This window comes from Lactuca virosa, chromosome 3 (genome assembly GCF_052849685.1).
Source record: "Lactuca virosa cultivar CGN04683 chromosome 3, Lactuca_virosa_CGN04683_v6, whole genome shotgun sequence".
Lineage (NCBI taxonomy): Eukaryota > Viridiplantae > Streptophyta > Magnoliopsida > Asterales > Asteraceae > Lactuca > Lactuca virosa.
The window spans coordinates 234,987,442-235,059,530 of NC_136428.1; the positions used below are offsets into that span (position 1 = coordinate 234,987,442).

Here is a 72,089-nt window from a genome sequence, read left to right on the forward strand (position 1 = left end):
AGTCAAAAGGGTGTGAATGTTGAGAAGGTAAAGAAGGGCAATTTCGTTTTTTTTTTTTGGTTTACTTCTTCATTTTTGGGACTGCAAAAAGCCAACACAACCCTGGTTCTTTCTTTCTTTCTTGATTGTCTCCATTTTTTTCAATGTCGGTTTGTTGAGATTAAAAGAACGATTTAACAAGAAGAAAACATTAAGGATTTCAATAGGATCTAGCTGACTAGAGAATGTTTCAATAACTCTTATGCTTAAAGAGTATAATACCATTAAATTTCTAACAAAAAAATGATATATACACTAAAGTCCCAATATTTTCAACGATTTGACAAGAAAGTCCTAAACTTTATTTTTTTGACAGTAAAGTCCTAATTGACGATTTGACAAGAAAGTCCTAAACTTTATTTTTTTGACAAAAAAAATCTTAATTACCGGCTAACCGGGAAAAAAGGGTAAAAGTGTCAAAAATTGTCGGTAACTTGGACTTTACTGTCTAAAAAATAAAGTTTAGGATTTTCTTGTCAAATCGATGAAAATATTGGGACTTTAATGTATATATCCCAAAAATAAATTACAAATTTAATAAATAACTATAGATATATATTATAAATAAATAAACAATAAATGTTTATTTGGTTTTTTTGGACTATTCGGTTCTTATTTTATAAACCAAAACCAATCCGGAATCCAAAATAATAATTCGGTTTTGTTGAAAACCAATCCAAAGATCCAAATATCTGAACCAAATAGTCCAATCCAAATTGTCCAATTGCACAATTCAGTTTTATCCAAATAGTGAACAACCCTACCCAAAACTTTGACCTTTGTGAGTATGGAATATTCCAAAGCATATGAGCTATCCTTTCAGATGTTTTAGGGTGCTTAGTGTCATAAACATGCACGCTTGATCCTTTCCTTTCCTCCATGCATGAGTTATGGAGTTTTTGGTGATGTTAGAAGTTAGGATTTTGGGATTTAGCTCTCTTTAGCCATGTAAAGGCATAAAGTCAGGGACTTTATTGATTAGGTGTAACACCAGTCAAAATAGGTCAACAACAATCACATGTGATTATGCCAATCATGTAATGTGATTTTGTTAAACTAGTAATTTGATAAAATTACTATGTAATTCATGTTAAAGTATGAACATTCATACATAATTTATGATACAACTCAAATTATACGTCCATACGATTCCAAAAATATAGAGAACGTCTAAATCTGACTTCGCGTGAAGAAGTTATGATAAACCCGAACACTATAAATCTCTATAATAAGAGGAATTTAAAATAGACTTATAATTAGCTATTGGAGTCTAAAAGAGAGTTGTAGTACTCGTAAATACCTACGCGTGCATATAAATAACATCAAAAACGAAGTTCGTATGTGAAAGTTACGACCTTCTGAAGATTCAGCTGTCAGAAACCCTAATCTGACTGAGCTCACGACGTGAGCACAGAAACTCACGACGCGAGGAGTCATTTTGCCACATCTCGGAATCTAGAAGGTGTGTGACGAGGCTACGAGGGGATAAGATCCAAACTCACGACGTGAGCAAGGATATCTCACGACGTGAGGAGTCACATGGCCACCTTCTGAAGCTAGGGACGCAAATGGCAAGTCTACGGGGTGACCAGCCATGGCTCACGACGTAAGACTATATGGCTCACGACGTGAGAGGCCAAAAATCTTCCTATAAATAGCAAGTCTGACCTTGACACTTCCTTACACCATTTCCCTTTCTCCTCTCTCATTTGTTGAAGTCCTCTTGCATCCCGAGCCCCGACGACCTCGTACCGCTGACTGTTTCTGCTTAGATTACATAAAATCACCCTACTAGGGTGAATTTCACGGCCCCACTTTCTAATATTTCTGGGGAAACCGCATGCTAAATATTGTATATATGTTCTTATTATGTCTACATGATAGTATATTAGTATCAACGTAGATAGTTATAATAACCGGGATATAGTTGTTCTAAATATAATATTTTGAATATATACAACTATTATCAACTTGTTAGCATGTTCTTGTACTAATGTAGATCTTGAGTTATACTTAGGATTCTATATATATATATATATATATATATATATATATATATATATATATATATATATATATATATATATATATATATATATATATATATATATGTTGTGTGCGATATAGTTCCGAAGTTATATTCGGAAGTTCTATATGTTAAAAAGTATGTTGCTATTATTGGTTTTTTGACAAGATAAAACTTGGTATGTTATATATTGTTATTTTTGGTTTTATGTTAAGATAAAACCTGGTTTTTCCTCAAGTTATAGTTGTTGTACTGCCTAAAGTAATATGAACTTAGGAGTAATGTTTAAAGGCATAGTCTAATAACTTAGGGTTTTAGACATGAAAATGCTTTTATTGTTAGAGCTATAGGAAGCCGTCGGAGTCTACATGAGTAATTGTATTCATCAACTAAGGTTGGAGATATTAGCGGAAATCCTATGAATTGTAAACGTTAATCCCGTGTGAGCGAGGAAGTCGTGTATAATTAGTATACGGGTTGACCACCCCACTTGTGATTGTTAGCTACAGTCAACCATAAGCGAGTGACAAACTATCATTTTACTTGTTATTGTTTCGGCGTCGATGAAGCGTACAGTGTTGTCCTCATGGAAATCATGAATGGGTTGTATCAGAGGTATTATGTCATAGCAGCGGTTACAGGCTCATGGTAGCAAATTGTTAGAAACATTATACGTTGTCGTCATACAAGTATAAATGTTAAGTACAAATTTCCCCATACTTATACCCTAGGTACATGGAACGTTTAGGTATATCACTTAATTGATAAGTAAACTATTATACTTAATATATCTACTAAATGTTGGAGAGTCAAAAGGATACTTTCAAAACTATACTTTTGAATTTGGAAAAGGTATTATTTTTATAGGGAGTCAAAACCTGTGGACTCACCAACTTTATGTTGATGTATTTTAAAATGCATGTGTTTTTAGGAACTTGAAAAGCTGGTATGTATTCGAACAGGAGAAGTTTTACTATTACCTTCCTGTTCGTTAAGAAGTATACAATAGTCGGATATTATGTAATAGGTTCTAGAAAAAACAATAATGTAACTTTCAATCATCAAGAAAGGTATGTATTTTCTTTAGTTCTGTTCAATGTATGTTATATAACTGTGATACGAAGAATGACGTTACACCACCCGGTGTTTCCGCCGACGGTTGGGGGTGTGACAGATTGGTATCAGAGCTATTAACTATAGTGAATTAGTACTTTCTTAGGAAAGCACGACTATAGTTTAGGGCTTACTCTGTTAGGTTTAGGTATATCCCTTAGCCTACAATATAAAGTATTATTAAATATTCTACTGAAGGACTACTTACGGGAGCAGTGACAGGATAGACATGTTGATTTGGGTTGCTGGATTTCAGAACGGCTATATGCTAAAATGATCCTGCCCACCGACTGTCCTGATTGGCCGGTGCCTTATCAGCTAGACCTGAAGTAACAAACAATAATTAATAATACCCGTGAATACAACATACACAGAGATAAATAGTTATGTATGAACTCAGTCCCGCGATGAGAACACATGTATATATAACCCAAAAATATAGAAAACCCAAACCCTCGATAACTATACAACACAATGTTTTAGGTCAAACTCCTAAGTCAAGTTTTATTGTACATGGGCCGAACCACAACTAAACGTAGATTGATCACCTATGTTTAATTATGGTTAGACCGATGCACAACTAAACTTGGATACAGTGGTTGATAGACTAAAACAATTGAAGATTTTAGAAGATTCAAGATAGATCTCAGATCAGGATACCATCAACTCGGAGTACAAGAAGACGATGTTCCGAAAACAACATTTAGGACTCGGTATGGTCATTAAGAGTTCTTAGTTATGCCTTTGGATTGACCAACGCTCCAACAATGTTCAAGGACCTCATGAATAGTGTTTGCAAACCGTACTTGGATAAATTCGTGATAGTAGTTATCGATGATATATTGATATATTCACGAACCAAGGAAGAACACGGTTAACACTTGCAAATAATCTTGGAACTACTAAGAAAAGAAAAGTTGTATGCCAAATTCTCCGAATGTGAATTTTGGGTTAGAGAAGTACAAATTTTTAGAACATGTAGTTAGTAACAAAGGGATTCATGTCGAACTCTCCAAGATTGAAGCAATCAAGAATTGGGAAGCACCAAACACGCCAACAGAAGTGCGTCATATCTTATGGCTTGTTGGCTATTACCGTAGATTCATAGAGAATTTCTCCAAGGTAGCCAAGCCGCTTACAACACTAACCCAGAAAGATATGAAGTTCAACTGGAAAGACAAACAAGAAGCTGCTTTCAGAAACTAGAGAAAATGTTGTAGTGCAGCAATCCTATCCCTCCTAGATGGGACAGAAGATTTCATCGTATACTGCGACTCATCAAATCAAGGATTAGGATATGTGTTGTTGCAAAAAGGGCAAAGTTATTGCTTACACATCTCGACAACTTAAGGTGCATGAGAATAATTACACTACCCATGACCTTGAATTGGGAGCTGTAGTTTTTGCACTGAGAAGTTGGAGACACACAATTGGCCAGAGAACATATAGGTGATACCTTATGTGGCGAGCCAGAAATAATCCACGAGACAAACTCAAACGATCGTGCAAATTAAGGATCGATTAAAGGCAGCACGTGATCGTCAGAAGAGTTATGCTGACGTAAGACGTAAGCCTTTAGAATTCCAAGTTGGAGATAAAGTAATGTTAAAGGTCTCTCCTTGGAAAGCTATAATTCGATTCGGGAAACGAGTCAAACTAAACCCATGGTATATAGGACCTTTTTCTAGCAAGAATTGGTTCTGTCGCATACCAACTCAAGTTTCCTCAAGAACTAAGTAATGTGCACGATGTTTTTCACGTATCAAATCTCAAAAGATGTTTATTCGATGACATTCTTGTTGTACCTCTCGACGAGATACAAGTCAATACCAAACTCAACTTTGTAGAAGAACCTGTCGAAATCATGGATCGATACGCCAAACGATTAAAACAAAGTCGTATTCCCATAGTGAAAGTTCGATAGAACTCTTTACGAGGACCTAAATTTACTTGGGAATGTGAAGATCAGATGAAACAAAAATACCCCCAACTATTTAACAAAACCCCATCTATAAGATAAATTTCAGGACGAAATTGTTCTAACGGGGGGAGAATGTAACACCAGTCAAAATAGGTCAACAACAATCACATGTGATTGTGCCAATCATGTAATGTGATTTTGTTAAACTAGTAATTTGATAAACTTACTATGTAATTCATGTTAAAGTATGAACATTCATACATAATTTATGATACAACTCAAAGTATACGTCCATACGATTCCAAAAATATAGAGAACGTCTAAATCTGACTTCGCGTGAAGAAGTTATGATAAACCCGAACAATATAAATCTCTATAATAATAGGAATTTAAAATAGACTTAGAATTAGCTATTGGAGTCTAAAAGAGAGTTGTAGTAATCGTAAATACCTACGTGTGCATATAAAGAACGTCAAAAACGGAGTTCGTATGTGAAAGTTACGACCTTCTGAAGATTCAACTGTCAGAAACCCTAATATGACTGAGGCTCACGCCGTGAGCACAGAAACTCACGACATGAGGAGTCATTTTGCCACATCTCGGAATCTAGAAGGTGTGTGACGAGGCTACGAGGGGATAAGATCCAAACTCACGACGTGAGCAAGGATATCTCACGACGTGAGGAGTCACATGGCCACCTTCTGAAGCTAGGGACGCAAATGGCAAGTCTACGGGGTGACCAACCATGGCTCACGACGTGAGACTATATGGCTCACGACGTGAGAGGCCAAAAATCTTCCTATAAATAGCAGGTCCGACCTTGACACTTCCTTACACCATTTCCCTTTCTCCTCTCTCATTTGATGAAGCCCTCTTGCATCCCAAGCCCCGGCGGCCTCGTACCGCCGACCGTTTCTGCTTAGATTACATAAAATCACGCTACTAGGGTGAGTTTCACATCCCCACTTTCTAATATTTCGGGGTGAAATGCATGCTAAATATTGTATATACGTTATTATTATGTCTACATGATAGTATATTAGTATCAACGTAGATTGTTATAATAATCGGGATATAGTTGTTCTAAATATAATATTTTGAATATATACAACTATTATCAACTTGTTAGCATGTTCTTGTACTAATGTAGATCTTGAGTTATACTTAGGATTCTATATATATATATATATATATATATATATATATATATATATATACATATGTTGTGTGCGATATAGTTCGGAAGTTCTATATGTTAAAAAGTATACTGCTATTATTGGTTTTATGACAAGATAAAAACTTGGTATGTTATATATTGTTATTGTTGGTTTTATGTTAAGATAAAACCTGGTTTTTCCTCAAGTTATAGTGGTTGTACTGCCTAAAGTAATATGTACTTAGGAGTAATGTTTAAAGGCATAGTCTAATAACTTAGGGTTTTAGCCATGAAGATGCTTTTGTTGTTAGAGCTATAGGAAGCCGTTGGAGTCTACATGAGTAATTGTATTCATCAACTAAGATTGGGGATCTTAGCGGAAATCCTCTGAACTGTAACCGTTAATCCTGTGTGAGCGAGGAAGTCGTGTATAATTAGTATACGGGTTGACCACCCCACTTGTGATTGTTAGCTACAGTCAACCATAAGCGAGTGACGAACTATCCTTTTACTTGTTATTGTTCCGGCATCGATGAAGCGTACGGTGTTGTCCTCATGGAAATCATGAGTGGGTTGTCCTCATGGAAATCATGAGTGGGTTTTATCAGAGGTATTATGTCATAGCAGCGGTTACAGGCTCGTGGTAGCAAATTGTTAGAAACATTATACTTTGTCGTCATACAAGTATAAATGTTAAGTATAAGTTTCCCCATACTTATACCCTAGGTACATGGAACGTTTAGGTATATCACTTAATTGATAAGTAAACTATTATACCTAATATATGTACTAAACGTTGGAGAGTCAAAATGATACTTTCAAAACTATACTTTTGAATTTGGAAAAGGTATTATTTTTATACGGAGTCAAAACCTGTGGACTCACCAACTTTATGTTGACGTATTTTAAAATGCATGTGTTTTCAGGAACTTGAAAAGCTGGTATGTATTCGAACAGGAGAAGTTTTACTATTACCTTCCTGTTCGTTAAGAAGTATACAATAGTCGGATATTATGTAATAGGTTCTAGAAAAACAATAATGTAACTTTCAATCATCAAGAAAGGTATGTATTTTCTTTAGTTCTGTTCAATGTATGTTATATAACTGTGATACGAAGAATGACGTTACACCACCCGGTGTTTCCGCCGACGGCTGGGGGTGTGACATTAGGATACCTTTTAGAGTTAGATCTAAGGATAGGGTAAAGTGTTGTAATGATTAAGACCTTAAAAATTGAGTTTTGGGATAGGTCACGTACGCCGAGCGTAATTCTAGCTACGCTGGAATTGCGAACCCGATCCCTTCCTGCCTTGCACTCTACGCCCAAAGTAGAGCTTAGTACGCCGTACGTAACGGTCAGAGTGCTGACCTTTGACTTTTGTTGGCTTTTTGACCAATTGTGCCTTATGTGGATTTGTGATGGTTTTTGGGCTTGGAAGGGGGGAAATGGTCTTTTTACCTAAATGTGGATGAGACTTAGCTTGGGATTAATGGAGTACAGAAAATTACCTTAATTATTAATTAGGGTTAATTGTTGTAATTAATAGGCGGAGTCTAGTTCCTGCAGTTCGGGTGTGAGTTCTATCAATCATCCGTGCAAGGTGAGTCTCCTCACTATACTTACCTGTGTGGTAGAATATATGTGTTGACCAGCTGGGTCTATTTGGTGTTATTGTGGTATGTGTGTTATTGTGTATACCGAGACACTTCGTGTAGTCTCCAATTGCTGATAATCCATAAGGTGTGTTGTTTGCCCACTAAGACTTCGGGTAGTCTCCAGGGTTGCTGATAACCCATAATTGTTTATTTGTGTTGTGTTGTATGTGATACTTTGGGGAACTCACTAAGCTTCGTGATTACAGTTGTTGATTAAATGTGTTTCAGGTACTTGTGATGATTGCGGGAAGGCGGAGACTTGATTGTACATATTTGCTTGCAGTTTTATTTCTGGATATTTTTGGACACTCTGATATTTTGATGATGATTTGTATTTCACGCTAATTTTCTTGGGATGGTTTTTATGAACAATGTTTTATGTGAATTTCTAAATGAAAATTTTGGTTTGAAAATTTGGATGTTACAATTTCAAATTAAAGTCTTCTTGATGGCAGCATAGATGTTGTTTCCCTAAAATTGTCATACAAACAAATGATGGATAAAACTATACAAATGCAAACAAAAGTGAGATAACTTAGCTTGACAGGGTGATACCTTCTTATCCATTAAAACAATATCAATATTGGTCTGTTCAAATGACTTTAAGTAAACATGTTGCTTACATAAACGAACAATCTGACCCTTGAACTTCCATTTGATGGCATCAATATTGATGTCATTACTTAAATGATAGTGTGCACATGTCTCAAGCACTACCACAGTTCCAACAGATATATATACAACACCAATTATATCTACAATTGATAGACCGCATGTCTCATTTATATAGACAAAAAACATGTTATATACTAAATTAATAAGGACACGGTTGAATAGCTCAACTGGTTACAATGCAGTGTGAACAACCAAAAACGATCACCAAAAGATCACAAAATTTCATTAAACGTCCAAATACAACACGTAACCACAACTAACCGAAGAGTCGCCATAATCGAACATCATGTCGGAAAACAAAGGCGCTCCAAATGCTATTATTTCCAAATAAAGCTCCATTAGGCACGCTAGGTGGTCCACAAACACGCTTCTGGTGATAAATCAACAAAATCCTCTAAAATTTTATAGATAGAGATTATTTATTATTATTATTATTATAAACAAACAAACAAATGTCTTTTTTCCAAAAGAAAATAAGAAATGGACGTAGCATGTGCATTTCACATCCAAACACCCCTCCCGGTATATTTACTTGCGGTGAAAGAAAGAAAGTGGCAACAAAGCCACCGGTGGTAAGGTTCGTCGTCACTGTAAACCCTAATTATCGTAAGTTTCAATTCCTCTTTCACTAGTCATAAATCGATCATGTGGTATCACATTATTGATTGCATCTGTATTTCATAAATCTTGTTTCGATTAGGGTTTTGGGTTACTAAAGAAAAAAGAATTACTAGCGTTAAATACCCACTTGTTTAATCCGTGTGTGTAATGAATTTCCCTTCAAAATTTCTTTGTTCTGCTTCTCTTGAATCGATACATGAGTGTTGCGTGGAGATCCTTGATATGAGTTCTGCATTGTTCTATATTTCAGTATCGACTCTAGGGTTTAATAAAAGAGCATCCTTGATATGATTTAGTTGCAGAAATGATAGGGTTTTTTTATTGCTTCTGTTCCATGCTCTTCAAGGAAGATGTAGAGGCTTAAAATCGTTATTTAGTCCATGAAGATGCTTTCCTTTTTCCGTGTGTACGATTTGATATTGATTTCATATTCCTCCATCGTTATCAGGTCCCTCTCAAAATGGCTTATCTTAGTAGAATTGGCAATCTGCTTAAACAATCAAGAAGCAAGCATGTCAGTATGGGATTATCTTCTTCAAATTCACTACTTTTCCAGTCAATCGGAAACATGTCATCTGCTAAACTCTTCGTAGGAGGTGTATCATCATGTTCTTTTTTCATGTCATATATACATGTCTCCCAAAACAATGTCCCAAATAACAAATTTGTATAATATCCTATGCAGGTCTTGCTTATTGTAACATCCCAAAATACATGACTAAAAATTTCGTTTTAAAAACATTACTTAAACCACAATTGTCAATTCATAACATAAATCATAACATAAAATCATAATGTGAATTCAAACATAATCTTCTTATCAAAGTAAAACATCCCAGGCTGACTAGTTATGGTGTGTGCCATGCGATCATCCCGAGCTCTACTCTCCGCTACCGGAAATACTTGAAACCAAAACTGAAAACTGTAAGCACAAAGCTTAGTGAGCTCCGCCAAACTACCACATACCATACAATAACATATAAAGCACATATTGGGCCTTGCCCACTGCATCGAACCGAAATACGGACTAACTGGGGCCTTGCCCCCTGCATCGGACCGAAGTCCGGACTAACTGGGGCCTTGCCCCCTGCACCGGACCGAAGTCCGGACTAACTGGGGCCTTGCCTCCTGCATCGTACCGAAGTCCAGACTAACTGGGGCCTTGCCCCCTGCATCGGACCGAAGTCCGGACTAACTGGGGCCTTGCCCCCTGCATCGGACCGAAGTCCGGACTAACTGAACATAGCATAGCATAATCATAACTACTAGCATAAACACATGTACTGCATACTGCATCGGACCGAAGTCCGGAACACATAACACAAAAACATGCTTGAATCACAAAGACATGAAGCACACTGAACTACTGCATCGGACCGAAGTCCGGAACTACTGCTAACTAAACGGGCCGGCATTGTGGCCGTAGACCCGTTCCTACTGGAAGGAAAACTCACTTGTACTGCTGAACTCTGCTGATAATCCTCTGGCTGCTAATCGACTATTCTCCGAAGCGCTGCTCTCCTAGCTCACCGAGCTACCAACACCAAATAATAGAACTTAGCCTAAATTGTCCTCCAGAGGTCAACTAAGTCAACTCTGGTCAAGGTCCTGGTCAAAGTCAACCTTCCAGTTGACTCGACTCGCCGAGTTGTTCTACCAACTCGCCGAGTCCATGCTCTTCAAATCCCAAACAACCTCGACTCCACTCGTCGAGTCTAGCGAGAACTCGACGAGTTTTCCTTCATCTAACGCTTCGGGACTATCTTCAACCGACTTGCCGAGTTGTTCTACAACTCGCCGAGTCCATCTTCATCGGCTAAGAAGATTGCCTTGGACTCGCCGAGTTCCTCCTTGAACTCGTCGAGTACCATGATATTCATGTCCATCACAGACACAGACTGGTTGGATCCTTTACTAACTCCACTCACTGATCTGTATCATAAACAGAAGGGTTTGGGTTTGCGACCCGACTCGCCGAGTCCAAGACTGACTCGCCGAGTCCATCTTGAGACAACTCTATTCTGTCGATTTCAGTCTATTCCAACACTCCTAACTCATAGATCTGGACTCCTTATGCTAGCATTGCACGTAAAGTTGCTAACTTTATGTGCATGCAAGGTGCTATGAGGCTAGAACACCAAATCCAAGGTAATAAGAAGTTCAAGGTCAAGACATGGAGCCTTAGCTAGATAAAGCCAACAACTTTGAGCTTCTAGAGCTCAAAAGTGTCCAGATCTAATGTCCAATCCATCCTCCAAGGATTATCACCCGGATTCCACTTGGGAATGGTCCAAAAGTAACAAAAGATAAGCTAGAAAAGGGATCTAGATGATTAACAGCCAAGGTATAAGCTTTATACCTTCAAATGATCTGGAATGTCACCCAAACTCTGGATCTATACTCCTTTCCTTGCTCCCTTTCTTCTACAATCTTCAAGATGCACACCAAGAGCCTTAATCTTCTCACACAAACTCAAGAATGAAGTTGGGAGGCTAGGATTTCGTCTCTGGACAATGGAGGCTATAAATGAAACCCTAGAAATGAGAATGAGATGCTTAAATAGGGTGCCAAGTCCCGAAATTAGGGTTTCTCAACCCAGACCAGACTCGTCGAGTCAGTCTCCCCGACTCGCCGAGTCGGTCACTTAATCCGCGACACGGGTCACGCTCCGACTCGTCGAGTTCCTCCTTGGACTCGACGAGTTGACTCCTTTGACTAAGGGCTTTTCTTTCCTTTCTTGGTCCTTCGGATTCTGGGTGTTACACTTATGCAACTGATGAAAGGGGATTAAAAGAAGCTTTTCAGCAATATGGAGACGTGATAGATGGTATAAATATCTATGAAGATCAGAGAATTTGAACTCTATAAATAGAGTTCACTTATATCATTAGATTTGGACTTATTTTAACTGTTTTGATTTTTGCAGTTAAAGTCATCACAGATCGTGATTCTGGTAGGTCTCTTGGGTTTGGATTTGTTAGTTATACATCTGCTTATGCAGCTAACTCTGCTCTTCAGGACATGGATGGAACGGTATTATATATCTTTAAGTTTTATAAAATTTGGGTACTTGAAAGTTTTGATTTTTTTGGTGTTCTTTTTGTATGATAATTATGAAACCCAACTGTACTAATTGTCATTCTCTCATGGTTTGGTTAAAAAAAACACAACTTTGTATTTCAATTTTGGTCATTGTACGTTTCATGACGCTTTTAGTCTCCGTACCATGTACAACGACTATTTTGCCCTTCATCTGAGTTTTTTACAAGTTTATATAAAACCATGATATATGAACAAAAATAATCATTTTATGTAAAACTACAAGCTAACTTATTCTCAAACCTAAGATAAGGGGCAATGTAGACATTTTATATGGGGAAAATATCGGGTATAGACATTATTTGGGGTTGAATTTCAAAATATAGACACAAAAATTTGAATTTCCGGATATAGACATGGATTCCGCGAAGGTAGCTCCGCGGAATCCATTGTAGCTCCGCGGAATGGCAAAATCGTAAATAAATGAGGAAATTTAAGAAAAAAAACAAAAACAAAAAACTCAAGATCCATTCCGCGGATCTACAGTGGATTTCGCAGAGCTCCGCAGAGATAGCTCCAAGGAATGGATCTTCAGAAAGAAAAAAAAAATTCACCTCCAATGATTCTTTTATGTAAAGATCTCCAATTAAAAGACCAATTTTTTTCCAACTCACATTCATTCCAAACATTGTCAAGAAAATTCATACTATCATAATCCTTTCTTGAAAATAATTAGCCGGGGAATGAATATAAACCCCGAAGAATCGATTTGAAAAAAAAAATCTGAAGATTCATTCCTCAGAGCTACCTCCGCGGAATGAGTTCATTCCTCGGAGGTAGCTCCGCGGAATGGATCTTGAGTTTTTTTTTTAATTCCCTCATTTAATTACGATTTTGCCATTTCGCGGAGCTACAATGGATTCCGCGGAGCTACAATGGATTCCGCGGAGCTCCGTGGAGCTAACTCCGCGGAATTCATGTCTATACCCGGAAATTCAATTTTTTGTGTCTATATTTTGAAATTCAACCCCAAATAATGTCTATACCCGATATTTTCCCTTTTATATGGGACAGGGACGAAAAACCTTATGAAACCCTGCAATAGGGACCAATGTTGAAAAAAACTTATCTTTTGGACCCAACCAAAATAAAGTGCAAGCCACGAGGACTGAAATTTTAATTTAGTTTAAAGACTTTCTTGTTGGCAATGAGTTTCAGGAACTCGATGGTCGAAGGATTAGAGTGAGTGTCGCCCTAGAGTGGCCTCGTCCATCATTTTATGGCGGTTATGGCGGCCCTGGTGGCAATGGTTATGGAGCAAGTGGTGGTGGCACATATGGAGGAGCGGGTGCTATGCAGTCTATCGTGGCGCTATAGCGATGCTATAGTGGTGTTATAGTGGCGGTTAGCGGAGGTAAAGAACCGTGGTTTTCAAAATAATGCTTTGGAATAGCGGTGGTGCTATTAGCGCCACGATTTACTGCTATTTATCACAATTATGGTCACTGCTATAGCGACACTATAATTGTTATTCGAATAAATTCCATTTTTGGGCTATTATAAAGAAAATGTTTTTTGTGCCATTCCAATGAATAAAATTGTTTTTTCTTAGCCCAAACCAAAACTTTTTTTTTGTCATTCCATTGAACAAAATTGTGATTTTTGTAACTGTGATGGCTTCCATTGAAACCATGTATGTGTTATCTTGCTAATTGTGTGAAAACTTGAAGTACTACAATAACTCTCAAAATGTTTAATCATTTTATTTGATAGCTGTGATTGTGTTGAATTATGGTAAAATGTTAAGTATTGCTTATTTTTTCTTTTTGATTGTGTTAAAGTATGATTAACTGTGACATTGGTAACCATTGGTAACCGACATGTGAAGTATGATTAACTAATTATGATATGTGAAGTATGATTTACTGATTAACTGATTAACTGGATTTGGTTGATCTTTGGAATATATAAATTCTACAAAATATAAATTATACATAGTATAAAAAAACGCTATACCACCGTCATACGGCCGCGAGAACTGCGATCTCAAATAGCGGCCGGTGACCGCTATTATATTTTTGACCGCGATAATTACATAGAGCGGGTCGTTATAGTGGTGGCAACAGTAATATAGGTGGGTATGGCGGTAGGAATCAAAATGTTTGTGGCATGAATGATCTTTTTAGTGGGGTTTTAGGTGGCAGAGGTGGTGATGTCGGAGTGTCACTTGGCTGCAATGAAGGTGGTGGTGATGGGAATGTGAACCATGTTGGTGAGGATGATGCAGAAGAGAATGATGATGATTATGCCAATATTTCTAACAAGTGAAGATGTGAATATGATTCTACTAGTGGCTAGATTCCTTTGGACTATTATACCCCTGTGGTGAATAAAGATGGTGACAAGAGTTGATGTTTTTTTCCGTTTAGAATAGAAAATTGAAAGTGTTATTTTTTGATTATTCACGAAGTAAATATAAGAACATGGATTTCCGCAATAATCGAAATAATATTCATTGTATATTAGAACAATTTCCGCATTATGTAAGAAAAGTATTTAGGCCTTCTTTGATTTACCTCTTACTGGTCCGGTAAGAGGTTATCTCTTACTCGGTCTAGTAAAGGCGTTTGATTACAAGACTTTTAACCTCTTACCAAGTCATTATGCCTCTTACCCGGTCATTTCAAAATTATAGCCGACAGAGTCATTAATTTGGTATACTCATTTCTAACTATACGTTGCTACGTACAAACACGATTATATCAGTTTTTCATCTGGCGTTCAAAGGAGAAGCACATAGCGTCGATTGATGCATAGTCATCTCTACCCTTCGCCAGTCGATCACCACTGTCGGTCGATCACCACCTCTAGTCGGCCTCCACCCATTGCATCATAAGAAGACGGTAAGTCTGCAACTGTTTTTTCTTGTTGTTTTTTGAATAGGATGAAACGAAACCATGGTATCTGTTTCTTGAAATCAAATGCTATTTGTTTCTAGAAATCAGATAAGATGTGGTCGAGCGGTATGAATGATATGAATTGTTGCTATGAATGATATGAAATCAAAACTTCAACGGTTGTCATTTGTGTTCTAGAGCATATTACATGCATATATGTTGAATTGTTGCTGAAATTACTTGTTATTTGCGATGTATGATCCAAAATCTGAACTATATTTGTTGTTATTTGTGTTCTAGAAATCAGATTACATGCATATATGTTCTAAGTATTGTTGAAATCAAAAATTTTATGTTTGAATTATAAACTTGTATGAGAAAATATGTTTTCTTGAACTTGTATGCTGAAGTTTTTTTTATAATTTTATCATTAAATTTACGTAGACATGTCCCAAGAGAGGCCTAGAATAGTTTGGAAGCAAGACGGTGTCGATAAAACTTTCTTGATGCATGTATATATGAAATTGCTAGTAATGATCGGGAAGGTAGTAGTTTGAAAGAAAATTCATGGAAGGTAGTACCGGAGAAACTAAAGAACGAAAACAATTTTATAGTCGATCAAAGGCAAATGAAGTACTGATACAACTATTTAAAATCAAAGTATGAAACTTTAGAACAAAACGGGAAATGTTTATAATCATGACTGAAGAAGAATGACAAGCGGAGATGAAAGTATTAATATTTTTAATAGTAAAAATATAAATTTGATTATTTTTCTTAGAGTAAAAAACACGAATGGTCCCTTTGGTTTGGGGTAATTTGTATGTTTGGTCCCTATCTTATTTTTTTAACTTGGACCATCCCTATAGTTTAATTTTGTTACGTCGTTGGTCCCTAGCCGACTTAAAATGACCAATATACTCTTATCTATTATTTTAATTGTTTTTCTTTTTATCAACTTAATAAATAAAATTATAAAAGAAAATTTTAAAACAAATGTGGGCCCCTACTCTTTCTCTAATATCATTGTAGTGAAGAATGAAAAAGAAAACCTAAATCACCGCACCAACATCAGCTCCGTTTCCTCTTTCTCTCTCTCTCACTCTCTCTCTCTCTCTCTCTCTCTCTCTCTCTCTCTTCGGTGCACCTCCCCAATTCTACTGAAATCACGGCTACTGACGACCAAAACCTTCACACTGTTGTTCGACGATTGCGTTCAGGGGAAAGACGTTGCCCACTCATCCTTTCGATCATTTTCCCTCTTTTAGCCTAAACCAGCGAACCATCTAACCATCATTTGTCTCTTTTCTCCTCTCAACCGACAACACCCACAACCCACCTCAAGTACATGGCACCGACAACACCTTCATCTTCACTTTCGATGAAATTTCGGCGTGTAAAATTTGAAGACGGACACCTCCAACGATACCGTCTCCACAATCTGGCTCAAAATCTCCTATTAAAATTGGAACTAAAGTCGACCCCACACATTCGATTTCTTTTTTAATAAAACCAAAACTGAAGTCGGACCTCACGAACGCAACAAGGGTTGGAATACTTGGAAATCGTTTTTTTATTTTGGAATCATTTTTGTATTTTGGAATCGTTTTTATTTTTATGGATTTGAAATCAAATGATTTTTGTTTTCCAAATCTGATTCATCTTGTAGTGTTGATGGTGTTGTGTTGAATATATCGATGGTGTTGGGTTTTTTTAATCGTCGGAGTTAATGTGACAAAAACAGAGGAGGGTGAAGGAATGGGAATGGTGATTGGTTATATAGGTTATAAAAAACATGTGAGTGCGGAAAATCACTTAACATTTAAGGGCACATGAAACTTATAAGGATCTATGTCATAACATTTTGAAGGCAACATACAATGAATAACAAAACTAACATGAACCCTACTATAATCGAAAATGCAAGGTTTATGGTTACATACCTTTGAATTGTTATAGTAAACAATTGCTTCAATCCCTTCCTTTATAGATCTTGGAAAGCAAGCACCAAAAGTATGATGTCTCTAATGGGTCACACCCAAACCTTAGAACTTGGAAAGCATACGGAGTGAGTACGCCAGTAAACCCCCTAAATAAACATTATGATTTTGGTCATTTTGCAAATAAATAACATTTTAATATTTATACAATATTTTGCCTCCCATATCACCATGTTGAAATTATTTTTGTTAAATGTACTCTCGAATTCCCTCAATGAGTGTTGTTATTAGTAAATTGCATTCATGAACAGATAATTTTTGGATGAATTATGGAATATCAATGTTGAGTACATTCAACGAATATGAGGTAAATAGTGTCTTGCCCATTTTGCATGACCGATGTTGTCAAGCAACTCAAATGCGGCCAAGGGGGTAGCCAACAAAATGTTTCTTCAAAATCAGACATAGTATATGATTTGCATGTATGCCAAAGCAAATGTTCAAATGTTCTATTTCAAACAAATCTTGAGCATGTTTCCAATGTCATACTCTTACAACAATACTCATAATAAGAATCACGAAATACATGGCCTAGGGAAGAAGTTATCACATCGTCCATATTGGTTATGAACGATACTTCCCAACATCCCTGGGAGCTTTCTTCAACCTCATTAGAAACAAGATACAAGAGTCGACAATATTTATCACGCCTACACAAAATGATATAAGCAGGGTTTGGTTGTTTTCTTCCATAGTAACTGTTATGACATTGTTTGTAGGTATTCCCATATTAGAGGGACATTACCTATAAATATGACAAGCAACACGCAACCTATGAATGTATGAAATTGATTTTTTTTATGGCAAAATAAAACAATTAGTTGTAAAAACATTCAAAAATATAAATAAACAATTAAAATTTGGAACAAAATTATTTTACCACATCTAATAGCCACAAAACAAAGTTGGAAATGATCACTAACATCAATTTTGATGTTGGTGTAACTATGGGGGTTTGTTCTCCCAAAGTTATTCATGTAAACAAGCAAGTTTGACGAACTTTCTTCGTAAACATTGTTTGAAAAACTTATCTTGAAGCAGTTATAAAACAACACAATTACAGATTTTGGTTCTAAAGTTGGAATACACATGTTATATAGTGAAGGAAAATCTAGCTTTTGTTTTCCAAGAATGTGTGTCCGGGGTACGATATGCAATCCAGACTGTCAGTCCTATATGTATAGTTACGACTAGGGTGATCCGAAATTGACCATGTCAGTCCAAAAATATACACACACGTGTTCCGAAATCGAATCTCACGGCCTACCTACCACGTCATTCCGAAATGAATAGTAGTTTTTCGGGATATCATATTCCAGAGAATATAGTTATTTTTCCAAATTTTAAAAACATTGGTTATTTTTATTAAAAATATCTTTTATAACAATTTCCCAAAAATAAATGTCTTCTTTCCAAAAGAAATGGACGTAGGATGTGCATTTCACGGGCAAACACCCCTCCCCGTATATTTACTTGCGGTGAAAGCACGAAAGTGGCAACAGAGCCACCGGTGGTAAGGTTCGTCGTCACTGTAAACCCTAATTATCGTAAGTTTTAATTCCTCTTTCATCAGTCATAAATCGATTATGTGGTCTCACATTATTGATTCCATCTGTATTTCATAAATCTTGTTTCGATTAGGGTTTTGGGTCAATAAAGAAAAAAAAATAATACTAGCGTTAAATCCCCTCTCGCTTAATCCGCGTGTGTAATGAATTTCACTTCAATATTTCTTTGTTCTGCTTCTCGTGAATCGATACGTGAGTGGAGTATCGACTCTAGGGTTTAATAAAAGAGCATCCGTGATGTGATTTAGTTGCAGAAATGATAGGGTTTCAGTCGTACTTTGTATTTATTGCTTCTGTTCTATGATCCAGCTCTTCAAGGAAGATGTAGAGGCTTAAAATCATTATTTATTCCAAATATGTTATTTTTTTTCCGATTGTACCATTTTGATATTGAGTTCATATTCCTCCATTGTTATCAGGTTCCTCTGAAAATGGCTTTTCTTAGTAGATTCGGCAATCTGCTTAAACAATCAGGAAGCAATCATGTCAATATGGGATTATCTTCTTCAAATTCGCCACTTTTCCAGTCAATCAGAAGCATGTCGTCTGCTTAACTCTTCGTAGGAAGTTTAATATCATGTTCTTTTTCATCTCATCTATACATGTTTCCCAAATCAGTGTCCAGAATAACAAATTCGTATAATATCCTATGCAGGTCTTGCTTATGCAACTGATGAAATGGGATTAAAAGAAGCTTTTCAGCAATATGGAGAAGTGATAGATGGTATAATTTCTAACATCTATCAAGATCAGAATTTGAATGCTATAAAACTATAAATTGATTTTACTGATATCATTAGGGTTTTGATTTTTGCAGCTAGAGTTATCACTGATCGTGATTCTGGTAGATCTCGAGGGTTTGGATTTGTTAGTTATACATCAGCTGATGCAGCTAATTCTGCTCTTCAGGATATGGATGGAAAGGTATTATGCATCTTTAAGTTTAATAAAATTTTGGTCCTTGTAGTTTCCATTTTTTAACTTTCGATCAAAAAAAGATTTTTCTTTTCAATTTTGGTCCCAATTTCATGGTTCTATTATGTTTTTGTCAAAAACTGAAACATTCAACAGTTTTGATTTTTTTTCGAGGTTTTATATTGATTTTGGATTAAACACAGTAAAAACTATAGGGACCAAATTTGGAAAAAAGGTTATTTTTTGGACATAGACCAAAAAAGTGCAAATTACAGGGACCAAATCTGTAACTTAGGCTGAAGATTTTTTTGTTGGCAATGAGTTTCAGGAACTTCATGGTAGAAGGATTAGAGTGAGTGTTGCCCAAGAGAGGCCCCGCCCATCATTTGGTGGCGGTTATGGCGGCCCTGGTGGCGGTGGATATGGAGCTGGTGGTGGTGGCGGATATGGAGGAGCGGGTGGTTATAGTGGTGGTGGATATGGTGGTGGGAATCAAAATGCTGGTGGCAGGAATGATCTTTTCAGTGGGGTTTTAGGTGGTGGTGGCGGTGATGCAGGAGTGTCACCTGGCGGCAATGAAGGTGGTGGTGATGAGAATCTGAACCATTTTGGTGAGGATGATGTAGAGGAGAATGATGATGATTATGCCAATACTTCTAATAAGTGAAGATGTGTATATGACTCTACTAGTGGTTAGAATCTGTTGGACTATTATACCCCTGTGGTGAATAAAGGCGGTGATTATGGCGGTAGTGGTGGTTTTCCGGTGGAGGAAATAGTACAGGGGATGTTTTTTGGTGACTTGTGTTGATGTTTTCATTGTTTTGATTGGAAAACTGAAGTGCTCTGTTTTTGTTCAATCAAGTGAATATAATAAGTTAATAACATGGATGTTGTCTGGATCCATTGTTAAAAGAAGATGGAAAAAAAGATAACCACTTTTTTAAAGTCTTTTGACAAATGTCTAACTATTGAATTTCGCAATGGATTCATTAGGGATAATCATAAGTTTACCACATGATTATTCAGAATTAGGTAATTAAATGATGAAGTGGCATCAAACTTCCCATTTATGATATCATAATATGTTAAAAATTATTCGTCGAAATTTTCGTGACAAAAAATGATCACAATCTCATCCAAAAATCGTATTGATATTTTTAATACTTCCAATTCCTAACAACATCTACAAGTTTAGTATCTAACAAATTGTACATTTATAATAATTTACTTTTAGCCAAATTCTCTTCTGTTTGGTTAGTTCACAGAATAGTTCTATTAAAAATTAAAATCCAATTATGTATAAACTTATATCCAAATAATAACTTAATTGATCAGAAATCACCCTTTTACATTGTTTTTGAAAGTATATATCGACCATAACTATATTTTCCTTCTACATGCAATTTACCTTGAAAAACAACAAATTTAAATCATGGATAAAATGGTCATTTAACCTGTTTTCACACTGCCCAAAAAGGTTTTGATTTTGAATTATTTGTTAGAGTTTCTTCATTAGTTTCCTCAATGTCATCATCTTCTTCTTCATCTCCATACTCCATAAGACTGATTAAAGTTTCTAAAAACAATAATAAAACATAAGAAAAAAATATATATATAATATTCAAACTACAATGCTATAATACATCAATTATTGAGTTTGTAAACTTACCAGGTACGGATTTGGTTTCTGGTGTTTTTACGATATTGCCCTCGACCACCTTTGCTGTTGAATTAAATTTTGGGGGTCGTGGAGGGGGTGGCATCATTCCATTGGTCATCGGAATCGGAATCGGAATAGGTGATTCCATCTTTGTACTACTTTTGGAATTCACTTCATTTTGCTTCAAGATTCCTGATGCCTGCAACAAATAATAACCACACAATCCAAAAATATAAAAATCAAAAGTCAAAAAAAAAAAAGAAATTAGCCCTGGAAAGTAATTAGGCTTGGAATGACTGCAGAGTGGGTCTGGGTCCCGGTTAAAAAGCGCCACAGCAGCACCAGTTTGCATTAAAAACCCTGTGAAAATACAAATGTCCAACAGACAGGTCCAGTATCAGCTGTAAGGTCAGAGAAAATACCTGTAATATTAAGTAATAAAAGTCAGAACACCAAAATATAATGTAAAGAATTAATTAATTAATTAATCAAAGTATGAGAATCTTGAATTATCCTTTTTTTTTTAAAAAGTGATCATCTGACTTTTAAGTAACGTAATTCTGTTTTATGACTTTATCATTATCTGATTCTTTTTAAGAGTCGGATAAAAAAAATATTATTTGTAATTAAGTTTGATTCTAACTAAGATCATAAAAAACTAAAAATATTTCATCGCAAAACAAATGAAACTATATATTTTTAGATATAAGAGCAACCTAAAAAATTAAAATTAAAATTAAAAATTTCGGGTTCGTATATGAAAATATGTTAATGGTGGCCTCCATAGGAAAAAAAAATCACAAATTGAGTGTATTTTTTTTATAAAAAAAAAAAAAAAAAATTCTACTCTAATAAATAAAAATCTTTTTTTGCCACATGTCACACTCTCATTCATTTTGCCACATGTCATTTATGGTTTTTTTTCCATTTTATTAAATTCCACATAATATTTAAATGTAATAATAATTGTAATAAATGTATATCAATTTCAGTAATGCAACTTTCCTTCTAATTTTAAAATTCCTAAATTAAACCCCAATTATTTCCTTTGTTTATTTATTTAAATTTATAAGAGAAATGAGCATTTAAATTTCAATAATTCAATACTTTTCTCATTTTTCTTATAAATTCAAACTATTAAATGTTTACACTTTCATATTTAACTTCTTTTTTTTTTTGAATAAACATGTGTAATACACGGGTCTCACAACTAGTTATTAAATAAAAAAGCAGAACAGTCAACAAAAACCCGCCATGTGGCAACCGACTCCTTCGATGTTTTTTTTTTCTTTTTTCTTTTTTCTTTTAAATTATTTTTTTTTTTGTCTTTATTTGTGATTTGGTCACCAAATAATAATCACCAATAAAGATAGTTGCCCTAAACATTTAAAGGGTGAGAGCATATAGCACAGATACCTGGTGTGTTTTGAGCTGCCCGGGCTGCCCGTGAGCAGTGACGGGCAGTTCTTGAAACTTGCGTTTGTGAGTGTGAGTGTGAGGGGGTCGTTTTTCTTTTTCCATTTCTAAATTTGCATTTCCAATTATTTGGGTTTGGGTAGATATAATGGGAGATGTAGATTGCTTAAGGGCTAAGGCAACTTGTTGCAAAGGGGTAGCTTGTGGGTATATCCCACCATACCCATTGTAGCTCGTACCAGGAGGTGGAGGAGGAGGAGGAGGAGTTATATGTGAAATGACAGTTTTGCCCCCAGGGGTAGTAACGGAAGAAGCTGTTTCTAACTCACTTTGGACTCTGGTCAACAATGGCGGAGGTGGTGGAACAGCACCATAAACCTTACATGATGATACCCTGCAAAAGCAAAATGGTGTAATCAGAAATGACCCCTTCTAACAAGGGTGTTTTGGTCTTTTAGTAAAAAGAGAAGAACCCTAGGAATTGTGAAAAGGCCTAATGCCATAAAAGCCCTTAAGTTTGGCAGAAATGTTCGGTTTTATCCTTTTGCTTATTTCTGGTTCATTAAAGCTGGAAGTTTGCAATTTTTTTTTCCAATTTTACCCTTTTGCGTATTTTTGGTTCATTAAAGCCCTTAAGTTTGGCAGAAATGTTCGGTTTTAGTATTTCTGGTTCATTAAAGCCAGAAGTTTGCAATTTTATTTTTTCCAATTTTACCCTTTTGAATAATTCTGGTTCATAAAAGCCGGAAGTTTGCAAAAAAAAAATTACAATTTTACCCTTTTGCGTATTTCTGGTTCATTAAAGCCCTTAAGTTTGGCAGAAATATACAGTTTTTTGTCCTTTTGAGTATTTCTGGTTCATTAAAGCCAGAAGTTTGCAATTTTTTTTCTTCCAATTTTACCCTTTTGAATAATTCTGGTTCATTAAAGCCGGAAGTTTGCAACAAAAAAAAATTCCAATTTTACCCTTTTACGTATTTCTGGTTCATTAAAGCCCTTAAGTTAGGCAGAAATGTTCGGTTTTACCGGGTAAGCCTTCAAAAAGGGTAAAATTCAAAAAATAATAATAATAAATAAAAAATAAAATAAAATAAAATTCAAACCTCCGGCTTTAATGAACCAGAAATATGCAAAAAGGTAAAATCGAACATTTCTACTAAACTTAAGGGCTTTAAGTCATTATGCCTTGTCAAATCCATCAAACATGGAATTTAAAGGACTCTGAATGAATTGAATTCCGTCCATTTGGCACCATGGAATGAAATCTTGAACCGCAAACCAACCTTCTAACGCATGAAGGTATTTTGGTCTTTTGACAAAAAAGAAGAATGAAATTGAACTCCTTCCACCCTCCATTAGGAATGGAAGAATCCATCAAAATATGGAATCCAAGATTCCGGCCAAACTAAATTCCTTCCATTTGTCAACCAAACACACCACGGAATGGAATCACGAATTCCAATTCCACCAAAATCCAATATGTGAATACATGATGGAATGTTACCTAGAGGCACCACATTCTGCACATATTGTATCCAGAAGATTCTCAGCCAGAAGCTTTGCATGTTCAAGGCTTTTTGGATTACTACTTGACAAAAAAAGATGTAGTGATTGTTGTTCTGCAAGCAAAAAATACGAAATTTACAATTTAAAAAGTAGAAACAAAAAAAAAAGATATTACAAAATTAACATATATATAGTTATATGTATATATATATATATATATATATATATATATATATATATATATACTACTACCTTCGGAATTTGAAATTCCAGGGTTTCCTGAACCACGCCCTTTTAGTAAAACTGTTGATCCTGTTTCATTCATAATGTGATTTACATACTGATCCTGCATTTTCAAAACCCAACCAGAAGCAACACAAAAAGAACTCCCCCAATCGTATGGAGATGTTAGGGAAAGCTTAAAAATTAGAATCTTTCATCTTCATTAGTAATGCTAACATTATTAAATTAACACTAAACACATACTCATAAAAATGGATTAGAAGTTTATTGATCTTGAGTAAAAAAAATGGATACTTGGTTGTCATTCCTTGATATTAACCCTATACTGTGTGTGTGTGTGTGAGAGAGAGAGAGAGAGAGAGAGAGAGAAGCTCACATTTGGTCCACGAATACGGGCAATAATGTTCAAAGATGGATCTGGTTCAAAGCCCAAGAACACACATGTGCTAAAAGGGTGAACCACCTGATCAAAATTAAAAGTTTTCTATGTTCAAATTTTGGGAAATTTTCAGATATAAAATTTGATTAATTGGTATTTCACATTTTTCACCTTTAATCCATTGGTTAAAACACCTTGCTTCATGATTTCCTCTATCATGGCAGCTGCTTGATCAACTGCTTTTATCCTGTCTGCTGTTGTTTCCAACTACAGCAGAAAAGAAAATAAGTATTTTTTACATGTTTTCACCAGAATTATCATCATATGTTAAATATATGAATTCTTTTATACAGAAAGCACAAAGAAACTTACATGGGTGCCAGCTGAAACATGAAGATATAATGGTTTTTCACCATCAGAAGGTGCGTTTGGAGGACGATATTTACCCCTGCAGAAGTCCTTCAGTATCTTTATAAAGCAACAATAAGGAAAAAGGCATGAGATCTGATGTGAGCTACTTGCCTAGTTATCACTATGGCACCAGTGCATTTCTGAATCTGCAAAAGTTAGAACACCAACACCCTATTAATATTAAGTAATAAACTTGAAAATTCACTTCTACCCCAAAAAACATGTCTTATGTGTATCTCAGATTCTCAGCAGATTTCTCGGACATTAATGATTAAAGAGATACAAGAATGTGGAGTCTAATTCACCTCTTCTTGTGTTTGGCGTTTTGTAAGCTTGTAACGAATGGAAGACTCTGCATCATTTATGACAATTTCTCTAGCTATTAACTCCTCTTGAATCTTTGGCTACAAGAAGGATGTGCAGTTAATGACAAAAAGAACAAAAATCAAATGTCTCCATGGTATCTTACTTGAATCTTTTGGGCCAATGCAGTTGCATGCTGCTGCATTGAGGGTGCTGGAAAAAGCTGCTGTAAATGTCCATAACTAGAAGTAAGAGGATTTATCAAAGAAGCGCCAGAAGCTGGAGGAACACCAGGATGTGTGATCCCAACAAATGATCCCATGTTGAGCAAAGGAAGGACCCCAGGGACTGCTTCTCCCGCTGTCACCAAAGACTCAGCTGGCTGATCCCATTTCCTCTTTTTCCTGAAAAAAAGTAATTTGCAAAACCATAAACATGATGTAAACCCTAAATCGCTATCACAAATTCACCAATTAGGATAAATGACGAGCATAAACAATCGGCATTAGATGTAATTCTATTAGTAAGATAAGAAAACAAGCTTTTGATGGAAAATTTTGAGAAATTAAACGATTAAGAATGCATAAAACTAGGGTTTATAATGTAGGAAATCTGACACCTTTGCTTCGTGTTGGATGAATCGGATGCAGGCGTGGAATCAGGCATCGAAACCCTAGCGCAATCGTCTTCTGTCATGCTGTCGTGGCTTGATTGAGGTTTGCTTTATCTTTTGGGGTTACACAGACTCCGATACGAAGAGATTCTGAACACTGGGTACCCATTGGCTTTTACGGTTAGATTAATGTCTTTCCGTTAAATTTACACAAATCCTCCCTGGTTTGTGTACAAATTCCATTTACGCCCCTGTATTTTTAGAACGTACACTAGGAACCCCAAAAGCAACAAATGATAAGTCGATGATAAACTCGTGTCTTTTTTAAGGTGATTATTATACATTTTAAAAGCCGTTGCGGATTATGAACATGAACAAGTTTGGAGTCAGCTCAAATACCAGGTGGTTTGGAGCTGGTAGGATTTCGTCGTTGTGGCATTCGTCTGTTCCTCCACCCTTTCACCGTTATTATGCTCCAATGAATTTCTTCCACATCATATGCAAACCCTTCCATCCATCGATTTCCTTATGCATAAGAACACCTAAATTTCCTCATTTTCTTCATCTCTTTTGCTATGTCGCTCCACAATGACATCTTAATCACTTTTCTAAATCGATTGAGCCCTCAATCGTTAATTGGAGGTCGTCACCATCTCCTTTTGCTCCAATTGGAGATGGAGGCTAGCGAAACTCAAACCTCATTGATCTTGAAGTACAAAAAGGCGATATATGAGGCCTTTCATTCCATTCGATGCGGATGAAGATGCGAATAAAACTTACACCGATGTCTGATAAGTTAATCCTTAAGGGCCATAATCGATCATAATTGTTCTGGTAAAATTGTTTGTAATTGTTGTTATCCTTCGAAATATTCTAGGTTTTATCATGTATATAACTGTTTGTTCTAGGGTCATGTTCCCACGATCAAAGCTTCATCTACAATCAGTTACACCTTTCGTCGACCCCATGATAACTATGATCGATATACTTCAGATACCTTTCTGCGCCTGTTGCATAACATCAACGAAACCCTATTTTTATGAATTTCAGATGAAGCGACATCCTAACTGTTAGGGGCAGGATCCCATAATCGTATTCAAGATCCTTAATATTATTGAAATCTCAGGATCCTTAAAATACATCGTAGGATCCTGATATTTCCTAACGCTTATAACGGTTATGTTTTTCTCTCTCTTTTTCTCACATGTACATAACTATTTATCATGAGACTCATTCTCAACGGAGAGTCATCTCGAACAGGCAAAAGACCCGAAATACCAAGTCAAACTACGTTCTTATTGTGACAACCCGAAATATTTAGATCAAGCAAGGTCTAAATCTTAACCTTATACGAGTGAATTCACAACTTAACCTGATGCCCTAGAACTCTGAAAGCCATGAAGGGCAAGTTTTATATAAGTTGTTATATACTTAAACTTTGAAAACCATATGATAAATAACCCCTCGAAAGTAAACAAGTTTATTAGAGCAAAACTAGTCAAATGGTGAGAATAGAAATCATGAAATTTGAACATGGTTTAATTAATAAATAGCCAAGTACCCCACCCACCCTAGAACACCCTTAGACCGAAATCAACACCCTAGGACACTACAAAACCGAAATCACCCTAAATGGGCCATATCTTGGCCGAAAACTACCTTAGTGATCAATGTTTGGGCGAAAACATAAAGGGAAAATGGAGGGGACCGAGAACATTAAGTGGAGCCAAGTCTAGGACCGAAATCATGTATGATTTCGGTCATAATAAGGATATTTTGAAGGGTTCGCGGTCATAAGATGTGAATAAGACAAGGATAAGGGTGTTGACTTTGGATGTTATCCCCCATTTCCCATGCAGTTTAATATTCAACGTATATCCATGAAATTAACCAACGGATTCCCAAGTAAGTATCACATCAAGTTTCCTACTCCCTATATTTGGACGAATCCCTTCCAAAAATCCCCACCATTTCTTATCATTCTACCTTCTGTTCATTTCCATTCTCTCTCAAGAGTAACTCCCAGCTTCAAAGGAGTTAAAGTCTTCAAGCTTACTCTAATCTTTAGTGAGTATTTCATAAATCCCTAGTGATTTAATATATTTTCATGTCCATATCATCCTATTTACACACAAATTTTCGTGTGTTAAATTACTAGAAAACTAGCATCCAAGAAGCTCTTCAAGCTCTTACCAAGACTAGGCTCGAAATCTCTTCACAACACTTCAAATCATCCACCAAACCAAACCAAGGTGAGTTCATACCCCCATATTTTCAAGCTTTTTCCATGTTTTAGGTGGGAGGGATACCGTCACACCCCAAAACCGGAACGGCGGAATCGTTCGGGGGTGGAGGGCGTCATGTACAGTATCACAACAATGCATAGTAGTAAACAAGCAACAACATCATCCATTGCATTAATATTATAATTTCATACAAGTGTGTTCTTTGAAGTTTATAAGACACCAAAAATGTAAATAAAAAATAAGAGATCAGTCTTGAACGAGCTCCATCTTATCAAAACCTGGCATCGGTACCTGTCTACTGATGACTTGAGAATACAAGTTATTTTGAAATAGTTGATCAGCTTTAAAGCTGGTGAGTTCATAAGTATTTTAGTTTCATTATTTGTATGAAAGTGTTTGTAAGTACTTGATGTATAAGTTTGTAAATGTTTGTAAATGTTTGCAAATGTTTGTATCTCCTAGAAAATCCTATATTTTCTACTAAACGTAGCCTTCTACCAAGGCATCAACTGAAATGTATGTTTGTTTCTTGTAAAAGTGTGTATTTTCCCAAGTATGACTATCATTAACCAAAAATATAGTTTTACATTATCCTTTATGTGAAAAGATCACAATGTGAATGCAGTGGGAAAGTAATAAAGTACTGTAGTGTTGTATTATAGTAACTACTGATGTACTAATTACCTTAAACCAATTGTTATTTAAAGTAACATGTGATATGCATGTACCATACTACCGACTAAAACACGACGATGAAAGACGTCGGAAGAAATGACATTTGGCACCCGTAGACTTGCAAGTCCCACTGTAGCGAGCAGCAAGGTGTAGGATAGTCAATCCAGTATAGATCTATACACAAATTCAATGCTCTCCTTCTAGGAGATTCTGGATACAAAACGAGCCATGACAGGTGATGGCGTGCCCCGTTACGTGGCTCACATTTCTGTCGTAATGTTCTTGTATATGTATTGTATGTACTAGTGTAATGTATGTTCTCTCTGTCTAGTATGCTCTGTTTGTTTCTCATCATAGTATGTTATGTTTGTTTCTCATCATAGTATGTTATGTTTGTTTCTCATCATAGTATTCTCTATCTGTTTCTCGTTATAGTATGTACTGACTCATGTATGAACTGACTCATTGTATGTTTCATTGTTCTAGTAATAGTATTAGTAACTTCCTAAACTATACCTATTATAGTTTACTAGTAATGTTGTTTGTATGAATGAACATGATTGTATACCTTTGCTACCCAAAGGTATTGAACTGAATGAAGGAACTTTTATATCTATATACATATACATAATATACAATTAAGATTCAAACAACCTTCGGACAAACAACCGACACCCTAAGTCCACAACCAAATAAGGAACAAGAAGTAAGGTGAGCTATCAGTCCTAAGTCTTTTCAATCCTACTTATATAACTATATCTATATAGATACGCATTTGACAAAGTATAATTTTAACAGTGTTTAATAAAAGTATTTAACATGTAAAAGAGTTTGTAAAATGATTTGAAGTAGTTTGTTTGATAACACAGTTTGAAAAGTAAGAAAATCCATTTGTTTGGTAGTCATTAATCACATGTGATTGATATAATAACTATAATAATTCAACTTGTATTCCCCCCCATAAAAGCATTTAAAATCATTTAAAAGGTTGATTAAGGGGTATGTACTCACCTGTAGTGAGTGGTTTGAATGGAAGTGTTGGACAAGGTGCTAGGTGTCAAGTGAAGACTTGAACACACACAATGATCCTATTTAACATATAAAGACATATATATGTATCTAATTAGTGATTATAACACTAATTAAGCAAGTATAAACACCCTAAAACGTGGAAAACACTTTGGTTCAAGTGTTATAAGGTCATAGGGTTGCATCTAGGGGTTGTATTGCTTTGATTTAGATTTTACGGCCCAAGGACCAACTCTCCATGAGTTTACGGCCTAGGGTTTGCGGCCCTAATGGGTTTACGGTTGTAAACCCATGGTAACTTCTACCATTTTGATGTTCAAGGTCCTTAGTTCAAGTTGGAAGGGTTCTAGACCAAGTTTTAAGCCTTAGGAAGGAGTGGTGGCACATATGCACCACTAACTAGTGTTTACGGCCCAAGGTGGTTGCCTTGGCCGTAAACACCATTTGCTCTTGTTTCTTTTGATGTTTAAGGTCTTATACTCTTCTTGGAAGTATTCTAGACTTGGTTCCAAGGTTTTGGAAGAGATTAGGGCTCATTTGCCCCCTTAATTAGGGTTTACGGCCCAAGGTGATTGCCTTGGCCGTAAACACCTTATGATCTTGCGTTCTTGATGTTTTCTAGGTGTAAACTAACTGATTCAAGCATATAACAAGCTAAGGCAAGTGTACTTACAATATAGAAGCTTGAATGGGTGTTTAAGGCTCAAGAACACTAGTGTGTGTTCTTGGTGAAATGAAGAACACTTGAAGATCTATCAAAATGAAGAGATTTCTTGGATGAAATCATGTACAATCACTAGATGTTGTAATATATCAACTAATCAAGGAAGGAAACACTTACAAAGTTGAAGATCAAGAAGAAAAATCGGATGATACTTGAGAGAGAATGATTTCTAGGCTTGAAAATGGTAAAAATGACTAAAATGGCTAAGTGTCATATTTATACTCTTAGAGTTTACGGCCGTAAACTCCATGTTATGGCCGTAAACTCCAAACTCTTGGAGTTTTGAGACTTAAATGTTGCACAATAACTCTAGAGTATACGTCCTATAATTTCCTCTTGAAGTACTAGGCTTTAGAACACTCAAACGGCTCTAAACAGTGCTAAAAGTTTACAGAAATGAGTCTGACTTCTATTGCAGTGAATGGTTGTACAAGATAGAAATTTCGAGTTGTCACAGATACAAGTAAAACTTTGTTTATCCCATAAATAATTTCATGTTTTTCATCTTTTGTTAAAGATAAAATATTATTTACATAAGTTATGGTTTATATTGGTATAAATATTTGTGATATACTTATTGTCTAGAACAAACATAATCTATGTTGTAAAATCATAAGAAAAGTATAATTTGTAAAACTACCTGGTTTTTGGGAACTTATACTAAAAGATAGCTTTACTGGCAAAAATGGCACCTTATGGTCACTTACGAATCTAATGGGTTTTAACACCAAAATACTATGTTTTAATTTCATATTTTCATGCTAGAATACACCTTTATATTTATATAAAAGACTATATAAATAGTTTCAAACCATCAAGATAAACTATAAATGGGTATAGTTTGGAAACCACAAACCACACTTTTCGAAGATACGCATAATTATTTAAAGGCATAATTATCTTATTTTGCAAGTAAAAAGGGAGTCGTAGTTCACGTAAATCTGTTAATGCTCTTGTGAGACTTCCCTTCGTCGTACCTACCTAGCGTACACCGTAAGTCCTGTAGTTATAACCAGAGTCTCTTGGAGGGAGAGCGGGGTAATTGTGTATAGATCTATACGGGGTTGACACCACCACACCTGAGTTGTTCGCTACAGCTAGACGGGGGTCAGTCTAGGGTGACAAAATATCTTACCGAAACCGACGCCTGAAGAACGTCGTGACCGACAATTTAGTCGTATCAAGCATGGTTATAGCGACTCACATAGGGATTAACGAAAATGATTTTTGTTTACGGGGAGCTTATACTTTATTGGTTTTATTGAAAGAAATGAAACTAGAAACTATTTTCTGTATGATACTCACTTCCATCGTGGTCTTAGGGTTTAGGACCACAGTTCATCTTTAAGGAAAATACTGCATTTTTTCTGGAAATATATATTATTACTTTACAAGAAAAGGATTCCAAGGAATTACTTTCAATTTCAGTTCATATTAACGAAAATATTGGATTTTCTGGGAACACACTCTTTACAAGTATAACAAAAGAAAACAAAGGACACACATGCATATATTCACGGTTTTAGAACGAGGCTTACAAACTTATTTTTTTTTATAGAAAATATCGGATTTTCTGGAAGTACTACGAGAACTATTCTAAAGAAGTGCAAAACTATTTTATACAAAAATGCTTATGAACTCACCAACTTTTTAGTTGACACTTTTCAAAACGACTTGTATTCTCAGGAAACCAGCAGACATGTACTCAACCCTTCTTAAGGGTCAACATCGTCATCTCATGTTTATCTACTTTTCAGTTATTTATATGTAACTTTTGAACAAACAAAGTGTTGCAAACAATGTAATCTTGTGTTATCAATGTATGAATGTTTGGGTTGCTATGTTTCATTACTATTCAATTGTTATGATACTGTACATGAAGTCACTCCATCCGCCCCCAGACGTTTCCTCCGTTCTGGTTTGGGGGTGTGAAACTTATGCTGATTCTGGAGGATCCCGAAATTATAGGAATTCTTGTTACTTGCATTAGACTATAAATAACACATGTATTTAGCACAATACACACAATTAGCTCTACCATTACACTTGTACTCGTATTACCTTCATCATCTTTTTAATCTCATATTTAAATCAATAAAATACATCAAAGCAGGTGATCGTTATCACCTCCCAAGGTTTTATGTCGGATATCCTATAAAGGATCAAGGGCTTTCCTTGTAACTCACTTGTCTCACTTTGATCATTATTTTGTACTTACATTGTACTAACTGTTGGATTAGGTGTCTAAGCCCATAACTATTTTGATATTACTTTACCCGATTATGAGCATGGTCCTTTTGGGTTGCCTTCACCATAGCAACTGATAGGATGAATTAAGGAGAAAGAGGATTAATTATGATTTATTAATATGTTATATGAATAATATATTAAAAGAGAAATCATATTGTTTAATTAATATTGGTCAAGAATTAATTAAGAATTAAATTTGTGGCTAAAAGAGATTAATTAAATAAAGGGGACTGTTATGCAAATCATTGATAGTTGCATAAATGGGCTAATGGACTCCATAGAGTTGGAGTGGACGAAATTTATGGGGAAGCCCATAAGATTTCGTCCAAGGCCTCTAAGGAGGGAGTCCATGGGCTGCTTAGGGCCTAAGCAGTGAGATTAGGGTTTCCTAGTTGAAAACCCTAATAGCCTAAGTATAAAAGGAACCCTTGGCAAGCCAAAAACGTGCCTAACCTTCTAAGAGAAACCCTAGGACGTTTTTGGTGCCTCCTCCCTCTCTCCTTGTTCATCTTGTTGCTTATGGTGTTTGTGACTCCATTAGAGGTGCAACATTTGAGGCACTAGGCTTTCAGAATTCAATTACAAGAAGGATTCAGATTGTTATTGCAACATAACAATCAAGGTAAGATCTAAACCTTTATTCATATGTTAATTTGATTATTGTATGCTAGTCAATTAGGGTTTATTGCTTTGGTATTCAATGTTGTATGTTTACTTAGAAAAACCTAGATCAAAGCAATTAGGGTTGCATGAACACCATAGGATTGATGTTATGCTCATAACCCATCAGTGGTATCAGAGCCTAGGTCGTTTTTCTAGTGAATAGATGCATAAGTGAACCACCAAAAATCTTGAAAATCAAAATTTTTGGTTTCTGTCAGGCAGACTCGCAGAGTCCATGAATGGACTCCACGAGTAGGTCCTACTCGACGAGTTCCATTGTGGACTCGACGAGTCCAGGGCTCTGGTGCCGGGATTTTCGATTTTTCTGCCAGATTTTGTTGTGGATAATTTCTAAAACTCGTTTTTCTTGCCAAAATCCGATTTTTTAAGTTTGGAATGATTATCTTCATCAAAATTGATGGTGGTTAAATATGGATAATATATGATTATTATTAGTCAAATATTCAACCTAGTAATTTGTAAAAGTTTCAAATTGCACCCTATAGGTTTTATAGTTTAAATTTAAACTTAAAAGTTTTAGTTTTTGAAATTTAAATAGTTAAACCCTATTGTTTTGAAATGTTTCAAAACTTGCCCTCAAGTTTTGGAATTTAATTTTAAATTAAAAGGTATTAATTTTAAAATATTAAATTCTAAAACCCTAGTATTTTGAAAAGTTCAAATTACACCCTTATGGTTTTATTAAATTAATTAAATGTGTAATTAAAAGAAAGTTAATAAATCCATAATGATACGGTTTGATTTTAATTAAATTAAAAGTTAATAAATCCACACCTTGTTTGTGATCCTCAGCATCACAGTCACAAACATGAAGGGCATAATCGAGATTAAACATGCCATTGAAAAGTTCAATGAATCTCAAAAGATCTAGGAGTTTCAATTCATTTAAAACCTAATTTTCAATTTTCGTTTTTCATGGTGGAACTTGGTAAATCGTCATTTACCTACCTTCAAATGTTCTGCGATTTGGATTACGGCATCCCTATTCCAAATTGTAGAATATTGTGTTGGATCCTAGCCTCAATATTTCATTTGGGTGCTATATTGAGGATTTTATTAACTAACTTGAATTTCTCCCGTTTTGTAGATGTCAAAGTCTAACAACTATAGTCTTCCTGAATCCGTTGGAAATAGTTTTCCGCTTGAAGATGATGTTCCACGATTGGATTGTGGAAATGGAAATCATGCTTCACTTCCTCCACCTCCTCCAATAATTCTCACTAACCCACAGGTTCGAAGACTTGAAATGTTCAAGGTCACTCAAGCCCTATTGGCAAACAAACACGAAGATGGAAAGTCTGTATGCGCTCATGTCTTGGATATGAAGTTGCATATTGACAGATTGGGAATGTTGGGTGTTGAAGTCTCTAGGAAGCTGGCTGTTGACTTGGTTCTTCAATCACTTCCTGACTCATATGGTGAGTTCATTAGAGAGTATTATATGATGGACCACGACATGACCCTCATTGATTTGACTTATTTGCTTATTGTTGCTGAATCAGAAATGATTTGGCGGACTGGTCAAGCAAATTTTTCTGGTAAATCAATATCCCAACCTTCTATGGACAATGGCAACATTGGAAGTCCAGAAAAGTTTTCTCTACGCAAGAGAAAGGCTAAGTCTGAGATAGTCCCTTGTGCCATTTCCGAAGAGTGTGTGTGTTTCTACTGCTAAAAGAAGGGGCATTGGTCACGAAGCTGCCCTGACTACCTAAGAGATCTAAGAGATAGGAGAGTCAAGATGTATGACTCTACTTCAGGTAAAATCCACTATCTAACTTTATTAAGTTCTTATTTATAGATTCTTAATACATGATGTGATAAAAAACATTTTGATGTTTTGTAGGATTGAAGAAAAGAAAGGAAGCTTAAAGGAAGAGTGAGCCGAGTCTGATCACGAAGAGATGAATTTCGATCGCATAATTCGAAGATCGGATTTTTGAGCTGCTGTTCAAGAGTTAGGATAGATTGCTTAGGAATATGTAATAAGCATAGTTTTCATTTGAATTGCGTTGTAAGGACAAGTTTTTTCCGCGTTTTATAAATAAGTGAAATTTTGAGTTTTATCTTATTTATTTATCCTTGCAATGTTATATGTGAAAATTGATGTTTGTATGTTTCTATTATAAGCAATAATAGTGGATGTGATTCTTAGTTATGTTATTTGTAGTAATGTCAGAAATTTACCAAATAAGGAAAGATTCTCATCGCCCAAGTTTCAATTGGACAAAAAATTGGAATCATGCAACTGGTATTGTATGATGAATGAGAACCTTCGTATTTGGGAAATTAAGACTAACTCCTTGTTCACATAAGTATCACTATAAGAAAAATCCTAAATAGCTACGGAAAGTTGCCACGGAATCAAAATCCATAGCTATTCTACTACGAAATATGCTATGTAATGACTTATCGTAGCTATTTTGCTACGGAAATGGCTACGGAATTGCATTGCGTAGCTAAATCTTGAATAGCTACGAAAAGTTACTATGAAATCAAAATTTGTAGTTATTCTACTACGAAATATGCTACGGGTTGACTACTTGTAGCTATTTTGCTACGGAAGTAGCTACGAAGTTGCATTTTCGTAGCTAAATCCCGAATCACTACTGAAAGTTGCTACGAAATTCAAATTTGTAGCTATTTTACTACGATATATACTACGAAGTTATTGGTTGTAGCTAGTTCGTTACGGATTTTGTTACGAAATCCATATATGTAACTAATTGGCTACATCATTAGCTACACAATCAAAATAGGTAGCTAGATGGCTACGGAAGTGAAATCCGTAGCTATTTTGTTATGAAATTTGTTATAAAATAAAATTTTGTAGCTAATCTACTATGTAACTTGTTACGAAAAGCTTGATCGTAGATATTTGTGTATAAAACTTGTTTTCAAATTTGCAAAATAACTACGGAATCAAAATCCGTTGGTATTTTACTACGGAATATTTCATAGTCAAGTAGCTATAGAATATGTTTCCGTAGCAAAATATAGAAATATCTATAACCTATTCATATACTCTATTAATGGGCACGGTGGTTATGTACAGTAGAATTATTGCTCATTCCACATTAGCCACCAATCTTTTATCGTTTACATTCACTACCGTTAAGGCGTTAACTATTTTGACCTCCCTTTTTTCCTAAATCGTTGTTTTCCTTTTGTCTCCGTTATCATCCGTCCGTGTTGGGCTGTTAGGCAAGGTCAATGGGGACACGCGTTTGTTGTTCTTCGTTGGCGTCAACACTTCTTCAGATTAACGCTATCTATCTTCCCAAGAAGAACACCGCCTTATTTTTAATGAATACCAGTTTCTCTCAAATTCATCTTCCGTCTCTTTTATCCTACTTGCGTACTCTATTATACGCTACTTCAAACGATCGCCTTCAATAATCGGTCATCGGGTTTTATCTCAAGTTGCACATCTTCAAATGTCTTTAAGGTAGCTTCAACATCTTTCTTTTTTAATTTTGCTTTAGGGCATGTTGGTGTGTGAAGACTATGAGTTTCCACAGCTCTTCCACCAAATCATCTCCGAATTCTTCTTCTCTATCTTCTATTCCGCTTTACCAATGAAAATTTGTTTATCTTTTCTTCTTAGTCGTGCATGGAGACGAGGCAGAACGATAACCTAGAGGGACGATGAAGGTCCTCTTTGCTGGTGTCGCCAAAAACGTCAACAATGACCGCCCCTCTCTGAGAATCGTCGGCCTCCACCACTTCCTGTCATCTCCGCTGTCCTCTACACTTCCCAGCAATCGACGTTCGGTAGGCTCATCTATTTCACACAAAATGGAAGGTGAAACACACACACGAACACATCGGCGTCTTTGCGTTGAAGGTGCGGTTTGTTTTTAAGTATCATACCCCCAATCCTTCCTCCTCCATCTGAAACTCATTTGTGTTGCTCTGCACTTCTTTTTGTCTATATTTGTGTCAGACATCATTTGGTCTATTTCGTATTTTTTAAAATCAAATCGATTTTCTAAATCAATATGATTTTGATTTTGGGAATTAGTTTTCACTTTTCAATTAGTTTAGTTCTGATGAATTGATCTTCTGAATCAATATGATTTTCAATTTAGGAATTGCTTTTCAATTACTTGAGTTATGATAGTGTCAAAAATCCATCTGTCAGTAGGATTTTACGTGGGCCAAAAGAGATGCAGTTAGGCTTATGTCAAGTTTTGGAAAACCTTACATTTGAGGTGATCCGATTGAAATTTTGATTCACATGAATGTTTATAATCTTACCTCCATGAATGAATATGTTTATTGGTCTGGCCTCTGCGTCTATCATTATGGTGTTCAAGGTTTGATCTATTTCAGTTAATTTCATGAATTAAGAAGGTTTTTGACTATCTAGGATGATCAAGGAGAATTTGATGAACTGGTAAAGGAGGTTCTGTTGCATTGGGGGAGAGCGAGAGGTGAGATTTTTACATATATATAAGCTCTTATCAAATGCCCATAACCTGTTTGTTGAAATGCTTCAAAGAAGTTTCATATTCAGGAGCCCGCTGATTGGTGGATATGCTCTTATTAGTTACAATATATCTCTTATCTTCGTCTTCTTCTTTTAAATTTGGGTTCTTGGTTTAGTTTCTCATTTTTTTACTCTTTATTTCCCAGGCGAGTTTCACAGAGAATAGGTTGTACACTTCTTTGCAGGTGTGCCTACTGCGGTATGCTTTTATACATTAAAATTCTAATTTTACGTAAAAGAATTGAAATTTCCTCTTTATTTGTTCATCAATTTCGAAAAATCAAATACTTTTTTTTGGATTTACATGATTTGTGGCTCGGCTGTACCATTGCCTTACAGGTAGGGGTGTAAGTGAGCCGAGCTACTCGGGAGCTACTCGGGACCGACTCGTTAAAAGCTTGACTCGAGATCGAATTAAACGAGCCCGAGCCGAGCTCGAGCCTAAATATGAGGCTCGTTTATTAAACGAGCTCGAGCCGAACTTCAGTTAGTGGGCTCGCGAGCCTAAATGAGCCAAAGCGAGCCTATATATATATATATATATATATATATATATATATATATATATATATATATATATATATATAGGCTCGTTTAGGCTCGCGAGCTCACTAAATTATTCACGAGCCGGGCTCGAGCTTCATTTTAAGGCTCGAATCGAGCTCGAGCTCGAGCTTGGTCAGGCTCGGGCTCGGCTCGGCTCGTTTACACCCCTACTTACAGGACTTGAGTTCCTTTTGTTTCGATTTTTTTCCACAGATCAATTCCAGATTAGTGTGCTGAAAGCAAAAATAAATCCATGACAATCATAAAACATAAAACTGTCTCCATAATAGTAATTAGTAACCAACAATATCTCGACTTATCTTTTAATCAATAATTTATGTACTTCTCTTTTACTTGCAAAGTCGATAAAAGAGGAAATTGTATCCAAATTTAGGACCAATGAATCAGATTAGGAGAAAAGTAGCCAACTTTTATTTTATTGTTTCAGTGAAAGTGATAACATGTTTTCTTCTGGAAGATAATACTTTTTTGTTGTAGTCGTCGGTTTAAATCAACAATCAAGCATGGTTTTTCCTTTTTCTGATTTTTAACGTATTTTTTGTTGAAAGAGTTTCGCTCTGATGTGCAATTCTCTTATGCTGATCAGACTGAATAGCATTTTCATCTTCTGCAATTTTAGCAACTCTGAATGGACAAACTATTGTTAGTAATGGAGAGCTAATTTTTTTTACCTGCACTTTATTCCATTTTTTTTTATTAAATCTCATAAATTAATAATGTGTTAATTATTACATATGACTTGCTAACTTCATATTTTTTTAATCTCAGTGTGAGCTCATCTGCAGATCATTCAAGCTCTAATTTGGCTCAACAATTCCTAGTGATGTGTTTTTTCTCTTTTTATGGGCTTATATGGACTTATGGTTATGGCTATTGTTTTCTCTACTTTCTAAAAATCTTTCGGAATTTTTTGAGCAGTTTTTTGAACACTAAGGTCACTTGACAACATCGTGGTTATACCTCAGAAAGAGTTGTGGACATTCTCTCGCTACATTCCTGCTTTTTTTTTTTAACAGAGGAAAAAAACGATTCTTTCAAGGGTTGTTGGTAGCTTAATCCTGCAAAGCTTAAAGGTATTTCTTTGTGCTCCTTTTAAATGCAAGAAATAAAAACATACTTTCATTGCTTCGTGTTTCGTCATAGTTCTAAGATAACATAAGAGTAAGAACTAATTAGAATCAATTTTCTTCCCACTACTTAAAAATATGATTATTATTTATAAATTTATCTAAATTTGCTTTTCGTTGTTTTGAAACAGAGGATTCTTGATGATGAAATTGAGAAAGTGAACCACTTTCCTATTGATATACTTTTGTCATTTCTTAATTGAAAAAGTTATAATCTTATTTTGGCTAAGTAAGTTAACAAAAAACTAAATAAATATGTGTATAGTAAGTAAACAAGTTTATTAATGGTTTGTTAGTTTAGGAATCAAAAAGGTATGTTCTATTTCTTTCATCTTCATCAGGTTACAATAAAACAACGAAAAGCAAAACAAATTGGGATTTTGTACAACAGACTGAATTTTAATAAAGTTGATTGTAAATTTGATTTTAATAAAGTTGATTGTAAATTTGATTTTGCAGGTTTTTCCATTTTGATGAGCATATGTGGTTGTCTGTGTGTTCATGGTGGTTATGGTGGTTCAAATCTAAACCGTGTGACTGTATTTGTTATTAATATAGAGTATTGATGATTAGACAACCTTGTAGAAGAATTTTCGATGATGTAATATATCTATAAGATTGATGTAACCATTATATATATATATATATATATATATATATATATATATATATATATATATATATATATATGGGAAAAGTGAATATACATTATAGCCCCACCTAAGCTTATGTACTAAACCTCATGAAAATACATTGTTTTACTATATAAAGATTGTGATTAGGGGATTCACGATTAACAGTTGAAGATGTAGATTCATGATGTACACAATAGTTTTAATAAGGAAGCAAGAACATCGATTATCTTCTACCTTTGTGACGATGGAAAACAATACTGTTCACTAGTGTGAAGTAATAAACGATAATGGAGGAAAGAAAACAAAGATGGTAAAACGATAATGGAGGGAAGAAATGTTATTGGGGACAATATATTTACCAATTGAGAACGAAATCGAGTATATTACTAAGTTAAAATGACATATTTTAGAGGTTTAGTACCTAAGCTTAGATAGGGCTGTAATGTATATTCCCTATCCTCTCTATATATATATATATATATATATATATATATATATATATATATATATATATATATATTATAATTAGAATATTGGATTTTGTTGTATATTTTTATCATACTAAATTTGCACCCCTGAACCTATTGTTATGGAAAAAATTGCAATGAAACTAATGGCTACAGAATTTGCTACGGACCAAATGGCTACGGAATTTGCTACAGACCAAATGGCTACAGAATTTGCTACAGAACGAATAATTTGCTACGAAATGAATGGCTACGGAATTTGCTACGGAACGAATGAATACGGAATTTGCTATGGACCAAATGGTTACAAAATTTGCTACGGAACAGAATAGATACGGAATTTGCTACAGAATTCATTGTTACAGAATTGTGATGGAAGTGTGTTGTAGTTGAAATGCTATGGATAGACGTCGTAGCAACGGCCGTAGCAAAATTTCTACGAAACTAGAATTCCGTAGTTAAACATTTTGCTACAAGAAATCTTATTATGGAATCTCATTGGCAAATTCTGTAGCAACTTACGTAGTTATTTAGGTTTAGCTACGAAATTTCAGCTTTTTGCTACGGAATTTTTCTGTAGTTAAATCGAAATTTGTTTTATCAAGGACCCACACTAACTCTTGAATATTTGTTTTATCAAGGAATGTTTCTTGACAAGAGAATATTATATGTCAAGAGGTCAGTGGGAGTCTAAATGATCTTGAAAAGTTTCAAGAACTAATCAAGGGTAAACCTATTGTTAAACACTAGCACACGACTTGAGGTTTGTAACCTATCATGTTGACACATTTTTGTTTCTATGCCATTCCATTTTAAGTCAACTATGCATATCAGTATGAGCCGATCCTTGCTCACCTCAAAAGAATGTTGGCTTCCTACATCCATGAAGTTGCTAAGTTGGATAAGGAGATTGTACATGTCATGAGAAAGAAGCCTACTTGAAGCCTATCAGGAAGCCAAGTGATCTAAATAAGATGAAAATGGGCAAGATAGATCCAATTCATCACACTGTAATGTGCACTACAGGTAAAGGTGAAAAATTCATTTTCGCTCTTGTTGACAAGCACCTGTTCTCCACAACTTGCTTGGAGCACGTACTCGATATAACTCACAGGTGTAAACAGAACAGTGATTCGGATAAGAAGAACTTCTCTGACGTGCTTCGGTGGTATATAGCATTTCGTCACACTCTTTTGGCCATTATACAGAATGTATTCAAGACAGCGAAGAAAACTACACTTACTCAACCGAACTAGTATCTCGCCTCTATTGACGCAAAGGGGGAGATTGTTGGGTATAGAGTGTGGCGTCATATGGGCTTAGTGTCGATATTTTGTTTACCCGATTTGGGCCTGTCCAACCGTGGTTTATCATTAGGGTTAGCGTATATATTATGCATGCATGTATAGCTTTCAGTGTGTGGTTCTCATTAATTACTTTTGCATTGTAACCCTAAACACACCTCTACAGTCGAAGTTCTTCATCGAGCTCTTCTGAGGTGTGAGTTATTAATCATTCGACACCATTTGATCTATTCTTATGTTCTTTGATTACTTCATTCTTGTTTTTCTGTTTAGAATCTATCGATCTATAACTCAATATTCTCATCACTAATGTATCATATCTATCTAGTAGTCTCTACTGTTAATCTCTATTTCCATTAATTTCAAGGTGAAAGGTATAGTAGAAGTCTATATGATGCTGCCGATTGCCCAATTTCAATTAAAATGTTCCATATCCAAAATGAAGAGCAAAATACAATTTGGTGCATATGGCGGTCGATCGGAGAAAAACGTAATATCAAAGCATAATTTTACTAGTTAGTTGAAGGTTCAATAACACATTCAAACCTATTCTTCTTAATTCCATAGTTCTATATTCAGAAAAAGAAAAAAAAATAGAGAAACAGAGATGGCTACCGGAGAAAAGAGCTTACATTTGCAGTTGCAGTTCCCGCATACACAGTAGAGATTGAGAGCGCCGATGGAGCAATCACTGCCTTGCTGATCTGAGATACAGTTCGAGTTCGATGGCGGTCGGTAAAAATAGTTCGAAAAACCTCTAGGACATGGCCGGTAAAACCAGATCGGGAACCAGGTGGCCTTCTACTTCAGATCCAGATCTGGTGAAACTAGATCTGGTGACAGCCGGTGAAAATGAGATCGAAGAGTAGACGAGAAGGAGCTGGTTTCCGACGAGTGAACGAGAGGTGGTGAAGCCGGGAAATAACAAGATGATCCGTTGAGAGTGAAGAAACAGAGTTTTAACGGTGTATCAGTCGTTCCGCTCTTTTTCCGGCGATAGTCCGGTGGTGGTCCGGTAGTGTCCGGCGGTGGTCTTGGTGGTGCACGTTCATAGTGATTGAAATATGATACTAAAGAGGTGTTTATTAAAACGTGAAAAGATGTTGAATAAATAATAATTTTTTTAATAAACACGAGAATTTTCAAAGATTAAATTAGTGGTCCATATTCGTTCTTAAATGTTCTCAATTTAAGAAATGTTCTCATTTGAATATATATATATATATATATATATATATATATATATATATATATATATATATATATATAATTTTTTATTTTAAATCCACTAAGTATAACAAAACTTTGGTTCAATTAAGATGATGCGAAGTTATATATCCCTAATCTAATAAATAAGTACATTTTTGCCACGTGGCATTCTCCAAGCTCCTCCAAATCAATTTTTCCCGCTCAAATTTCGAAGTGATTTCCCGAAAATGCCCATCTCGTCGTTTCTACTCACCACTCAGCAAAATCCGCACAATTTAATTTGCCTATTCTTTCGTCCCTGCACTCCAATTTTGTTCCTGAAAATAAGGAATCAATGAACAATATACTCCGTAAATAGGTATCAGATATGCTGACTTCTTATATTTCCATTTTCTCGATTTAAAACCTAGATTTCACCACAATTGGATGCGTCCCCTTCGTGGTCCACCCAGTGGCAACAAACCCCACCTTAAAAGATGTCGCTTCCTTCTCTTCTTGCCTCCTTTATCGTTACTCATGGTATGCTTCTACCTCCGTCTACGATTTATCCCCAAATTTATGATTCTCTTTTTCTTCTGACTCAAATGTGTCATCCTCGACATCAATATTGCTTTTCTTCTGCAATTTGTTGTTTATCCAGGTCAGTTCTTTAATCTGGTCTTCTTATATTTTATTGTTTGTTTAATTTTTTCTTGATTCTAAATGTGAGTATTAGTTTGATCCATCACTTAATTCTTTCTTCTTAACCTAGCGTAATAAATGATATTCATAAAATATTGTAACGATCGTTGTTTTTCCTGTTATCACTCATATGAATTCAATTACCATTCTGTCACCCCTAATCTCATAACTATTCTGATATCCTTTCCTTATAATCAATAAATCGCATCATATAAGGCAACATATGACAATCAATATACTGTAATCAACAATTACAGTCGGGTCACATACCTTTGTTGAATTTGCAATCGATTCCTCTATAAAAAATCATAATCGAGGACACCAACAAGTATACCAGGTTAGTAAATCAAGCTTTTTGATGTATATAATCAATTTTTTTTGTTTGACTACAACATGTGATCTGATTTCTTGATTTTGAGTCTGCCCACCAGGTGTTTGATGTAATGTGCAATGTTCTTCTTGATTTGTATAGAATCATGGTGCAATCTGAATATTTGTCTGACTGATTTCCCCCTTAGTTTCTACATATTTTACAACAAAATCAAAAATTAAAACAAAACCAAATTTAAAAGTATGCAATAAAGAGCATTGTGCTTTGAGGAATTGAGTGTATATTGTTTTTGTTGTGTGATACCAGTGAGGCTGTTGACATGTTCTTGGACTTCAGCATCATCAATATCAGTTCCATTTACAAATACAATGTTTGCTTTGAAAGGACTTAATTTAACTAGAGATTTGCTAAGACAAAAGGATAAGGTTTATGGAAATTTTATTTGTAAATTAAAATTGTGCTTGCTGATGACATTGTCATATATAATAACACATATTTGGATGATGAAAACTACACCTGATAAACTAAAATGTTAGCAAAATCTTCAGATGTGGCTGTTTTTCTGTTTGACAGATTTGCCCCTCAAGTCAATAGCATCTCAGGGTCTTGGTATGTAGCATGTTTGCTTGCACAATCAATGCCCAAATGTAACAACATATTTTTGTTTCCTTGGTTCTGAAAATTATCATATTGATTCTTTTTGGTTATTATAACAGATATTATTTCATTTGATCTCATGAAAACTAGAAGGTTTGACATGGAAGATAGCTTAAACTAAATGTTAGATTATAACCAAGTGTCCTAAATACCTTTCATCAAATTTTATATGTGATATCGTTTATCAGTTTTGTCCTTCAGTATCTGGTACTACTGTAATTGAGAATTTTCCGTTAACTAAAACACCAATATAGTAATTCTATTATATATTAAAGAACAATAAAAACAGAAGAGTGTGTTACAACTTACACACTCAAACCGAAATATTTTATTGCCATGAGAAATTTCTAGATTTGTGTGTTTCACATTTCTGCCATATAATCTTTCTTATTTTCTGTATTTTTTTAAAGAACAGTGAAATTAAACAACACGACTTTCGAAAATATGCAGAATATAGCAATGTAGTTTATAAAATTTTGATTTTTAACAAATATGCATAATATAGCTATGTGCGACTGATTTGCCCCTTAGTCTCTACATATTTTTCAAAAAAAAAAAAAAAAATCTAACGTATTCAATAATTAGTATTGTACTTTCAAAAATATATATTTTTTTCTGCCATATTATCTTCCTTTTTTCGAATATATTATAAATGTATGATGTTATATTCATGTTTGTTTTTATTCATTTTCTTTTTTATTAACGTTAAATGTCCACAAAATGTTGAATTGTTAGTAGCTTCCACACAAGTTTGGACTATTTTGCCCTTTCTTTAGTTATAAAGGTAGGTATTTTGTACTTTCATTGATTTATTTTTTAAAACATCATATTTTCCGTTGTCTCCTTTAATTTAGTTGTTTCTTCTATTCATGTTTGAAATTCTTTGAAAAAAATAATTTATTTTACAATAGCGATACCCAAAAAAATGGAAAGAAGGGTTTGTTATCAAAACGGAAACAGTCACTCAACAAGACTCTCTCATAGGCTGCGAGGTTTAGTGGATAATAGGTATTGATATCATGTTTTTAGGAAGGTAAAAATCAATCAAAGATTGATGAAATGAAAGAAACAACCTCTCACTTTGATACAAATCATGAGGCTTAGGGGTTTTTTTTTTATTTTTTATTATTATTATTATTATTTTTGCCTTTTCCTTTTTACATTTTTATCCTTTTATAATTATTACAAAGTTGAATTACTACATTGTTTTCTAAGTTGGATGCCTTTAATATTTTGACACATGTTAGTGGATAACTGATGGGTATTAGGTAAAACAAATAAACTAGAAAACAATTCCTAAGTTCACATGCAACCTACTTTGGATCTATGTTTTAACTATTGAACATATAACTTTGAATTGCAAAACAAGAACCCTAGAGGAGAGAGGCTAATTTCGAAATTAACAAACTAGGGTTTAGGAGTTACATACCTTTCAATTGTTATAGCAAACAATTGATAATCCTCTTGATCTTGATCTTGATCTTCTTGGAAGCTTAGCACCACAAATGTAATGCCTCTAATGGAATCACACCCAAGAACTAGCAAGAAGGAAACTTGGAGGAGAGAGGATGGAGAGAGTATGCAATTTCGGCCTTAGGGTTTCTTCCAAAGAAATCAGTGACCTCAAATGTGAGCCAGGAGGCTCCTTAAATAGCTGAGGGATCTAGGGTTTAGGGAAAAACCCTAGTTATCATTTGCTTAGGGCCTAAGCAAGATCCAAAGGCCTTATTTGGACCCCTTGGACGAAATCTCTAGGGTTTCCCCTAAGAATTTCGTCCACCTCCTTCCAAGGGGGTTCTGGAACCTTCTACTCAACTATTAGTTAATTGCAAACTAGTCCCTGCACTTTATAATTAATTCTTTTAACCCCAAAATTAATTCTGATTAATTTCTGGCTAACTATTAATTAAACATAATGATTTCTAATTAATATATTAATCTTTTAACATATTAATAAATCATTTATATTAATTCATTAATCTTATAAATTAATATCTCTCCTTTCATAATTTCCTTGTCCAGTTGCTAGGTTGAGGGCAACCCAAAAGGACTGTGCTGCTATCAATTCAAGTACATACCAATTATAGTTATGGGCTTAGACACCTAATCCAACAGTCTCCCACTTGGATAAGTCTGTAACTATAATTGCTAGTATGCCTTCTAAATTTGACCAGCAAATTGTAGCTTCCAAAAGCTGTTGCCGAACTCTGACCCAGTCAGTTACGTGTCCTAAGATAAGTGATCATATAATCCTTCGTTCTGCTAGATATCCCTAGACATAAGACATGGAATGTAATCAATCTTTTTGTCCAGAATCTATGTTTCCCGATTCCTGATTTGTGATGATGTAGGACTTCTAATTGAACACATCAATTTAGTCCTGGCTGGGCCCAACACATAAGTCAACACCAAATCATCGAGGGGCCCACAAATATCGCTTTTCCTGTTAGGGCAAAAGGAACGAATAAACGTTGACTCATATGCTTGTATCTTTTACTCATCAAATTATGCATGACAATACGTTTTATAACATCAAGTTACTGATGCGTTTTCGTATCACCAATGCATGACCGACTTGTAAATCACAACTCATATATCTTCGTTTCAAAATTATAAGATATTATCGTCTCAGTATTACTCGTGACGACTTCCATGAAGTGATACTCTGAGCGAGGGTTTATCCAATACTCAAATCTCAATTTCTGAGTACTCATGAATGTTGCAGCAATTCTATTGCCATGTCTATCCTTAGACAATCTACAATCCAGTTCATGACAGTCTTAATTCACTACTTACTTCCAAAAGTACTATCGACTGTGGAGTTTGAATAATCTTATTATTCAGGAAGTAAAACATGCAAAATATGAAACACAATAATAAACAATTGACAGAAGGCAGTAACCAAACTTATAAACAATACTTTATTATTTAATCACCAAAAGTCAATTACATTTACTTTGTTACAAGTTTCAGAACAAAACTAATCTAACTACTAAAACTAATATCATCTTTCAGTCCTATGCTCCGAGCATGCTGAATGTGCTTAGCCCTACTCAGACCCTTTGTGAGGGGATCTGCTGGGTTATCTTCAGATGACACCCTCTTTACTATAAGATGGCCTTCTTCTACTCTATGTCTGATGAAATGGTACTTTCTGTCGATATGTCTGGTCTTAACATGATCTCTCGGTTCCTTTGTCAAGGCAACCGCTCCTTCATTATCGCAGAACAGTTCCATAGGCTCCTGGATGGTTGGAACAACTCCGAAATCTCCGATGAAGTTCCTCAACCAAGCTGCTTCTTTCGACGCTTCACTCGCTGCTATGTACTCTGATTCACAAGTAGAATCAGCCACCGTATCTTGCTTGGAACTTTTCCAAGTAACTGCTCCTCCATTCAGTAAAAATACCCAGCCCGATTGAGAACGGAAGTTATCTCTATCCGTCTGAAAGCTGGCATCACTGTAACCATCTACTCTCAAAGTATCATTGCCACCAAGTACAAGGACCCAGTCCTTTGTCCTTCGCAAATACTTGAGTATATTCTTAACTGCTATCCAATGAGCTCTACCTGGGTTTCCCTGATAGCGACTGACCATGCTCAAAGCAAATGCCACATCAGGGCGAGTACATGTCATAGCGTACATGATCGATCCGACAGCGGAAGCATAAGGTACACGACTCATGTCATCTATTTCAACATCTGTACTCGGGCATTGAGTCTTACTCAATTTGGTATTGCTCTGGATAGGTAGCTCTCCCTTCTTGGAATTTTCCATACTAAACCTCTTTAGTACCTTATCCAAGTATGTGCTCTGACTAAGTCCAATTAGTCTCTTCTTTCTATCTCTCAATATTCTAATCCCAAGAATATAGGCAGCTTCTCCAAGGTCTTTCATGGCAAAACACTTTCCAAGCCAAGACTTAACTTCTTTCAAGGTTGGAACGTCGTTACCAATGAGTAATATGTCATCGACATACAACACTAGAAAAGTTACTATACTCCCACTAGCCTTGATATACACACATAACTCATCTTCACTTCTAGAGAAACCAAACTCTTTGACTTTCTCATGGAAGCAAAGATTCCAACTGCGAGATGCTTGTTTCAATCCATAAATGGATTTCTCAAGCTTGCACACTCTATTGGGGAACTTTGCATCAACAAAACCCTCTGGCTGACTCATGTAAACATCTTCAGCCAACTTCCCATTAAGGAAAGCAGTTTTGACATCCATCTGCCACATTTCATAATCATGAAAGGCAGCTATGGCGAGCAATATCCTAATAGATTTAATCTTAGCCACTGGCGAGAAGGTCTCATCATAGTCAACCCCTGGGGTTTGAGTGAAACCTTTTGCAACCAGTCGAGCCTTGAATGTGTGCACATTTCCATCCATGTCTGTCTTCTTCTTGAAGATCCATTTGCACCCAACTGTCTTACGACCTGGTGCACTATCAACCAAATTCCAAACTTGGTTGTCATACATGGACTTAATCTCGCTGTCCATTGCCTCTTTCCACTTGGAAGCCTCTGGGCCTGCCATTGCTTCCTTATAAGTGACTGGTTCATCTAAGTTTACCAGTGTTCTGTCACTTATGAATGTGTCACCATCTGAAGTAATATGAAAACCATACAACTCAGGTGGCACACTCACCCTAGTGGATCTTCTAAGAGGTAATGAGTTATCGATTGGTTCAACAGGAACTGTTTCCTCTGGTTGACTGCTAGTTTCATCTAAAGTTCCTTCATTGGCTGACTCTTGAATTTCTTCAAGGTCAATAGTGCTCCCACTGTCCTCTTTGAATATGAGCTCTCTTTCAAGAAAGACTCCTCTTCGTGCTACAAAGGCCACGTTCTCACTAGGCCTGTAGAACAAATATCCAAAAGACTGCTTTGGGTAACCAATGAAAACACATTTCTCACTTCTAGCTGCTAGCTTGTCGTGGGTCTCTCGTCTTACGAAAGCTTCACAACCCCAAACTTTAATATGTGCTAACGAGGGAACTTTCCCTGTCCACATTTCGTGAGGTGTTTTGGCAACCTTCTTTGTAGGGACAAGATTGAGGATGTGGGCGGCTGTCTCTAAGGCATACCCCCCAGAAGTGAATTGGAAGCGAAGCCCGACTCATCATAGAACGAACCATGTCTAACAAGGTTCGATTACGCCTCTCAGCTACACCATTTAACTGTGGTGTCCTAGGAGGAGTCAATTGTGAGACTATCCCACATTCTTTCAGATAGTCGTTAAACTCGATACTAAGATACTCCCCGCCTCTATCGGATCTAAGTATCTTTATCTTTCTGCCCAATTGATTTTCGACTTCATGCTTAAACTCTTTGAACTTTTCAAAAGTTTCTGACTTATGCTTGATCAAGTAGATATATCCATATCTGCTATAATCGTCAGTGAAAGTCACATAGAATCGATTAGCATCTCTTGTAGTTGATCTGAAGGGCCCACACACATCTGTGTGTATGAGATCCAACAGACCTTCACCTCTTTCACAAGACCCTGTGAATGGTGATTTTGTCATCTTTCCCAAAAGACAAGATTCACACATATCATCTGATTTTAGGTCAAATGATTCCAACACTCCATCCTTTTGGAGTTGGGCTATGCGTTTCTTGTTAATGTGTCCAAGACGACAATGCCACAAGCATGCCTTGTCTACACTATTAGACAAGTCAATATTAAGTACACTATTTCCTAAGCTATCAACACAAGTCACGGTTTCATACACACCATCACAAGGTAAAGCTTCAAACATAAAAACACCATTCTTATAAACAGAAATTGAACCATTCAAATCATTAAAAGAATATTTGAAACCTTGTCTGAACAATGCATGAAATGAAATAATGTTTCTCGTCATCTTAGACGAATAGCAACAATTTATTAAATCTAATCTAACATCATTGCTAAGCAGAAGCTGATAAACTCTAATCTTGGTCACTGGTGAAGACTTTCTGTTTCCCATGATCAAGTTTATCCTTCCTCGCTCTATCTCCTCACTTTCCTTTAGTCCCTGCAAATCAGAACACACATCCTGTATCAAGGACCCATGAACGAGAAGATAATGAGTTATTAGCAGAAATAGTGTAAATACCTGCCGAAGATGGCTTCACTTTGCCATCCTTGATATCTTGCAAATATTGTGGGCAAGATCTCTTCCAATGCCCCTTTTGATTGCAGTAAAAGCAAACGACCTCTTTTGGATCAGAAACATGGGGAGTGGAACCATTGGGCTTAGCCTTTGGGCCATTACTAGACGACCCAGCTTGAGCCTTGCTATTCCAGTTTTGCTTGGGAGGACCTTTCCTCTTTTTCCCCTTTCCCTGTCCAATAGCCAACACAGGGGCACTTGTAGGCGTGGAGGGTATACTTTTACCCTTCATTCCTGCCTCAGCTGTCTGCAACAAGTTGTGCAATTGGGCCAAGGTCTGCTCAGTATTGTTCAAATGGTAAGTTAGAATAAACTGACCATAACAATCAGGTAGTGAGTTCAAGACCATATCAATGGCCAATTCCTCATCAAAGTGAATGTTGAGCTTGACCAAACGCTCTATGTAGCGTTGCATTCTTTGCACATGTGACACAACCGATTCCCCTTCTTTCATCTTGCAAGCCATGAGTGACTTGACTACTTCAAACTTTTCTTGACGAGCTCGCTTATGGTACTTTTCCATAAGGTCCTTGTTCATCTCAAAAGGCCAGTAGTCCTCATAGTACCTCTACAGTTCTGGGGACATGGTTGCCACCATGATGCATGCCACTTTGGTAGCATCATCGTAATGTTTCTTGTAGGCAGCAAGATCTTCAGGAGTAGCTTCAGACTCATCAAGCTCTTTGAGATCCTTTTCAAGAACATATTCTTTGTTCTCAAAACGAAGAGCCATCTTGATGTTGCGCATCCAATCGTTATAATTTGAGCCATCCATAACGACTTTGGAGCAGATATTGAGCAAAGAGAAGTTCTGGTTGGAGGAGGATGAAGCAGAAGTGTTTCCAGGAGTAGACATCTGAAAGAAAGAAAGTTTTAGTTAGATTTCAAGATACCTCAATATAATAACCCAAAGATAAAATATCAAGGTTAGGATCCAACTATGAAGATTCACAACTTAGAAATGGGATGCCGAGATCCAAGTGTAAATTTCATAAAGGTAGGTGAATGACGATTCACCAATTCCACCATTAGACGAAACAAACGAAGTGAAATTCCTAATTCTTTTGAGATACATTGAAACTATTCAATGGCATGTTTTGATCTCAGATTATGCTCTTCTATTTGTGACTGGGATGCCGAGGATCACAAACAAGATGTGAATAACCATGCAAATGTGCTTGGTAACCTCATTGTCTTTATCATTAACTATTGATGTGCTGGTAAACCACACACGCTCCATCAAAATGACAATTATGAGATACCCATTACTACTCTTTATTAGTGCCCTTTAGTGTGCTGGTTAACCACACACGCTCCACTAACGACCAATAAAGCATAATGTGCAATTTCATGGATTAGCATACTTTTCACATTTTTCCTAAAGTAACTAGAGTTGGGATTTTAAAAATAATGTTCTAGTACTTTCTTTAATGTCATTATACTTTTAATGAGAAGTAGTTGTCCTATCAAATCCGTTCTGCTAACGACCCTCTACTAATCAAGGAAGCGGTGGGTGAGAGTGGACACCCATTCAACTACCATTTTATAGGCAGTTTCCTTATACCCCCCTTATAGATTAGCTTCGTGAATGAGGCATACTAGCGATTTGACTGACCATATTCTTATACATATATAATATTAAACTTTTAATCATAATACATATATAGGGTGTGTTTTAAAACATTTTAAAACTTCAAGGGTTTATATAAATTTCGAAATTCAAACTATTAAATTTAAATTTAAATAAACCAATTAACTAGATTTAATATTTATCTTTTAATTAACTATTAATTAAATTATTAAATCTTGTAAGGATTATCTAATTAAATTAATCAATTAATTTAATCCTAATCCTTATCCCTCTAAATTTCGAAAAATAGGGTAAGGATAATTATCCAATTAATTTAATTAAGTAACAATTATCCAAAACAAGAAACCCTAAAACTTCTAGCAATTTCGAAATTTACAAGGGAGGAGGCTAGGGTTTTCAAAACCCTAACCCTAATTTCGATTAGGGTTCTTTGGAGACTAGGGTTTTCGAAAAAACCCTTTTATCCAAAACCCTAGAAATCGAAAATTTGGCCTTTAGGGTTTAATAGCTATAAACCCTAATTTGCAATTCAACAATTATAGCAATTCAATTTAAAACAAACAATGGCTCTGATACCACTGATGGGTATTAGGTAAAACAAATAAACTAGAAAACAATTCCTAAGTTCACATGCAACCTACTTTGGATCTATGTTTTAACTATTGAACATATAACTTTGAATTGCAAAACAAGAACCCTAGAGGAGAGAGGCTAATTTCGAAATTAACAAACTAGGGTTTAGGAGTTACATACCTTTCAATTGTTATAGCAAACAATTGATAATCCTCTTGATCTTGATCTTGATCTTCTTGGAAGCTTAGCACCACAAATGTAATGCCTCTAATGGAATCACACCCAAGAACTAGCAAGAAGGAAACTTGGAGGAGAGAGGATGGAGAGAGTATGCAATTTCGGCCTTAGGGTTTCTTCCAAAGAAATCAATGACCTCAAATGTGAGCCAGGAGGCTCCTTAAATAGCTGAGGGATCTAGGGTTTAGGGAAAAACCCTAGTTATCCTTTGCTTAGGGCCTAAGCAAGATCCAAAGGCCTTATTTGGACCCCTTGGACGAAATCTCTAGGGTTTCCCCTAAGAATTTCGTCCACCTCCTTCCAAGGGGGTTCTGGAACCTTCCACTCAACTATTAGTTAATTGCAAACTAGTCCCTGCACTTTATAATTAATTCTTTTAACCCCAAAATTAATTCTGATTAATTTCTGGCTAACTATTAATTAAACATAATGATTTCTAATTAATATATTAATCTTTTAACATATTAATAAATCATTTATATTAATTCATTAATCTTATAAATTAATATCTCTCCTTTCATAATTTCCTTATCCAGTTGCTAGGTTGAGGGCAACCCAAAAGGACTGTGCTGCTATCAATTCAAGTACATACCAATTATAGTTATGGGCTTAGACACCTAATCCAACAATAACATCTTATAATGAGGGTATTTTGATCTTTTGATAAAAACATGAAGAATGAAATTGAATTCCTAGCGCATGTCGAGTTTCTAAATTGCAAAAAAAAAAGTTATTTTCTATAACTAATGTCCTATATACCCTTCAATAAAGACAATATAAGGACATCTTGTGGATCTAAATTGCCATGATTGGAATAATCAATTGATAGGCTATACTTTTGTGGTTTGGGCTAGGCATTCTAATGTATAGGTCTTGGTAGGATGTTAGAGTGTGTTGTGGTGGTTGTGGTTTGTTAGTGGTTGTGTGCGGCCATACACGTGTGTGCGGCCGCACACGTTGTGTGTGGCCGTACACGTGTGTGCGGCTGCACACTTGTGTGCTGCTTCATGTGGTATAAATAGGCTGTGTCAGTGTGTCAGAAAGAGTGACGTATGTGTATGTGTTTCCCAAGGTGTACCTGAAATTTATGCGTAATAGATGTGTGCATGCTTGACTTAATTCTCCTTCTACTCCTTCTACACTCAGTTTGATTGTTTGCATTTCAATGATTACTGATTTGGATCTATAGATCGGGCCTTACATCAATTAAGGTGTAATTTCTTTTTGTTTTTTTATTTTATAAATATTACATATTCTCCATCATATCATTTCACATTTAAGTGAGTACATTGCTATTAGAGGTAATGATATGTAAGTATGCTGCTATTATAGTTAAAAAGAAATCATAGAAATGGAAGTAGATCGCTATAATAAATTTAAATATTGATCCAGCTAAAATTATTGGGACTGATTAAGCTATACATTTTCTCTTTTTACAGGTATAAAACTGAAGTAGCTTATATAAAGATTGGATCTGGTTGACACACGACTGAGGTTGTGATCAAATCACGGGTTGCTGTTGTTCAAAGATGGTCTAAAATTTGGAATAATGTTTTTCTTTTACAATCTAAATCTCTTATATTGGTTTTAAGACAGATTTACCCCTGTTTTTAGTAATTTTAAACCACTATAAATACTTAATACTTACACCTTTATGATAATATTTTTTAAATAAACCCGTGTAGTACACGGGTCTCACACCTAGTTATTATTATAATAGATAAATGTAAACAAAGTATAATTATACCATTTGCTTAACTTAGAGGGTTGAAGTATTTAGGTGTAAAACTGTTTGGTTATATAGTATTATACATAAAATTCCAAATATATATATTTGTAATTGTCGGAGCATATTATAATCTTGTTAATTAGGTGCCTATAATTGCTAATTATTAGAAAGCTAAACCATCTTTTATAAAAATATTTTGTATCTGTTTAATGCATCTCTAACAATATTAATCTTGGATTTAAATTACATATACTATATATTCTATATATAGTAGTGATAACAATAAAAAAATATGACAAATGAAATTGCTAAATGAGAGTATTTTAATGATAACACTTGTGGATTGCGGATCGAGATGACTAAAACAAACTTTATGTTTTTTAGTTTTTTATGGCAACATATTTTCTGATTTTCATTTTTTACAGTATATTCTGTATTTTTCATTTTTAATAGTAAATTTCTTTTATGTCATTTTGGACAATTATGGTTAATCAATATTAACCGATAACCAAAACTATTAACCGAAACCATTATAAACCAATATCTAATGGCTACCAAAATACATTAATTAATTGTAGTGGTTATGGTTCCGTTCTGGCTAATAAGTGAACCAACCCGTCTCATACACACCCTACAAATTTAATAAAGTTTGATGTTATAATGAATAGAATTGTATAGAAAATATATAACCATGATGTGCCAATATTGAAGATAAGCTTAAATCTTTAATTTGGCTTCCCAATCATAACACATGTTATACGTTTATAATATTGCATATTTTGGTTATTGAATGAAGGAAGATTGCGTATTTTATTAAAACAAGCAACCAACCATCTCGTTACCAAAACTAGAACAGAAAAAATAAAAAATGGTTTAGAATTAACCAAATCTAGAACAATGTAATCTGAGTGGCCGGCAAGAGCAGATTATCTCATGAAGCTGTAGTGACCTGTGAAGAAGGTAACAAACAAACTGTTCCGTCAATTGACATGCGCCAGGAATTGGACATAGACAGCCTTAGTTAGGGAACATCAATCTAAAGATACCTTTTTATCATCCACAAGGAGAAAAGGAAGATTGTCCACTTATCTTTGTTACCGAAGATAACTACATAATACGTTTTACCCAAGTTGGTTTGTATAGGTTAAGGTAAAACCGATATATACTATCTAGAGATGACTCCCTTAGGTTTTTGGGTCACTATTATTAAAATTTAGCCGATAAAAGAAACTTATAATCTGTTGCAAGTTTTACGGGTTGGAGATTGTATCAAATACACTTTGTAATTTCTCAATACTCTTTTCTGACTAAATTTAATGCATCAATACGTATTTGTGGATGAACCACCCCTGTCAAAGCTTAAATGCATCAGAAACATGGCTGTCATTGTCCTGAAGTTTTTTTTTTCCCTAATCTCAATTCATTGATATAAGGGCCACAAGATACAGGAGATGTAGTACACAGAACGTGACAAATCAAATATATTATAATTATTCACAATGCTGCAATAAAACAACAGCAATCAAAAAAGCCTTCAAATCTCAGTCATTTCTGTCTATAAAACTGAGCTGACTAGGAAGAACAGAAAGCACCAACCACTTGCTAGAAACTCACAATAACACTTCACTAGAAAATCATGGCAAAACCTCATGTTGTAGTCATACCATATCCCGCACAAGGCCATGTAATCCCCATAATGGAGCTTGCTCAACGCTTAGTCAAGCAAGGTATCAAAGTTACATTTGTGAACACAGATGTCACTCACAAGCTTGTGACAAGCAATTCGTTTGACAAGAATGGGTTTGGGGGTTTAATGCAGATGGTTTCCATCCCTGATGGGTTAGAACCATGGGAGGACAGGACTGACCTTTGTAAGTTGAGCAAATCCATATTAAGAACCATGCCTCACAAGCTGGAGGAGCTTATAGAGACGATTAATGAAGACACCAGCAGTAAAGTCACATGTATTATTGCTGATGGTTTCATGGGATGGGCAATACGAGTCGCAAAGAAGATGGGAATTAGTAGAGCAGCCTTCTGGCCAGCCTCGGTTTGTACACTGGCCTCCGTGATCAGCTATCAGAAATTGATCGATGATGGAATCATTAACGTGAGACCATAGAACATGCATGATTATATATATATATATATATATATATATATATATATATATATATATATATATATATATATATATATATATATATATATATATATATATATATATATGAAAAAGTTCAATAGAGAACCATAATTATTGGTTCTTCAAGGAATCAAATCTTTTTTTCAATTTCTAGAGCTTATTCTTTATCGAAAAAAAAAAATTTGATATCATTGGAAAAAGGATAAAAAGTTATGAATTTCTGTATATATATATATATATATATATATATATATATATATATATATATATATATATATATAAACAAAAGATTTGCGAGATCTTAAGAACTTCTAATCCACTCATCATTTTTCAAAACCGAAAACACCAATCTTCTCCAAATGGTGTGTCAAAACCATATCTAGGTTAAAATAAGATTTGACGATTTTTTTTATTCATTTTGGAAATGTGTATGTATGAAAAATCAACAGTTATATGGATTGTTGACGAGCACAATCAACAGTTATATCATTATATGGACTGCTGATAAGCACAATCAACAGTTATATAAAATGCAGACGTACACAATCAGTAGTCATAACTGCTGATTGTGCATGTATGCAGTCTATATAACTGCTGATTGTGCTCATCACCAGTCCATATAAGTGCCGATTTTACATATCCGCAGTTTATATAATTGTTGATTGTGCATAAATCCACATTTTCAATAAAAAAAGAGTTCGTCAAATCTCTTTTTGGACCATGGATTTGTCATAATCGGTGATCTAGGAGTCTGTTGGTGATTTTGATTTTGAAAAATTATGAGTGGATCAGGAGTTCTCAAGTTCTCATAAATCTTTTTGGTTCTCAAATGAACTTGTGTGTGTTATATATATATATATATATATATATATATATATATATATATATATATATATATATATATATATATATATATAAGCCTACTCTAAAAAAGTTATTCAATACATCTTCAATCTTTTATTACAGGCATGCCTCTAAACAATGATCAGATGATTCGGCTGTCAGAAACCATGCCACCTATAAAATCTACTGACCTCTCATGGGCGCGCTTTGAGGAATTTTCAACTGTAGAAGCTATTTTTCAAGTTGTAAAAGAAACCGTTGAAGTTTCTAGATTAACGAAATGGTTTATATGCAACTCCACTCCCGAGTTGGAGCCTGCAACATTTAGCCTCTATCCACAAATGTCGCCGATTGGTCCTTTGCTGGCAAGCAACCGAATTGGTGACCAAGCAGGCCACTTTTGGAAAGAAGACTCCACCTGTTTAAAATGGCTCGATCAACAACCGACATGTTCAGTCATTTATATAGCATTTGGGAGCTTCACCATTTTCAACCAAACACAGTTTGAAGAATTGGCACTTGGTCTAGAACTTAGCAACATACCATTCTTATGGGTTGTGCGGCCAGGCATGACAAAGGAGACTACAACTGCTTTCCCAGATGGGTATGTGGAAAGAGTAGGCTCTCGTGGAAGAATTGTGAGTTGGGCACCTCAGCAGAAAGTCTTAACTCATCCTTCTGTAGCTTGCTTTGTGAGTCATTGTGGTTGGAATTCTACTTTAGAGGGTGTTACAAATGGACTCCCTTTCTTGTGTTGGCCATACTTTGCTGATCAGTTTCACAATGAAACTTACATTCGTCACAACTGGAAAACTGGACTGGGGTTTAACAAAGGTGAAAGAGGCATTATCACACGAGGAGAAATAAAAAGTAAGGTAGAGCAGCTGCTCGGAGACATTACATTCAGAGTGAAGGCCATGGATACTAAAGAAAAGGTTACAAGCTCTATTAGAAAAGGAGGTTCCTCACACAAAAATATTAGCAATTTCATTGAGTGGATACAAGAGCAATCTAAATATGCCCAAGAATATTCAACATGACAATATATTATTTATAAAGGAGTTGGCAGGGCATTTAGCACCTTAATTTCAAGTTTGATGTTCTAAAGTATATCTATATTTGGGGAGATGTGTTGATTCAACTTATTTTATGCAAACAACTTAAATTTACTATCATATTTGTTACTAATGTTACTTTTCTTTTCACTCCATCATTGGTAATTACAGCTTAATATGCAACCTCCGCAACCTTTCCCTCCTGTCTCGATTGTCACTCATTTCTACAAAGGTTGATATCTGATGTCTTTTTATATTCGGTCGATTTTTTCTGCCACTCAACGAGTTTGTATTGTGTTAAAAAAGTATATGAATGTTGTTGCTTTGGATTGATATTTTGGGTGAAAAATATACATTGTTGTTTTTAGTTATAAAACCTTAGTACGTTGATATTCTAAAGAACATGCAGTAAAACTTTAACATATATTCTGACATAATATTCCACTAATAGCTTTAATATTTAACATATGTGGAAAAATATTGGTGAATGGATACCTGAGTAATGCTTGTGCCACTACTGATATTTCTTCTGAACCGATTTCAAGGTAGAAGAAGAAAAGAGAACCGGGATGACCAATGAGCGTCACTGATCCATGTCAGCCCTGACTATATAATTCCCTTACTATTGCTAACTTGATCGTGGGAGCACCGTCCGTGTAACGACCCAAAAATACTGAGTAAAATTATCATTTCAAATAAGTCAAAACCATTCATTCATTATCCCAAAAGACGATCAGAGTGAAAGTATTCTCAAACATCAGAGTGAAATCATAAACAATCATTGCGGAATAAATCTTCAGGGGATGCAGTGCGATCAAGTCAGGCCCCTCCTTTTGAAACCAGAAGTACCTGGAAACATTTTAAACATAAACTGTCAGCACAAAGCATAGTGAGTTCCCCAAAATACCACATACCATACTAATCAGTGGGCCCAACCCTAGGGTATATTCCAACCCAACATACAATAATGAGCCTAGCCCTAGGGTTTCTTTCAACCCAAACATACAATCATGGGCCCATCCCTGGGGTTTATTTCAAACCAATCATACAATTATGGGCCCATCCCTAGGGTTTATTTCAACCCAATCATACGAACATGCAAGAGTCACAAGGACAGCTAACATCCTACATAACACAAACCAGTGGGCCGATATTGGTGCCTTCGACCCATAAGTACAGTGAGAAGACTCACCTGAACTGTTCAACAGAAGCGCAACAGCTACCACAACAATAGGACAACCAACCCAAGCTTCATAAAGCCAAAATGAGACAAATCCTTAGTAAAAAACTCAATTCTACCCAAGTTTGACAAAAATTTAAATTGGTCAAAAAGTCAATGGTCAAAGCCAAGGTCAAAATTGTCAACAACATCCCTCCACGTTGTGGCCTTCCTTGGCCACGTCGTGGGGACAAAATGCTTCGCTGATTCGACACGCCGTGGCAACCTAAGGCCACGCCGTGGGGACTGGCCTGAAAAATTCAAATGAGCTTAATCCATTTTCTTCCGATTTCAAGATCTCCAAAGCATATATCTGATCCTATCTAAGGTCTTAATGGATAAAGTTTCTAACTTTATCCATTAGGAATGTCGAAACCACCAAGATCTAGACTTTAAGTCTCAAAGGGACCCAAAAATGCATCTTTCTTAAATTAATCCATTAAATCCATGTCTCCAAATTTAAAATCTGAATCAACAAAATGTATAGATGGATAAAGTTTCCAACTTTATCCATTATAATGCCACAATCTTTCAAGATCTAAACTTTAATACACCAAAATGGCCTAAAGGACGAAGATAGCTTGCATGGCAAAAAGGGAAGGCAAAAGATTATAACTTTCCTAGTCCATGAGGTCCATGAAGCATTCTAAACTGATCCAAAGATGTTGGAGTCCACTCAACTCCAAGATCACCCATAAATGGACCAAAAGTGAAAAAACACCAAATGACAAGATCTAAAGAACTAGATATCAAGATTGGAACTTTATACTTACAATAATTCAGAAATGTAGTGTCTTTGATGGATCTAAACTAGAAGAATCATTCCTTGCAACCAAAAGAGGCTTCTTGATCTTTAACTTCATTAAAATATTGTGACAACCCGAAATTTTCGTTTGTATAAACTCCGCAGTCAAGCACATCAAAAAAAATATAGTCAAATTCACCCCAGTACATTTTTGGCCGGTTTTAAGTCCGTTTGGGTGTTTTTATTTTAATTTTCGTCAAACGATCAAATAAATGGAAGTACCCGTTAGGAGTGTTGTGAAACAAATAAACGATTAACACCTTGACTAGGTGTTTACGGCCAAACAAGGGAGTTTGGGCCGTAAACTCCCTTTTCCCATGAACTCATGCATATAGCATGAGTTTACCCTTCACTCCTCACTTTTCATTTCCCACCTCAAGAACACTCAAGATTCTCTCTCAAGTATCATATCACATTTCTTCAAATCCGCCAAAAATGTAAGTGTTTTCTTCCTAAATTCGAACATGCAACACTTAATCTAGTGTTTTTACATCATTTCATCCATGGATTCTTCATTTTTCTTAGATCTTCAAGTGTTCTTCAAAACACCAAGAACACCAAGAACACACACTAGTGTTCTTGGCCCTTAAACACTCTTACAAGCCTCATATAAGTAAGTATACTCCTCCTAGCTAGTTATTTGCGTAGTATACTTGTTAACCCATGGGAAAATCATCAAGATCCCCAAGAACATATGTGTTTACGGTTTGGGAATCTCCCAAAACCGTAAACACCCCCAAATGGGGTTTAGGTGCCCCTAACACCTTCTATGGCTTGTATAAAGGACTAGAACCTTGCATCCATGAGCTAGAAACACCAAAACACGGAATGGTTGGGTAACCATGAGTTTACGGCCGTAAACTCATGGGTTTACGACCGTAAACACATGGGTTTACGACCGTAAACTCCCAAGGAGTGGTCCAAGGACCGTAAATTCCAACAAAGGGGCATTTCAAGCCCTAGTCACTTCCTAAGCCTTGGATTCGAGTCTAGCTTACTTCCTTGTGTGGTGTAGGACCTTAAAACACCCAATGACCCCATTGCCATGAGTTTACGGCCGTAAACTCATGGGGGAAATGGTCCCAGAACCGTAAACCCATATGGTGCTACCATATGGGGGGTAAACTCCAATGTGAGGCCATACCCTCTTAAGATGTAACCCTTAGCACTCCTAGCACTTGAAGCAAAGTGTTTTCATGTATTTGAGTGTCTTTACTTGCTTAATTAGTTATTAAATGACTAATTAGATATGTAAATGTATCATTGCATGCTCAATAGGATCCGCGTGTGTGTTCAAGTCCTCACTTGACACTTAGCATCCTATACCACCCGTTCATCCGAATCACCCACTACAGGTGAGTTCATACCCCTTAATCAACCTTTTTAAATGATTTTAAATGCTTTTATGGGGGGGGGGGGGGAATACAAGTTGAACTACAAAGTTATTATATCAACCATATGTGATTAATAACTGCATAGCAAAAAGATTTCTGCATGCTAAACTGTTTTATCCAGCTAAAGGTTTCCAAATTTTGTTTTCAAATCTCTTTTAAAGTACCAAAATCTCTTTTAAATTACCAAGCTTTTATCAAAGTCTTTTAAACTTATATTCTTGATAGAATCATGTCTATATAGATATAGTTATATAAGTAGGGTTTGAAGGACTTAGGACTGATAACCCGCTTTATTTCTAGTTCCTTGTTTGGTCGTGGACTTAGAGCATCCGGTTATTTGTCCGAGTGTCGTTGAAGTCCTAGTTATATATTATGTATATCTGGTTAGATGTTAATACTCTTATTCCAGTTCAACACCTTTGGGTAGCAAAGGCATCTAGATAACTTCTCGAGTAAACTATAATAGGTATAGTTTAGAAACCAACCATAACTTTCATGAAGGAGAACTTAGTTATATCTATATTCTAAGAACTTGTACTTATAGTAAAAATAAAAGTATATAGAAATCAAAACACGAGATACATCCTCATGACGCGGATTTCACCGTTGTCGAGTGGTAACCAAAGTCTCCTGGAGGGAGAGCGGGCATTGTGTGTATAGATCTATACGGGACAGACCATCCCACATCCTGACTGCTAGCTACAGTCCCGGCCGACCAAGCCAAGGGGTGACAAATGTCACATTCATTTCGACGCCAGCAGGTCGTCGTGTTTACATCCGTCAATCAGTATGGTTACGAGTATCTTTACATTTACCTTATAATTCATGGCTTTAAGGTAATAAGTATTATCACAATATTTTCTACATATGAAACCATCATAATATATTTTCCTAGTTATACACTAGGCCTCATATTAAACCTTTAAACTGACCTACTTAGGATTAAAGGTTAACTTAGACTCTCCGAGGCGTATTGTTCACTTAATACCGCCTGGAGTCTGTATTTCATTCACTTAGACTCTCCGAGGCGTATTGTTCACTTAATACCGCCTGGAGTCTATACTTCATTCCCTTAGACTCTCCGAGGCGTATTGTTCACTTAATACCGCCTGGAGTCTGTATTTCATTCACTTAGACTCTCCGAGGCGTATTGTTCACTTAATACCGCCTGGAGTCTATACTTCATTCACTTAGACTCTCCGAGGCGTATTGTTCACTTAATACCGCCTGGAGTCTGCATTTCATTCACTTAGACTCTCCGAGGCGTATTGTTCACTTAATACCGCCTGGAGTCTATACTTCATTCCTTTAGACTCTCCGAGGCGTATGGTTCATTCGATACCACCTGAAGTCTATGTTTTATTCACTTTTAGTCAGCAACGTTACTGCTGAGGTAAAATAGTATTTTCCCTATTACTTTTGCTTGTGATCTTCTCACATATTCCTTAAGGTATAAACTATATTTTGATAATAACAGTTACCTTTGGGGGAAGTTACTCCTTAAACATAAAACAATTGGGTCTTGGTAGAAGACTACTTTTATTAGAAAATATAGGATTTTCTGGAAAGAATTCTAATACTCTGTAAAATCATATCACCATTGTCTAGTGAGATTATTTTGAAGAAAAACATGTATTTATACCAATGTCATTAAATACTTATGAACTCACCAGCATTAAAATGCTGATACTCGCTTTCAAAATAACTTGTATTCTCAGGTCATCAGTAGACAGGTACACTCCGGGAGCTTTTGCGAAATCAGCCTAGTACCAAGCTGCAGCTTATGTTATTTCCTATATCTACTTTTGATGTTGTTGTTAAATGTAACCTATGTAAAATTTTTACTATTAATGCAATGGTTGTTGTACTTTGATTACTATACTGCATATGTTGTGATACTTGACATGACGTCCTCCACCCAAGAACGTTTCCGCCGTTCCGGTTTTGGGGTGTGACAGATTGGTATCAGAGCATTGTTTATAGTGAGCTCAGTATATCAAATCATAAAAGATATACAACCTATAAATACAATGGAATAAAATACTCTGACCAAGAATTTACTTTAAAATATAACCATATTTTACAAAAGTATAAGAACATCCAGAATATAAAAACCCGAACAAGTATCACAAGAAGAACAAGAATAAAAGTCTTTGGATGTTGAGCATTACCGTCAAACCTGGGCAGTTATGTAATCGTAAGTTGGAATAAATGTAAGCTGATCAACTACATTTATTCGAGATGCGACTAACGTGTGCTTAGGAGTGATGGTGGTGTTGCAATGAATCTGAAACTTACCAAATAGGAATGCTAGAGCCAAACATAAAGTTAAAATACTATAGGAGTATTTTAGGATACTAAAAGACTCGCAATAAACCCAAAAGCATGTTCAGAAGTTAGGAATCAAACATGTAATTAAAATACTATAGGGGTATTTTAGGAATCATAAATAACCTTGCATGAAAACTAAAAGAGATCCTTATTGATAGACCTATGATTACAGAGTGTATACTCCCAAGGTTATATATAGTGAGGATCTCATAGGCTAAGAATGTGTGGTTTCGCTCTACTTCCTTTTCCTTGTTTGGATGTGGATATAGGGTAGTATCACATATTCGAAGGCCTATCAGATCTAAGTTATATATGATTTGTGTACACTATGTAATTGTAGCCGGACTCGATATGGATCACCCAGTAAAATGTTTTAATAATCTCGTAAGATTCTTTAGACATTCCCATTCTCGCACACACCCCTTTAGGAAACCTTATCCACTTCAGTAATCAGCAGAAGAGTCGATAAAGACCCAGAAGAGGTTCATTGAGGAAGATTTCCAAGTAGGAAGTAAACGAACAGTGATGAGGCTATTGAAATCACCATGTGCCTATACCTTTTAGGGACATCGGTGGGGAATTCGCCTGAACTTCTGAGATTCCAGTCATCCATTCTGAAGTGATGACACTCAGAATCAGAATTAGAAGTAAGGCGGAGCAGAAATTCAATATGTCTACGAGAGCAGAGAACCCTAAATAGATACCCGAAGGAAACCAACGCTTGTTCCAGTCAGGGATAAGAGGTGGACAGAGGGAGCCAATGCATGGAACCCGAGAAGTGTTTCTACCTCTTTAACGTCACGCCAATAATCCATAAAATAATACAATTTAGTGAGTTAGTGATTACACTACTCACACTATGTGCTAGGCAAATCGTCTTTCCCGTCGCGATTAATATAAATAGATCGGATCACAAAACCTCGATTGAGAGTGTTTAGCCATGAGTTTTCATGAGCCTTTTCTTCCGTGATCTTCGTTCCGAACTTCTCTCGAATCTTTTCAAAGCCGGAGAGTGAACCTCTCCAATATAAAGATGACTTAGTAGGAACGACACCCATTTTATGGCTTTCCGATACACTTACTCCTACTCTGTTACCCAGACTGCATCATAGGGATGTAAGTCGACGCACAGATAACCATAAATCATGGCGCGGGAAAAATTTATGCCTATCATAGTAAAGAAGGATACGTCTAGGGTTAACCATCGTCTCTCATCAGCTTGTGTTCCTTTTCGTGTAGGAAAAACCATGCCTCCAAAGAAACGTAACCAACCCGCTGGTAAGACACCGATTCTTCAAATCGATGAAGCTACGTTTCAAGCTGCAGTTTCCGCAGCCGTAGCAGCTTTCATGGCTCACCTAAATGCTAACAACACCAATGTTAGCAGGAGCCCTATCGGGAATCCTGATTATAACAATGGACAGCAGCAACCAACACCCGTGTGCACAGCCACCCAAGAACTCAAACCTAATCCACTGAAAAGAAAGTTTGAGAACGAGGAGGGAAGTACCTCGACTCAAGGACCTTCCAAAGGGCAACAAGCTGAAGTGGTCAATGCCTCTGTCAACCCTTCTGCCCCGACGCCTGGAAGACCATACCTAGGAAACCTCCCCCGCTGCAGCAAGTGTGACTACCATCATCATGGTATCTGTCGGGAACTCTTTTGTGTTAGGTGCAACATGAAGAGGCATACCGCTCGCAACTGCAGGACCCCGGTTGAGTTCATTACATCAACCACCAATGTAAGGACCAGTCCAGTATGCCACCTATGTGGTGAAATTGGGCACTTCAAGAGGGACTGCCCAACTGAAGGAAATGACAAGGGCGCAGGATGAGTTTAACCCTAATGCCTAGGGGAATCATCAAAGAACCCGGTAGAATTTTGGTAAGTTCCTCAAACCTTAAGTAGCTAATCGAAAACTTAAAATAATCAATTCTAATTGTAATTACTCCCTCGTTAAGGCGAAAGTCGCAGCACTGTTGTAAAACTTAAAAACTCATCAGGTAAAGCTATGATGGCTTAGTATATACGTTAAGGCCATTTATAATTAAGATTGATAGACCTCGAGTGAGTGATACTGCCTTATCTCCTGTTCCTTGTTTGGTTGTGGATTTAGGGCGGAGTCGATCAGTCAACAATCCTTTTAATCTTAATTATACATGACTAGTGTATACTAGGCGGTTATAGAGAGGCCTCGTGAGAAATCCATTCATGAAAGGTACATTATTCCAAAACATCAGGACCCCTAGAGTTCAGCGTCAATCATGACGGTCCAAGTATCCACGATAGTGATACCCTGGACGAAACCCGGGACGCTAAGAACTTGTGTGCCCTGTCCAGCACATGGTCCTATCGATCTTCATTCAATATCGTGTCGATGATTGTAAATTTCGACACTACCATCAACCATGGCTTGACTTGGTTCAACCATGCAAGAATTCCTAGTGCTGTGTAAAAAAAAAGAACTTTCACCGTATCCTGAGCATCGAATGAAAATTCTTCCGAACCTAATGAGAAAACCTAATACGAACCGTCAGTCGTCTCTCTCATCCAACCTTCAGAAGTACCCAGGAGAGGGGTACCGCGCGCTGTTAACCAACCCCGTTAGACTTTAAAACCAGAAACGAAAGGCACTGCAGATATTCCGGAAAACAATAATCGCTTGAGGCCTACTCAGTAGATCCCCCAGAAAGACCCTTTGCACCGCGCAATCGGGTTCGTGAATCAAGAGAAAGAACTCGTGGGATTAAATCACTACTACTGAGTATATGCATTAGAGTGGTATATAATTTAGATTAATGAAATTTAAGATGTGTGCTTCCTCCCTACTTCCTGTTCCTTGTTTGGTTGTGGGTTTGGGGTGGGGCCACAAATCTGAACATCTTGTCAATCTCAATTATGTACGACTTGCATACACTGAGTAATAATGATTGAGCCAAGTACGAGGTCTACCACGAACCTTATAATAAGACCCTTCATCCTATCCCATAGAAAAGGGGCTGGAGTCAAGAGAACCACTGTAGGTTGAGCTACTAAAATGACCACAAATTCGAAATTTGTTGTCATCACGGTTAAGCCAACGTAGTAGCTAACACCCTCAGTTAGGAAAAGTAACTCAAGTCGTAAGAGTCAAAAACATTGACTACGACCACCCATACACGCTTAATCCCACGAATTAAGCATCTCAGCAGTGAGCTCAAAAACCTGAAAGCTATGACAGGTTAAACTCTGAGAAGAGTGGATGAGGAAATTAGAGGTTCTGAGTGACGGAACCCTATGCTATCTAGATTTAATCTAGATAGATAAAACTCAGTAACACCGGAAGAGTAGTTGCAAGGGATACTCGCACTACTTAGGCACTTCGCCCATCCAGATACGGACAAGGAGTGCCTAGGATACAATGCCTCCTCATGCGAGAAAAGTCACCGTCGCCCTATAGACGATAGACTGCATTCTCCAAAGTTAATACTAGGATGCTAAGAACCACATGACTACCCCCGCAACCAAGAGTACTTGAATAAAGTAGATGGTAAGTTGCGTTAAGCTTTATAACCCAGATCATAAAGAGATTATAAACTCGACACCAGTCCAGGTGTTAGTCGGTGGGTTATACAAGAACACGCGCTTCCTACAAACTAGAGGGAGCAGACGCGATGGAGAATGGTGCAAGTCTTAGAGATTTGTTAGACTACTAGGTGTTCCAAAGAATACTATCCCGAAAGAGATAGTAGAACCACCTCCTGAATTAGTCAAGCGCTTCAGAAAATCTCTAAGGACGAAGCTAGCCCCGATCAGAGACTGCTATCCATTAAACAGCGAATCAAGTGAGAGAATAATTCTCTACGATTAGGGATCATGCTGTGAAAGCATCTATTAGACAATGATGAAAATTGAAATTTTCTAAATATCGTCTGGTAGAACCCTCTATCTCGCTGACTTTGAAAGTTTCCATTAGAAACACCTCGAGAGTCAGAAGTGCAGGTCCATTATGCACTAGGTCGAGATAGATGCCACATAACCAATAGATGCCAGTATATAGCCAATACCTCCAATGATCCAGAAAACCTCCGAAAGCCAATCATTAGGAAATACGAATCCGAAGATGACCTGAGCCTTCTATGAACCAACCCGGAAGACTGCACTCCAGTAAGAGAGAACTTGTGGAACTTCAGAATGACGATCACGCCAAGTGATGATCTAACCATGGAAGTACATTATGTTCCAAGTACTGAAGCATTCTATCTTCCCAAGAACCTAGGACCATCAGGGATTCTTGATAAGAATTGGTCCAACCTCCGTCAGACCTCGACTACTCTAGGGATTCCATAATTTCGATCCGAATCTATCCCACGTCTCACCTTGAGAAAGTGCTTGTCTGACGTGACTCTTGTAATCCCACTCGTCGAGATCGAAATCATTGAGAGCCCCAACTTCGTGTAGGAACCTGTAAAGATCATGGACCGAGAGGTCAAGGGAAACGAAACAAATCCGCATCCCAATCGTGAAGGTTCGCTGGAACGCCAAGCGAGTACCGGAGTTCACTTGGGAGTGCGAGGATCAAATGAAACTTAAACATCCCCATCTCTTTTGCTTAGTTATTTTGTAATAACCTAGTTGCTTGAACTCTAATTTCGGGACGAAATTCCCTCTAACGGGGGGATGATGTGACAACCCGAAATTTTTGTTTGTATAAACTCCGCAGTCAAGCACATCAAAAAAAATATTGTCAAATTCAACCCAGTACATTTTTGTTTGTATAAACTCCGCAGTCAAGGTTGGAACGTCGTTACCAATGAGTAATATGTCATCGACATACAACACCAGAAAAGTTACTATACTCCCACTAGCCTTGATATACACACATAACTCATCTTCACTTCTAGAGAAACCAAACTCTTTGACTTTCTCATGGAAGCAAAGATTCCAACTGCGAGATGCTTGTTTCAATCCATAAATGGATTTCTCAAGCTTGCACACTCTATTGGGGAACTTTGCATCAACAAAACCCTCTGGCTGACTCATGTAAACATCTTCAGCCAACTTCCCATTAAGGAAAGCAGTTTTGACATCCATCTGCCACATTTCATAATCATGAAAGGCAGCTATGGCGAGCAATATCCTAATAGATTTAATCTTAGCCACTGGCGAGAAGGTCTCATCATAGTCAACCCCTGGGGTTTGAGTGAAACCTTTTGCAACCAGTCGAGCCTTGAATGTGTGCACATTTCCATCCATGTCTGTCTTCTTCTTGAAGATCCATTTGCACCCAACTGTCTTACGACCTGGTGCACTATCAACCAAATTCCAAACTTGGTTGTCATACATGGACTTAATCTCGCTGTCCATTGCCTCTTTCCACTTGGAAGCCTCTGGGCCTGTCATTGCTTCCTTATAAGTGACTGGTTCATCTAAGTTTACCAGTGTTCTGTCACTTATGAATGTGTCACCATCTGAAGTAATATGAAAACCATACAACTCAGGTGGCACACTCACCCTAGTGGATCTTCTAAGAGGTAATGAGTTATCGATTGGTTCAACAGGAACTGTTTCCTCTGGTTGACTGCTAGTTTCATCTAAAGTTCCTTCATTGGCTGACTCTTGAATTTCTTCAAGGTCAATAGTGCTCCCACTGTCCTCTTTGAATATGAGCTCTCTTTCAAGAAAGACTCCTCTTCGTGCTACAAAGGCCACGTTCTCACTAGGCCTGTAGAACAAATATCCAAAAGACTGCTTTGGGTAACCAATGAAAACACATTTCTCACTTCTAGCTGCTAGCTTGTCGTGGGTCTCTCGTCTTACGAAAGCTTCACAACCCCAAACTTTAATATGTGCTAACGAGGGAACTTTCCCTGTCCACATTTCGTGAGGTGTTTTGGCAACCTTCTTTGTAGGGACAAGATTGAGGATGTGGGCGGCTGTCTCTAAGGCATACCCCCCAGAAGTGAATTGGAAGCGAAGCCCGACTCATCATAGAACGAACCATGTCTAACAAGGTTCGATTACGCCTCTCAGCTACACCATTTAACTGTGGTGTCCTAGGAGGAGTCAATTGTGAGACTATCCCACATTCTTTCAGATAGTCGTTAAACTCGATACTAAGATACTCCCCGCCTCTATCGGATCTAAGTATCTTTATCTTTCTGCCCAATTGATTTTCGACTTCATGCTTAAACTCTTTGAACTTTTCAAAAGTTTCTGACTTATGCTTGATCAAGTAGATATATCCATATCTGCTATAATCGTCAGTGAAAGTCACATAGAATCGATTAGCATCTCTTGTAGTTGATCTGAAGGGCCCACACACATCTGTGTGTATGAGATCCAACAGACCTTCACCTCTTTCACAAGACCCTGTGAATGGTGATTTTGTCATCTTTCCCAAAAGACAAGATTCACACATATCATCTGATTTTAGGTCAAATGATTCCAACACTCCATCCTTTTGGAGTTGGGCTATGCGTTTCTTGTTAATGTGTCCAAGACGACAATGCCACAAGCATGCCTTGTCTACACTATTAGACAAGTCAATATTAAGTACACTATTTCCTAAGCTATCAACACAAGTCACGGTTTCATACACACCATCACAAGGTAAAGCTTCAAACATAAAAACACCATTCTTATAAACAGAAATTGAACCATTCAAATCATTAAAAGAATATTTGAAACCTTGTCTGAACAATGCATGAAATGAAATAATGTTTCTCGTCATCTTAGACGAATAGCAACAATTTATTAAATCTAATCTAACATCATTGCTAAG

The 72,089-nt window shown here is 36.2% G+C and overlaps 4 protein-coding genes and 1 long non-coding RNA gene across 16 annotated transcripts; 4 read left to right on the forward strand and 1 right to left on the reverse strand.

Moving 5' to 3' along the window:
• The first annotated feature begins 9,668 nt into the window (after positions 1 to 9,668).
• On the forward strand, positions 9,669 to 14,575 carry LOC145164461 (glycine-rich RNA-binding protein 4, mitochondrial-like). Its single transcript, XM_079083176.1, has 5 exons — positions 9,669 to 9,811; positions 11,974 to 12,035; positions 12,135 to 12,241; positions 13,466 to 13,605; positions 14,347 to 14,575. The coding sequence occupies exons 1-5, from the start codon at positions 9,669 to 9,671 to the stop codon at positions 14,573 to 14,575; spliced, it is 681 nt and encodes a 226-aa protein (XP_078939302.1).
• Positions 14,576 to 18,563: 3,988 nt separating this feature from the next.
• On the forward strand, positions 18,564 to 20,512 carry LOC145167053 (glycine-rich RNA-binding protein 4, mitochondrial-like). 2 transcript variants are annotated; one of them, XM_079086137.1, is made up of 5 exons: positions 18,723 to 19,036; positions 19,132 to 19,249; positions 19,368 to 19,436; positions 19,530 to 19,636; positions 19,956 to 20,512. In XM_079086137.1, the coding sequence occupies exons 1-5, from the start codon at positions 19,013 to 19,015 to the stop codon at positions 20,292 to 20,294; spliced, it is 657 nt and encodes a 218-aa protein (XP_078942263.1). In that variant the 5' UTR covers positions 18,723 to 19,012; the 3' UTR covers positions 20,295 to 20,512. The 2 variants fall into 2 exon arrangements, with proteins under 2 accessions (XP_078942264.1, XP_078942263.1); XM_079086138.1 differs by lacking the exons at positions 18,723 to 19,036; positions 19,132 to 19,249 and adding an exon at positions 18,564 to 18,691.
• A 423-nt stretch (positions 20,513 to 20,935) lies between these two features.
• Positions 20,936 to 26,327, reverse strand: RIK (RS2-interacting KH protein). 4 transcript variants are annotated; one of them, XM_079086140.1, is made up of 12 exons: positions 26,168 to 26,327; positions 25,715 to 25,952; positions 25,551 to 25,649; positions 25,357 to 25,391; positions 25,207 to 25,282; positions 25,006 to 25,101; positions 24,832 to 24,918; positions 24,465 to 24,558; positions 24,211 to 24,325; positions 22,707 to 23,100; positions 21,300 to 21,489; positions 20,936 to 21,206 (listed from the first exon to the last, which is right to left on the reverse strand). In XM_079086140.1, the coding sequence occupies exons 1-12, from the start codon at positions 26,242 to 26,244 to the stop codon at positions 21,091 to 21,093; spliced, it is 1,617 nt and encodes a 538-aa protein (XP_078942266.1). In that variant the 5' UTR covers positions 26,245 to 26,327; the 3' UTR covers positions 20,936 to 21,090. The 4 variants fall into 4 exon arrangements, with proteins under 4 accessions (XP_078942266.1, XP_078942265.1, XP_078942267.1 ...); XM_079086139.1 differs by having other exon boundaries at positions 24,462 to 24,558; XM_079086141.1 differs by lacking the exon at positions 20,936 to 21,206 and having other exon boundaries at positions 21,477 to 21,712; positions 24,462 to 24,558.
• Positions 26,328 to 36,985: 10,658 nt separating this feature from the next.
• On the forward strand, positions 36,986 to 40,752 carry LOC145167055 (uncharacterized). 8 transcript variants are annotated; one of them, XR_013740869.1, is made up of 7 exons: positions 36,988 to 37,217; positions 37,377 to 37,616; positions 38,142 to 38,205; positions 38,408 to 38,460; positions 39,377 to 39,470; positions 39,597 to 39,901; positions 40,415 to 40,752. It is a non-coding gene; the product is annotated as an uncharacterized LOC145167055 (long non-coding RNA). The 8 variants fall into 8 exon arrangements; XR_013740870.1 differs by having other exon boundaries at positions 39,415 to 39,470; XR_013740865.1 differs by having other exon boundaries at positions 36,986 to 37,217; positions 39,377 to 39,901.
• Positions 40,753 to 57,057: 16,305 nt separating this feature from the next.
• Positions 57,058 to 59,642, forward strand: LOC145162868 (UDP-glycosyltransferase 83A1-like). The gene is made up of 3 exons (XM_079081864.1): positions 57,058 to 57,645; positions 58,429 to 58,435; positions 58,645 to 59,642. The coding sequence occupies exons 1-3, from the start codon at positions 57,172 to 57,174 to the stop codon at positions 59,559 to 59,561; spliced, it is 1,398 nt and encodes a 465-aa protein (XP_078937990.1). The 5' UTR covers positions 57,058 to 57,171; the 3' UTR covers positions 59,562 to 59,642.
• Positions 59,643 to 72,089: the final 12,447 nt, after the last annotated feature.

Excerpts from the sequence above, each read along its gene's own strand:
- LOC145167053 (XM_079086137.1), top strand. The coding sequence starts at position 19,013 with ATGATCCAGCTCTTCAAGGAAGAT. Across the intron at positions 19,037-19,131 it reads TCCAGCTCTTCAAGGAAGAT|GTTCCTCTGAAAATGGCTTT; the intron begins GTAGAGGCTTAA and ends CATTGTTATCAG. Across the intron at positions 19,250-19,367 it reads ACTTTTCCAGTCAATCAGAA|GTCTTGCTTATGCAACTGAT; the intron begins GCATGTCGTCTG and ends TATCCTATGCAG.
- LOC145162868 (XM_079081864.1), top strand. The coding sequence starts at position 57,172 with ATGGCAAAACCTCATGTTGTAGTCATACCATATCCCGCACAAGGCCAT.
- RIK (XM_079086139.1), bottom strand. The coding sequence starts at position 26,244 with ATGACAGAAGACGATTGCGCTAGGGTTTCGATGCCTGATTCCACGCCT. Across the intron at positions 25,102-25,206 it reads ATGTTTCAGCTGGCACCCAT|TTGGAAACAACAGCAGACAG; the intron begins GTAAGTTTCTTT and ends TTTCTGCTGTAG. Across the intron at positions 21,490-22,706 it reads GGCAGCTCAAAACACACCAG|GCATCAGGAATCTTGAAGCA; the intron begins GTATCTGTGCTA and ends TATTTGTTGCAG.
- LOC145164461 (XM_079083176.1), top strand. The coding sequence starts at position 9,669 with ATGGCTTATCTTAGTAGAATTGGCAATCTGCTTAAACAATCAAGAAGC. Across the intron at positions 9,812-11,973 it reads CTCTTCGTAGGAGGTGTATC|TTATGCAACTGATGAAAGGG; the intron begins ATCATGTTCTTT and ends TGGGTGTTACAC. Across the intron at positions 12,242-13,465 it reads TTCAGGACATGGATGGAACG|GAACTCGATGGTCGAAGGAT; the intron begins GTATTATATATC and ends AATGAGTTTCAG.